Source organism: Primulina tabacum, chromosome 8, assembly GCF_025594145.1.
Source record: "Primulina tabacum isolate GXHZ01 chromosome 8, ASM2559414v2, whole genome shotgun sequence".
NCBI classification, from domain to species: Eukaryota; Viridiplantae; Streptophyta; class Magnoliopsida; order Lamiales; family Gesneriaceae; genus Primulina; species Primulina tabacum.
In genome coordinates this window covers 25,092,391-25,164,479 of record NC_134557.1, presented here as the reverse complement: position 1 = coordinate 25,164,479, position 72,089 = coordinate 25,092,391, and the positions used below count along the sequence as shown (strand labels likewise).

General features: G+C 38.2%; 2 protein-coding genes across 2 annotated transcripts; one reads left to right on the top strand and one right to left on the bottom strand.

The window, feature by feature from the left end:
• Positions 1-31,986: 31,986 nt before the first annotated feature.
• LOC142554662 (uncharacterized) lies at positions 31,987-35,240 on the bottom strand. The gene is made up of 6 exons (XM_075665327.1): positions 34,578-35,240; positions 34,370-34,487; positions 33,694-34,326; positions 32,862-32,981; positions 32,172-32,590; positions 31,987-32,118 (listed from the first exon to the last, which is right to left on the bottom strand). Exons 1-6 carry the CDS (start codon positions 35,238-35,240, stop codon positions 31,987-31,989), a joined length of 2,085 nt encoding a protein of 694 aa, XP_075521442.1.
• Positions 35,241-41,965: 6,725 nt separating this feature from the next.
• LOC142553888 (small ribosomal subunit protein eS24z-like) lies at positions 41,966-44,862 on the top strand. The gene is made up of 6 exons (XM_075664420.1): positions 41,966-42,121; positions 42,227-42,301; positions 42,419-42,460; positions 43,019-43,189; positions 43,744-43,830; positions 44,432-44,862. The coding sequence occupies exons 2-6, from the start codon at positions 42,230-42,232 to the stop codon at positions 44,471-44,473; spliced, it is 414 nt and encodes a 137-aa protein (XP_075520535.1). The 5' UTR covers positions 41,966-42,121; positions 42,227-42,229; the 3' UTR covers positions 44,474-44,862.
• The last annotated feature ends 27,227 nt before the right edge of the window (positions 44,863-72,089 follow it).

Here is a 72,089-nt window from a genome sequence, read left to right as displayed (position 1 = left end):
GAAGAACCAGCAGATGTTCACACTGCTGCCACTGAAAAACAAGCCGAGATGGCTAATTTTGAAGTACCTTCTGAACTAGTTCAGTCGGAGGTTGTGACTGAACATGGAGTTCTTAGTCCTCCAAAAGAGATTCAACTAACTTCAGCTTCGACTGAACACATGCCAACTGAAGAACCATCTTCTTTGGTGGATCCTCCTACTATCTCTTCTCCTCCACAGAATCTGCAAGAGTTGTTGCATGCTGAAACAGAGATTTCTGATAGGACTTCGGTAATATTTGATCAATCTACCAACGAACAAGAACCAGGGCCGTCTGAATCCCCTCGTCCATCTTCTGACATGGACTTAGTCCTTGAAGAAATTCAGGACATTCAGCTCAATATGTCAAAAATAATGCAAGAAATAAAGGAGATTCAAAGTACTCAGCTTGCTCACTCCCTGAAGCTGAACTCCTCCAGTGAATTCAACTCGGAGAAACTGAAATCTATTCAAGAGGCTGTGACCTCCACTTTATTTGTAATCGACGAGCTTAAAAAGAACAGAGGCTTCGCTGAAAGTTTCTCACTTACTCAAGACTTAATTGGCAAGCAAGTAGAATCTTTGGAGGCATCTGTCTCAAGGAAAATCGACTTGCTGCAAACAACTATGATGACTACTATTCTATTCAAGCTTGCTGTTACTCTGCTAAAATCACAACTCGTATTCAGATATCGAAAGGTCACTCTTATCAGATATATAAGTAGCAATCAAGGCTATATTTACGAGCTTGCTAGCACTTTGAGATCTTTGTTAGATTCATTCAGTTGTGTTATATTCAGTCACACACTATAAAAGTTATTGTATACTAAGAGTTTCAGTTTTGGCAAGTGTTAAGTCCAAACTGAAGTGGGTCAGTACAAATTTTGTATTCGATCAAAGTCTTTTAGTGGAAATCCTATCTTCGTGATAGAAGGGATGACGTAGGAGTTATTCCATTCTCCGAACATCCAGAAACAAATCGTGTGCTTTTTATTTCAGTTACTATCAGTTATTCTATCTTTCAATCAGCTTACTTCCGCAGCTGTTTTTCAGTTAAACTGATTGTTATTGACCGACGAGATATCGAGGGTCAGTTTGTCGCTAAACTGAACTCAATATTCGAAAAGAATACAAAACTCGATAGTGTTTAATTAACCCCCCCCCCCCTTCTAAACACTTTCCAACTTCTAACCGATCCTTTCAGATTTAATTAATTAATTCAAGAGTTGAATTAATTAAACACTAGTGGACCTAGTAGATTCCAAATAATTAAATTAATTCAAGTGTTGAATTAATTAAACAACATTGGGTTCTGTAGAGCCCAAATGGAAATTATGTTGAAAATTATTTAACTAGTGGGCTTGAATGAGTTCAAGTGAGATTTAATTAATTGATTGATCTCAAATGTGTTTGGGATAGTCAAATATTAGTCCATGGGCCTTGTGCATGTTTTTGACCTAAACACATGCATGGGGAGGTGAAGAGTTGAGAGACAAATTTTTCAATAAACAAGGCATGTCTCTCACATGCACTTCAACTTTTTCAAGCACCAAGAAAAACTCTCCTTCTCTTTCCTCCCACCCCTCGGCCAAAACTTCACCTTATTTTTCTTCAAAATTTTTCTTATTCATTTTTGATGATGATAACATAAATTTCTCAATGAAAAATACTCTAATTTTTCTAGTGAAAGAGTATAATGGATCTTTGAACCTAGTGGTGGACCTAATTTGAAGGAAAGAATCAATTTGAGCAAGGTTGGTCTAGGAAGCTTGTAGATTAGGTCAACCTTCAAGAGCTAAGTTGTTTACAACTTAGTTGGAGTCAATCATCAATCCTTGTGATTGATAGGTAAAACCCTAAACACACTATGTATGATTCTGTGTTTTGTGTTTGTCATTTTCTACACACCTAGTGGGGTGCTCGAATTTTGCACTTGAAAATATGATTTTTAAAACTTCCGTTGCGCATTCCGAGCATCCGTAATCGATACCCTTTCAACTGGATCGCAGGAATTTCATTGATCCTGTTACGATGACGGCCGTGGAAGTATATATATATATATATATATATATATATATATATTAATATGTACAAGTATAGACATATATGCAAAATTAAGTAATCATTATTTAATTTATTAATTAAGTGTTAATAAATTAATTAATTAATTTATAGACCCTTCTAGAATATTTCATGACAATCATGTGCATATTAATAGTTACTATTACTAATACTATTATTTAATAAGTAAATTCTAAATTCACTATATAAATAATTGTGAACTTATGATAACTTCGATCTAATAGTGCCGATGTAACAATGATACAAATCTTGTTAATACAATGAAAATTGTAAATTTCGAAGGTCAAATTTCCACTGATCCTTTTTTTTGCACTACTAGTTTTGTGAACTCCTTCACTAAAACAGGCAGTTCCATTATCCTTACTCAATTAGTAGTTAAGCTAGCTTTAATTTATTATATCATATTAAATCAACTTATAAACTCTTTATAACCAATCTGTTTAATCTTTATCAAAACATAATTGTCAAATTCAACTCCTCAAATTTGACTATCTGAATGGGAACACAGAGTACGATACTTGTATGACCGTCGATGGTTCAGGGATACAGCTAGCTATGAGTTCAAATCTCTATTTGATTAAAATTAACATTTATTCTTATTTGGGGTTACCCTTATTAGCCTCGTTCTTTTCATCAACACCTTGATCAAGAATGTCATAACTCATTTTTGATTGTGCCCATCGGATCATGGTAAGAGCGTCTAGTAGCATCGTCCCATAATCTCTTATGTATAACTGCTAGTATCTGCAAGAACCTTAATTTATGTTTAGCTTACAGTATGGTATCTTCAACTCATAGATCCTGATCGAATCGATAATCATTGGTATATCGAGAGTTGTATATGAATCTGATAACGATGTGATGTATATTTGAGTAATAATAATGACAAGGTATGTGCAACTGAGAAAACATATTTCCAAAATACATATCTTACACTGTCCAGAGATTCCTTGCACTAATAACTCATCAGATCACATAGGATATTTTCTTCATCAGTCAAATGGTGAACCCCGACTACAATGCATTTTCTCCTACGTATTTTGAAACTACACTTAACATCGCCACCTGATGACCATCAACAGAGTCATTAAACATATCAAAGTGCATACTAGTACATAGAGCATCTACGTTGTCTCGGGTCAAAGAACTAACGGTGTACAACTGTTGGAAACTTAATTTCGGTTGTTTGACAAACTAAGTGAATAATTTATTGGACTAACTGATCAAGTAGCTTGAAGTAACTGAATTACATAAATCAACTGGCAGTTTCCTAACTAAAGATTAATGCGCAGTTTATCGAAGGCAACTGAAACCAGCTGAACTGAACTTACGAAGACAACTAACTGATCAGTTGATATATTCAGTTGTGAGTTTTTCAGCTGATTATTCAGCTGTGCACGACATCAGTTGTTGAAAAAGACATTCAACCGACAACATTACAAAGCATACTACAACTCGTAGTGGAACGCCGCATTTGAGAGCTTACAATGTATGAATGTCAGAGTAATATTGACTTGGCAATCAACGGATATAATGATTCAAATTATATTTAATGTTACCGTTGAAGAGAAGCCTGTAAATAGGTGAGAAGGACAGTTGAGAAAACAATCGATCTATCTATTCTCTCAAGCTTGCTGTTACCCTGCTGAATTTATCGCTCTCACTCAAGAATCAAAAAGCTCACACTTATCTGATTTATTTGTAGCATTTGAGGCTAACTTTCGAGCTTACAAGCACAAACCATTTTATTGTTTATTTGATCTTAACTAGATCAGTCGTGCTAAGTTCAGTCGAAAAACTGTGAGATATATAGTAAACTAAGAGTTTCAGTTTTGGTAGTGTTGAGTCCAAAATGAAGTGGGTCTGTACAAGTTTTGTTTCGATAAAAGTCTTTTAGTGCATATCATATCCTTGTGATAGAAGGGGTGACGTATGATTTATTTCAATCTCCGAACATCCATAAATCTGTGTGTTACTACTTCAGTTATTTTTTCTATCTTTCAGTCAGTTTATTTTCGAAACTATTATCAGTTAAACTGATTGTCATTGAGTGACAAGATTCCTAGTTTTAATTTGTTACAGAATTGACACTTCATTTGAAAAGATTCTAAAATTGTGAGTGTTTATTCAACCCCCCCTTCTAAACACATCTCAACCAATCAACCGATCCTAACAACAACCATAACAGCGTACTATTCCACTTGATAAATGATAACCACTTGGACAATCCGAGGGAGAGTTGTTCAGCGAATCATCAAATGATCACACATCTGTGTGAATGGACATATTGCCTTACTGATGAAATATGGCGTTTACATCACATATATTAGTCTCAAGCTGAAGGATCGTTTGCCGATCACCTTGTGGTACTTCAAACAAAATATTCTCCAAGAGCTGCAGTAGCTCGTGTTCTAAGAATGTATACATCGATGAATTAGATCTAGTTTGGTTTAGAACCAAGCGGAAAACACTCGAAATAATCTTTCGTTATGAAACACTGATATATTTTATATCTTGTGTAACTGAATGACTGAAAATAGCTAGGGATCAGTTCTGGATTATATCGGTTCAGTTATGGAAAGAACTAAACTGATATCAGCTGAACTGATCAAATCAGCTAAGAACAAAAACAAGTAGTTAAACAAAAATAACACAAGATATGTTTATGGATGTTCGGAGACTTCAACTGCTCCTACGTCAACCCTTCTACCACCTCGGGTAGGATTCACTAGAAGACTTTGATCTATACAACACTTTGTACAAACCCATCCAGCTAGGAATTACACTACTGCCTAAACTGAACTCCTAGACTAGACTGAAGGCAGCACCTTCCAGTCAACACTTCTTTAAATTCTATGTGAGAAAGACTACATACACAAGTTTAACGTGTTTGTGCAAGACTGTATTTGAGTGGTGGTGTGTGTGTGTTAGAGAACTGATATCTGAAAACTACCCGAAAGTGTTCTCACACATTGAGGGAAATATGCTTCTATTCTAAGCTGATGACACGTTGAAGTGTTCCCTCGACTGGGCTGAATGCTTCTCTCTTAAGATGATATGACTTTGACGCGTGCCCTTCTCTTTTCTCTCTTGTGTTATATATGTCTTGTTATATCTTCACTGATCTTCACCCTCTATTTATAGGCGCGAAGTTTTATCGTACAGTGAGACTCAATTATTGTGTCATTTGAATTTTGAATCTGTTCCTCGAAATTTGTCTTGTCCTTTTTGGTACACTTTGTCTTTAAGCTCTGATGCAACGTCCATTATTGTCCTTTGACTAGAAAAAGTTTTTGTACCTTTGTGCATAGCTATATTCCACTTAATTCAGCTTGTCTTGATCTGCAATTGATTGCTCCTAACTGATGTTCTGACTGGTCAATTGAACTGTTCTTAAGTTGGGCTGGTGAAATCAGTTGACTCGTCAGTTGAACTGATTTCACTCTTGTTCAGTTGAACTGATCTCAGTTGGGCTCTTCATCAGTTGAACACTCTTTCGGCTGGCCGGGCTTCTGAGGTTTTCATGCTGAACCACCTATCATCTGAACAATCAATTGAACTGGTCTAGTTTGGTTGATCAGTTGATGCTTTCACTTGACATCTTTGACAGCTTCAGTTTTGGCTCGTAACTGATTATTTCAGTTTCAGCCATCTGCGCACTAAGGTAGATTATTAAAAACAAACAAACAAGTTTTGTTAACATCAAAATTAATATTGCGAACAAAAAATGTTCCAACACAAGCTCAAGCGACTTTTATGCTAATTTTAGGAGGCTGATTTGACTAGAAACATGTTTACAATATATGGTACACTTCCTAATGAGTTTCGAATCTTACGTTAAGAAGCATACCTCATGGTACCTATTATATATTCAAGATTTTATCTATGCAGCTTACATGTGTATACAGATAAAGTAAATTTCATAAATGGATAAAACAATATAATATTATTAAAAAAAAGTGTAATATTATTAAAATAAATTTTATTTTTACATTAGAGTCAGTAAAGGCCAAATCTAAGCGTCTACTCTAACAGAAGCACCCGAACCTAGCTGAATGAATGAAACACATGGTATCATCAAGCACATGATTATTACAAGTTAAAAAATTGATCAAGAAACTAAACATTGATTGGCCACAAACATTTTGTGTGCATAAAATCTTTACTTTCAGAATATAATGCAGGTCATTTGATGGTAGTAAGTAGGCAATCAAACATAAAATCGGGAAAACTTGGGATTGTAGTACATGATAAGTTTTATGGAGGGTATACCTCAATAGGTTTCAACTCCACTAATGTAGGTACCTAATCATGGTGTTGACCCTCGGAAGTTTCGAATTTTTTTTTTTAAATGGTTGGAACCTGGACGACGCAGAAGTAATCAATTGTATTTAAACGACGTCTTAAAAGTTTACCAAAACCAAGCATGCCATTGCTAAAAATCGGGATTCTATTGCAAAGTGCATGTGATTATAATTTTTTTTAACCTCTGTAAATTGGTCATTGTATTGATTTCATTTTGTGATCATCAAGAAATGGAAAAAAACATACAAAAGAGAGACAAAAAAATCGAATTAGTATGTTACTCAAAAACCTTTTGGTGTGTGTACCTACCAAGAAATAAAGGACAAACGGAAAAGAATATATCTTATGCGATTTGATGAGGTACGGCAAAATGTGATTGAATTTGGAATTACCTTGTTGCTGTGAGCTTAGATATATGATGTTGAAAATGGTTTATTGTGGGAAAATGTAAATTTAGGTTGAAGAAGAAACCCTAAAGGCTTGTAATTAATTATTCATATTTAGAATAATTATTGAGTTGATTAATTAAAATAATTAATTATGTCAAATAAATTTAGAAAGTGTGTTAAAAATATTTATTTTATAATATCGGAGTTACTGCGATATAAAATACATTCGGAGTTTAAATAACACACGAGAACAAAATAAATGCAAAACCGGGATAAATTGACACACAATACTATTATTAGTAAATAAACCTAATACACACATATACATACAATCATCTCTCATTCCAATAAAAGAAGAAAGAAAAGAACCGTACCCAACCCATTTTCATATCACTATTGTTGCAGCAATAGAAGAATCATCATAACTTCTCTGTCCGATGTCGAAACTCAAAAATTCCTGAAGCCACATCCGTAGATTCGATTTAAGCCATGAATCGTTGTTTTCGTTATTCGTTTTTGTCCGCATGGAACCCTGTTCATGAGTTGTTTTTTTTGGGCTTGGAAGGGGCCGACCTACTCATGGATTCCAGCTTTCTTTTCTCGTTTTTTGTTGTACTTTAGAATTTGAAGGTCTCATTTCAAGATTTATTTTGTATCCCACGAGTTGTTTGAAGGTATACCAATTTTTTGGCTTCAAAGTTTAAGAACTTCGATTCATTTTGGTTCAAGGTTGAGATTTGGGGTATGAAGTGTTCGTTTTCGGGTTGCTATGATTTATTCAACGAGAATTTGTAGTTATGATCTAAATTGAACTTGTAGGGCTCTATATTGGATTTCTTTGGTCATTGGAATAATTGAATTTCAATCAATTATAGATATAATATGAATTTTCTGCCAAACAGTATCTAAATTGTATTCTGTATTTGAATTGGGATGCAAAACCTACTATATTTCAAGAATAAGATATGTGTGCACTGGGATTCTGGAATTATGGTTCAAATAAAAGTTGTAGATCTATGAGTTACCTTTGAGATGAAATCCTAATCGTTTAATTCCATTAAGAATCGAGATAATTATAAATTTTTTCCTGGAACTGCTCTATTAAAAAATTGTGTCCGTGAATTTGGTTGATGCAGTGTGTTTTAATAAATTTTAGGCACAATGATTGATACTTTGAAAATGTTTTCAACTGGAAAAACTTAGATATTTATTTTGTTTTGTTTCTAATTGGCAGATATTGATTTAAGTCAATGATGAGTTATATATGAATTTTATGCTATTAAGTGCCGAATCTGCATACTGTGACAGAACTAGCTGAACTTGGTTTATGTTTTTTGGTGTATGAACTTGTTGAAATGATTGAATATCGCCTTGGTGTCTTCTAATGAAATATGTGAATTTGAATTAGGATTTAAGCCGTATGATACGTATATTTTGGATAAGTATTTGGTCGAGTTGGATCTTTAATAAATTAATTCCAAGTCGAGAAGTTTGGAAAAATTTATATGGATTTTTGTTATTGTATAATGATTATGATATATTCGAAATATTATCTTATTTGTTATGCCGAGGAGATCAAAGTTGAGCTTGTTATTGATCAATGTTTGTTTAGGTTTTTTTACAGTTCGGGGACAGGACATACGACGGTTAAGTATAAATTTTGTTTTAGACATATTTATATGTTTTATAGTTTTAATGTGATTCTTTAAAGTTATATGATTTTTTAAATGCTTTGTTGTTGTTATGTTCAATTATTTGATATATTTATGGCATTTAATTTAGGGCATGATTTTCTGACATTCATGTTAAACCCTATAATTCTTGTGACTCGTGCATACTTGGCAGGATGGTTTAGCTGCATGACGATGTAGCTCACATGTGTGTTATTGCTCGAGCATCATTCATGTTGTTATTGTATTGTTTATTGGCTCCTATTCTCATGTTGTTATTGAGCTATGATCATGCATTGCATATTTCATTTTATTATACTTTTATGCATGATTTATGATTATCGTTATTTTTTTTAATTGTTTCATACCAGAATCCTAACCTCGATTTATACTGGAGGCTACTGTGGTTGCTAGTGAGCATCATGGTAGGTAATCCGAGTATTTTTGCATCATCAGGCGGAAGGTCTCCCAGTGGAGCTCGTGATTGAGATAGGATTACTTGGTTGTCAGAGTTGAAGTGTCTCAGTTAGTCCATTTTTATCATATTGTGGTCTGGTCAATTTTATGTCAGAGTCTATTTATCGAGGATATACCTCATTATTTGCATGGTTATTTAGAGTTGTTATGGTGAGTTTAAATTTAGTTTATGTTGTTGTGATCCTTACTGATTTTATTTTAACCGATGCCCGTGAATTGTTGATTTGTGCCTGGTCGTCACTTGTGTGTGATTTTTTATTAATACAACAACATCGTCCTTGAGTCATTTTTATTTTACAAGTATTTTAAATTTTCGGTGTGTTTTATTTACGTGGAGGTCATGCCGAAATTTTTTCAGGTCTTGAGATCCATTTTTAAGTATTTTAAACCATTTTTCTGCTGCAGATTTAATTTAAACATTATTGTTTGCTAAATAATAGTAATTATAAAAGTTGTCTCTCACATCATGGTATTAGAGTGTAAACATAGATACACTCGAACTGAAACGACCTTAACTTCTAAATTCATTTTATTTTCGCAAGTTTTTTTTTTAAAAAAAATAGTTAAATTAATGAATTCCATTCTATCAAGACGCGTTCATGCGGAGTTAGTACATAAAGCAATAAAAGTATAAAATTTAAACTCAATAAATTCTAGCATCCTATCAGTCTTAATGAAATCAATAAACTATAAAATCTTTAATATATGTGGAATTTCAAGGTCCTCGGGTATGCACTGCGCCTCCTGGATGGCTCGATGGCCCGCACCTCACAACTCAACATCATCATCACCTGCAATCATTCAAACATAGTGATTCTAATGACTCAGCATGCTCAAACTTGATATAGCAAGTACATATTTATACATTCACATGCGTAAAAATATATTTACTAAAAATAGATTTGTCGTTCAAACACGAAACCTTAAAAAATATGCTACTTTCTAAATCATGCATAAATATGAACTTTTCTATAAAAATGACATTTTAAGTGAATTCTGATCCTCGATAGTGACAACATTAAGTCGATTAATCAATCTATAAACCATAGTAGTAGGACGTCACTTTCAATGTCCAATTCTTCGATGATACCTCCTACTATCATAAAATAACTTCATCGTTAACTTCTTCAACAGATCCATTATTATTGAGATTTGTGCCTCCGTTTTCGAAGGTTCCCTCTTTTTCCATTGCCAGGTCACCATTCTCATTTTCAACAGATTCTTTACTACGTTTAAGTCACGATCAATTCACATTCATCCAAAATATTTTTATTTACTTTATCACAACATAAAAACATGCATAACTTTTCATATTCTTTATAACTTAAAAAAATGGCTTATAACATTCCTATACGTCGTGACTGCTAAAAGTACCATAAACATACAGATACGTTAAACTTCTAAAAATATCATATATTATGCATACACCTTAAAACATCTAAAAATAACATATAACATGATATTGAATTGTTTTAGAAAGTTGCAAACCGCCCTCGAATTTTTCTCAAACCGACCACATACGTTTCAACTCTATACTTACCCGAACGACCTAGGACTTTGACTTAATGGTAACGACTCGATTTTATAACTTTAAAAATATTTAAAATGTCCAGAAACTTGATGGAAATTTGATCTTAGGATCTATCTTTCAAAAACTTGATTCGCTTACCCAATGACTCGTTTACCCTCGTTTACGTGTTTCTGGACAAAACAATGACCAAACTACCCTCCCGACTCGAACCAACCTGAGACCAGACATTTATTAACATCTCATGACCCAATTTAAGTTACAGGAAATCCCAAGCCTAAACTGAAACAAGCCACTTCGAATTAACCTAGGCCCATTTCGCCCCTATTTTGACACGTTCGAACATTTTACGACCCCGAACGAACCACGGCTCGAACGACTTTGAACCAGGCCATATACCTCTTCCTTAGACACAAGTAAGCCCATGATTAAGCCCTTTTGACTCAGACTCAGTGCACTAAGCCCCATTCCCATCGAACCAACGCTGGGTGCGATGCGCTCCACGCGCCCAGCAGCACCCCTCGTCTCTCATGGTCGGTGCAACCCTCAAGCCACACCACGCCCCACACCAGCCCATCACCAGGACCCTAAGGAACGACTCTAGCCCCTGGTCTAGCCCTATACATTATTCCTTAGCCCCTGAAACCACACGCTCTGTAGCGAACCAACACGTGTAGGTTTTTGGACTCACGACCACATCGCTTTTCCAACCCGTCCAAGACATAAACTCCCACATACAAACCTTACTAGGACCCTAACTCCTTCCTCCAGACCATGGTTAGGAGCCCATGCAGCCCCTTGGCCGTCGGAGCCTCAACCCCGTGACGCACCCCTCTCGGCATGCATGCGTAATGCGTGTGGGGTGGTCCAGCCCTTTCAAGCCTCTCCTTTGGCTTTACGCCCTTCAAGATCTACCATAAACGTGTAGAACGATCCTTGAATCCCCTGGTTTGCATCCATCCTTCAATACATCCCAAAAAACATCAAGAAATTATTCATAAAAATAAGATGGGGATGCATATAAACTTGAACCTTTAAAGTTATGAATTTTTCATGCCATAAATTTAACACTAACCATAATATGGAGTAAATGGCACATAAATAAAGGTTTAAAAACATGCATTGATCGCTTGTGCTTACGAAAAACGAGTGACGACACGACGAGAGATGAACGTGTCTCGAAAATCCTTCCTCCATTGGCTATGGTGTGTTCGGCCACCTAGGTTTTTTTTGAGTGTGTAGTGTTGTGTCTGCTGCAAGGTGGGGAGAGGCGTGTGTTAGGTAGGTTATGGTTTTTAAATAAATTGTTAGATGGGCTCTTAGGTGTAGTTTAAGTCCCTTAATTATTTTAATTAATCACTTCCTACTCTAGGCCCATTAATGGGGTAATTAAATCAGCAATTAAATCTATATGAAGTCCATATGATGATTAAAATTTTGGTATTACTGGTTTCCGCTACTGTAAACCCAAAACTTCCCATTTTATAGAAAAATTTTGTTATCGATTAAGTTCGTTCCTTACTATTTATAAATTTGTCACTTTCCTATTTTGGATTCCTACATCTCGAGTTTAAAATTTCTAAACATTAAAAAAATGAACATTTTCTCAAAATCGTACCCCGGTTCCCTCGCATCTGTCGTACATCGTGTATTCGACTGCATAAAGTTCAAATTCATAACATTTGATTTACTATCCATTATATCATACAAATACCTTAACATACATTTAAACCACTTATTCAAATAAATTCTAATTAAATTTTAATGCATGGATGTGGTTAGTGTATTCGGGTTTTGAACGTTACAATTCCTCCCCCTTTGAAAATTTTCGTCCTCGAAATCAGAACTTACCAAAAAGATCTGGATAACGATTCCTTATGTTGGTCTCGGTCTCGGTCTCCCAAATAGCTTCCTCCGCTGAGTGATTCAGCCACTTGACCTTTGACCATCTTTATCACCTTATTTTGCAGCCTTCTCTCCTGCCTACATAAGATCTGCGTCGGTTTCTCCACGTAGGACAAGTTTGGAGTAAGCTGCAGTAACTCGTAATTCAGTAAATGTGAAAGATTTTACAAGTACGCCGAGCATAGAAATGTGGAAGACATTGTAAACTCCAGCAAGATTAGGTGGTAAGTCTACCTTATAGGTCAATGTTCTCACTCTTTCAAAGATCTCGAATGGTCAAATAAACTTCGAACTGAGCGTACCCTTCTTCCCGAACCGCTTAATTTATAGTTGTTTTTTATTTTATTTTATAATCACTGATTTGTTAATTTTCTCTTTTGACAGTGCATGAGAAGATCGCAAGGTCCTAACTTGTGTATCTTTGATCCTGGGATCGAAAGAACTGCACGGAGATTAAGAAAAGCAAGAAGAGAAGAAATCCAAGAAATGTCTGAAAACAGAGAGGACGCAAGACGTTACCTTCCAGAAGCTATAGTGATCAACACACGTTATTCTCGCATTTCTCAAGGGATTATAAACGCCAACAATTTCGAGCTGAAGCCTGCACTAATAAATAAGGTTCAACAGAGCAAATTTGCGAGAATTGACACTACTGATCCTCACGTTCATTTCAAGACTTTCCTGGAAATCACAGACACGGTAAAGATTAATAATGTACCTAATGATATTATTAGACTGCGTTTGTTTCTGTTTTCTCTCAAGGACAAAGCAAAAGGATGGATCCAATCACTAACGCTAGGGAGCATCTCGACATGGCAGGAGTTAGCAACGAAGTTTCTTGCTAAGTATTTTCCCCTGCAAAGTCTGCACAGTGAAGATTGAGATCAGCACTTTTAGGCAGACTAATTTTGAGCAGTTGTATGAGGCGTGGGAAAGCTATAAGTAGTTGAGGAAATGCCCAAATCATGGTTTTGAAGACTCGGTACAAATAGAATTATTCCACAATGGTCTGAATGGGCAAACAATAGGAATTAGGAACTGTGGGTGCAGCCGCTGATGGCAAGTTCTTTGCCAAATCTCCGGATCAAGCTTATGACTTGCTTGAGCAGATGACTATAAATAGCTACCAGTGGCCGTCTGAGAGGTCAAGAGTAGAGAGGACAGCTAGAGATACATCAAATGGGGAAGGGAAGCCAACATTTGAGGATTTAGTTGGGACATTTGTTGCTGAATTTGGTAAGAGGATGGCTAGGACTAAATCTAGGCTTGACAACGTAGAGAAACACATGGAGAATATTGGTGCCTCATTGAAAAGCCTTGAGTCGCTAGTTGGGCAGATAACGAGGCAACTCACGTCTCAACCATCAAGCACAGTACCAAAGACTGCAGACCCAAATCTACGAGAAATGAGTGCCGTTTTCATACAATATGAGGAGATTGGTATGGTAGACAGTGAAGATGAAAAGGTTGATCCCACACCCATCCGGGAAGATAAGCCACCAACAATCAAAGGAATCCGAGGTGAGAAAGTTAAGAGTTACGATTTAGATCAATGCATTGATATTTCTATACTTCCCTACCCAGAGATTCATACAATTGAATGTTCAGTTTCAAAAGAAAAAAAGTTTTGAAGATCTCAAGAACCTGCACATTAACATTCAGTCTGCAGATCAGGAGGAAGTGACACCTATTGAAGGAGGCGATGAGGGTATACAAAGAAATCTTCTACAGAAGCTTCTAGACCTCAGGGAATTCGTTGTACCATGTGCAATAGGAGGTCAAATGGTGGAAAAAGCGATTTGTGATTTATGAGCGAGCGTGATTGTTGTATAACCCGTAAATTAGACTACGTATAAGGCATGCATAATTCTAGTATTTAAATTAAAATGATTTTATTGCTTGAGTATTTAAATTCTTCCTTTAAATTTAATTATTTTATGTAGTAGTTTAACTATTGTCTTTTCAGTTAATTAAGTGAGGTCGGACTGGAGTTGGAGTTTTGAGATTAAATTTAATATTAAAAAAACATTCCAAGAATTTATTTTAGCTAAGTAATAAGTTAATTTAAGTTAAAATAAGGTTTAAGGAATTATTTAAGTAACTTGAGGTAAGTAGGAAATAAGTTCATTTAGGTTCCATAAATAATGTGTTAATTCACTAAATTATTTAAAGGATAGATAAGTCTCTAAAGGTTTAAAATACACTAACTAAGCAATATTTTCCCTCCACTTAATAGCATGATTCGGCCACCTCAGAGATGACTTATCAATTCTTTGACAACTCACCACCTTTGACCATTTCCTTATTATTTCTTGGCATGATAATCCTTTCACTTTTAATCACCATTAATTATTAATAATAAATCATTATCCTAGCCTTGAGATGACATGATGAATCGGTCATTGCACCTCCTATATCCCTCCAAGAATATTTGATATCAAACCATTTCAAATTCAAAAGGGAGCAAGACTTGGTCATGCCATTTGAATCCCTTTTATATTGCAACTCCCCTCCATCTATCCTAACCATCATTCCCCTCCTCACCACCGAAATTCAGAGAGGATTCAGAGCTAAAATCGTGAGCCTCATAGCAAGAACAAGAGAGAAATTGATTAGAAGCAAGAACAAGAAGAACACTCCGTCTCCTCCGCGCCGCGTCGTCATATTCGTTCGTTTTCTTTTCAAAACGAAACCAAAGCATGTATATGTTTTTATTTACTCTTCAATCAAGCCATATTAGTATTTTAAACAACATACTCATGATTTTATTCAAGCAAAAACCAAAATTTTTCCATGCTATTTTCGAATCATGAAGTGCAGATTTCTTCGGCCCTCTTGTTCTTCACGGTTTGCTTGTTTCTTTGAGTACAGGTGGTTGGCTTGTGTCCAGGCTCCCAATTCTGAATTTAGACATGTACTAGGACATGTTAGGAGCATATTGGTCCATTCGTTCAAGACCCATAACCGCTGGAAACCAGAAATGACAGCAACTCCCCAAACATGTCCCATTTGCATTCGATTTTCTTGATTGCTGTCAAAGATTGATGGATCTGATCTTGGCCGCCCTAAGGTCTATAGCCATGGTTAGAACATCTCCTGGTCATGTCTAAGACGTGACCAAGTCGCCCTTTTGAGGCTTGGTCCATGGTGGAATCGGTTTTTAACCAATACAAACAAGAACAGCCCCTCGGCCCCTTTCCCCTTATTGCATGTAATGTTTCGGTTTTGTGGAGTGGTGTGGATCATGGTTGGCCTCTGGCCCTTAGCCACGATTCATACCATACCTCTTGATGTCTAGATCGTGCCATGGTCAATCAAATGACCACTGGAACGACACGAGACAGCAAACAAAGCAATACACCTCACGCACGCAAGGGTGCTCTCGGGTGGGACTTCTCGGCTGGTTTCATGGCTCGAATTGTGGCTGGCCTAGGGCCCTTAGCCATGGTTCAAATAATTCCTTAGGACAATGGTAAGAGGCTCTAGTCGGTGGTTCAAGCCCCAATGGCCGGTAGTCTCGAAAACGACGCAAGTAATCAAAGGCGTTGTTGCTGTATTTTGACAGCAAGTGACGTCGCGGTTCAGAGGCGTGTTCCGGGTTCTTGGTTGGCTTTTAGCCTATTGCCTTGGACTGGACAGTGCCTCATCAAGTTAATAAGGTCATGATTTTGGCCGTTTTTGATTCGGATCATTTTAGAGGTCGTACGAGAAATTACGGTGCGATGTGCCAAATTGACTCTCGAAAGAGCGTTTCATGTTTTTGCCTCCATTCACCAAAATTTCGGCCCTTATCATTTTAGGAGCATTATTTCATCATTTTAAGTGTATTTTAATCATGACTAAATGATGGTTCGATGTTGGTTCGGGTTGGCACGGAGTCATGATTAAATACAAAGTCGTTGAGCGTAATTGTCTCGTTTTTGGATTCAATTACAAAGTTTGGTCAAGAAAATCATTTGCATATTTTTCATGTTAAATTTAGGTTGCAGCGAGACTGGGAACGATCCAATCCATGTGGTAAAATAATACAGGATATTTAATTATGTCATTTAATTATATTACGTGCATAAAAAATATAAAATATTCATTTTTGAAATTTATGCGATATTGCTTGTGGTCATTTCACTATCATGGGATTATTGTATCATCTGGTGGTCACTTACCGGTTCTGTTCAGTTCCATCCAGTATACTGTGGCATTAGTCTGATCAGACGATCATTACTTCACCCGGTGGTCACTTACCGGTCAGTTCAGTTCAGTTCAGTTCAGTACAGGGGCCACTTGCTTAGACCATAATCTCACCAGAAAATTGTTACATGCTATTTCATTACAGGGCTTCAAGGAGCAAACATTTTCACTATTATTCTCAGTTCAGTTATGCACGTATTATAATTGCTCATGATAAGTTATTTTCACGTTATGCCTTATGACATGATATTTTTACTCTCATGCAACTTTATTATATTATTTACTCGTTATTTACGATATAAGCATGCTGAGTCTTTAGACTCACTAGACTTGATTGTTGTTGGTACTGATGAGGTCGGGACCGAGGGCGGGGACCAGTAAGCTAGCTTGGGTTGGCAATAGTGGAACCCGAGGACCTCATTTACAGCATTTACCATTTTTATGCTCAAACATTTTATCAGTTGTTGGATTACTTTAACTTGTTATTTTGCGAACAATAATTTCTTCCGCTGCTATTTTGAATATTAAACTTGATTTATTAGTTTATTTTATGAACGAGGCATTTTAATTACTTTAAAAAGAAAATTTTAAATTTTTCCGCAAATTTTCAAACACGAATTTTCGTGCCATTATAGCTGGTATCGGAGCAATGGTTCTGTAAAGGATTGTACTACTACTGACCACGAGAAGCTCATGGAGTCACGTCTTCGGTCTATAAGTTTTACATTTACGCATTTTATTTAAAGCATGAAATATTCGGACAGCATGTTTTCATGAAATATTTTACGTCAAGATTTTTATTGTTCAGTATTTAAATTTAAATAAACTATAGAATTATGCATGTTAGTTACGTATGGGTTATGTACGGAACAGTATGCCCCCTAGACGCATCCTCAAGCGCACTATAGAGGATGAGCCTCGCCAAGAGGACGGCATGAACCAGAGGCAGGAGAGGGACTTACCACCTCCACCTCCACCTGACATGAATGCCCAGATGCTAGCTGGGATGACTCAGTTCTTCGCACAGTTTGCGGGGAACCATGCTGTGGTAACCAGGCCGACAGGGCCCGAGGCTACTTATGAGAGATTCATGAAGATGCGTCCTAAGGAGTTTTCAGGGACGACGGACCCCATGATTGCCGAGGGCTGGATCAAGTCCCTCGAGGTTATCTTCGAGTTCATGGAGCTTGGAGATGCAGAAAGAGTTTGTTGTGCCACCTATCTATTCGGAGGAGATGCACGCCTATGGTGGGAAGGAGCATCAGTAGCTTTATACTTGGCTACACTGAGTTGGACGCACTTTACGGAGGTGTTCTACTCCAAATATTTTACTGATGAGGTGCGTTCAAGGTTGACCAGGGAGTTCATGACCCTGAGGCAGGGTGATCTGACTGTTACGGAGTTCGTCCGTAAGTTTGAGAGGGGTTGCCACTTTATGCCCCTAATCGCCAGTGATGCTGAAGCCAAACTGAGACACTTTATGGATGGTCTGCGGCCGATCTTGCGCCGCGATGTTATAGTGGAAGGCCCTACTACTTATGAAGTCGCGGTTTCCAGAGCTCTTGCTGCAGAGCAAGATCAGATCGACATTGAGAGGGACCGCCAGGGTAAGCGACCAGTCCCAGTACCACACCGCCCTCCTCCTCCTTAGCAGCAGCATCAGAACAAGAGGCCATTCCATGGCCCACCCAAGAACAGAGGACAGAGGCAGCAGCATCAGGGACGTTCAGTCCCAAGGACCTTTGAGCACGCTATCTGTCCCAAGTGCTCACGCCGCCATCCTGGAGCATGTATGTATGGTTCAAGGAAGTGTTATAAGTGTGGTAGTCCAGACCACTTACTTCTGCAGTGCCCTCAGAGGAATCTGCCTACCCAAGGCAGAGTTTTTTCTCTCCATGCCACGGAAACGAACCCGGAGACCATGCTTATGACTGGTACCTTTAAGCTTTAAGTTTACATTTGGGAATTAATGTTTTGGGTTAAGATTTTTGAACATAGAATTGCAGTAGGATTGCATGCTCTACTCGGTATTATTTTGTGAATTTAAGTTAGAAGAACTTTGACCTTTGCATGTCTATAAGTTAGTTCTTGTGATTATTGAGTTCGGCTTAGTATTCCAACCTTTCAGGGAAAATATTTATATCTGGTTCCGCTACGAAGGCCTTGATAGATTCAGGGGCCACTCACTCATTTATTTCGGAGGTCTTTACTAATTTCCTCAAAGTCAAGTCCGTTGGGCTAGATGTAGCCTATTCAGTAGTATTGCCTTCTGGTGAGGAGATGGCAGCTACCAATGTGATCCGAGACATAGATCTTGAGCTCCATTGCAACCTCGTTTATGCGGATCTGATCGTGTTGCCGATGCCAGAGTTTGACATCATTTTAGGGATAGACTGGCTATTGCGGAACAGGGTTTTGATTGACTTCCAGCGGAGATTTGTTCTAGTCCGACCGCCTGGAATGGCGCAGTTCTTATTCGAGCCGGACAGGTACTTTCCCTTACCGCGCATTATTCCTTATGTCAAGGCTAGGAAGCTCATGCATAGAGGGTGTCGGGCGTTTTTAGCAATTTTATATCTGTCCCCGAGGCGCCCAGTGAGTCATCCGCAGATGTTCCGATTGTTAGAGATTTCTTAGGCATTTTTCCTGAGGACGTTTCTGGTATGCCACCCGAGAGAGAGGTGGAGTTTTCCATCGAGCTTATGCCAGGTACGGTTCCGATCTCCAAAGCACCGTACCGACTAGCACCGACATAGATGGCAGAGCTTAAGAAGCAGATACAGGAACTTCTAGATAAGGAGTTCATTCGCCCGAGTTTTTCACCATGGGGCGCGCCAGTCTTATTTGTGAAGAAGAAGGATGGCTCTATGAGGATTTGTATTGACTACCGGGAGTTGAACAGGGTTACAGTGAACAACAAGTACCCACTTCCGAGGATCGAGGATTTGTTTGACCAGTTGCAGGGAGCTTCGATATTCTCCAAGATAGATCTGCGTTCCGGTTATCACCAGTTGAGGGTGAGAGATGCTGATGTTTCCAAGACTGTTTTTAGGACTCGTTATGGCCACTATGAGTTCCTTGTGATGCCGTTCGATCTGACGAATGCGCCAGCAATCTTCATGAATCTCATGAATCGCGTATTTCAGCCGTATCTTGACCACTTTTTGATAGTATTCATAGACGACATTCTCGTCTACTCTAAGAATCAGGAGGATCACAGAAGACATCTGACCACAGTGCTAGAGACCTTGCAAAAGCACAAGTTATTCGCAAAGTTCAGTAAGTGCGAATTTCGGTTAGAGAAGGTGGCGTTCTTAGGCCACATTGTTTCTAGCAGTGGTATTGATGTAGACCCAGCGAAAGTTGCCGCAGTCAGAGATTGGGTTGTGCCGCAGAATGCATCAGAGATCCGCAGTTTTCTTGGGCTAGCAGGATATTATCGGAAGTTCATTAAAGGATTCTCCTCTATTGCCGTTCCACTCACATCATTGACCAAGAAGAATGCTAAATTTGTGTGGAGCAAGGAGTGTCAGAAGAGCTTCGATACTTTGAAGCAAGCTCTTATCTTAGCACCAGTTTTGGCCATGCTGTCAGGGCCCGGAGATTTTGTATTGTATACCGATGCTTCGAAGCTCGGTTTGGGCGCAGTATTGATGCAGCATGGGAAGGTGATAGCGTATGCTTCTCGTCAGCTGAAAATCCATGAAAAGAATTACCCTACCCATGATCTAGATTTGGCCGCCGTAGTTTTCTCCTTGAAGATTTGGAGGCACTATTTGTATGGAAGAGAAGTGCCAGATCTTTACCGACCACAAGAGTCTCAAGTATTTCTTTTTGCAGAAGGAGCTGAACATGTGTCAGAGGCGTTGGTTGGAGCTTGTGAAGGATTACGACTGCGACATTAGCTACCACCCGGGCAAAGCTAATGTAGTTGCGGATGCATTGAGCAGAAAAGTCGCAGTGATGGCTCATTTGACAGTTTCGAGACCTCTTCAGACTGAGATGCAGAGGTTTGGTCTAGAGACTTATCCTCGAGGTAGAGTTCCTCGTCTATCTACCTTGACTATTCAATCCTCTCTTCTAGACCGTATTCGCAGTGGTCAGTCAGCAGATGAGCAGTTAGCAAAGTGGAAGCAGAGAGATGAGGCCAAGGGCAGTGTCTTGTATAAAGTGAGCGACAGTATAGTGAGATATCAAGACAGGATGTGGGTTCCTATTAGTGATTCTCTCAGAGCAGATATTCTATCAGAGGCCCACATATCGCCGTACTCTATTCACCCTGGGAGTACGAAGATGTACAGAGATCTGCAGTTACTGTATTGGTGGCCCGGAATTAAGAAGGACATCAGACGGTTTGTATCCGAGTGCCTGACTTTCCAGTTAGTGAAAGCGGAGCATCAGAGACCAGCAGGTTTGCTCAAACCTCTTCCTATTCCCGAGTGGAAGTGGGAGAATGTTACCATGGACTTCGTGACAGGTTTGCCAAAGTCAGTCAGAGGATCAAATGCCATCTGGGTGATTGTAGATCGTCTTACCAAATCAGCGCATTTCTTGCCTATTAAGACGACTTTCACCATGATTCAGTATGCAGAGTTGTATATCCGGTAGATAGTCTGACATCATGGTATTCCAGTTTCTATCGTATCTGATAGGGACCCCAGATTCACTTCCTCATTTTGGAAGAGTTTGCATTCGACTATGGGTACGAAGTTGTTGTTTAGCACAGCTTTCCATCCTCGGACAGATGGGCAGTCAGAGCGAGTTATTCAGATCTGGAGGATCTTCTCTGTGCTTGTGTTATTGATTTCTCAGGGAGTTGGGAGTCGAACTTGCCATTAGTGGATTTCACCTATAACAACAGTTTACATTCGTCTATAGGTATGGCATCGTATGAAGCACTGTATGGCCGTCAGTGTAGATCCCCTGTTCATTGGGATGAAGTAGGAGAGAGGAGCAGAGTTGGGTCCAGAGATTATTCAGCAGGCTGCCGATGTAGTAGTCAAGATCCGGGATAGGATGAGGACTGCTCAGAGCCGACAGAAGAGCTATGTAGATCAGAGGAGGAGAGATCTAGATTTTGCCTTTGGCGACCATGTTTTCGTGAAGGTAGCACCTATGAAGGGTGTCATGCGATTTAGGAAGAAAGGAAAGCTCAGTCCGAGATTCATTGGACCATTTGAGATCCTCGACAGAGTTGGGACGTTAGCTTATCGTGTGGCTCTTCCGCCGAATCTGGCCGGAGTACACAATGTGTTCCACGTCTCTATGCTGAGAAAGTATATGGCGAATCCTTCGCATGTCTTGAACTTTGAGCCTGTTGCAGCTTACTCCGAACCTGTCTTATGAGGAGAGACCAGTGCAGATCTTAGACAGGCAGGAGAAGAAGCTTCGGAACAAGCTGGTTAAGCGAGTCAAAGTCAAATGGCTCAACCATTCAGAGGAGGAAGCTACGTGGGAGTCTGAGCCAGAGATGAGGAGTCGGTACCCCGAGTTATTCGGTGAGTTTTAATTTCGAGGACGAAATTTCTTTTAAGGTGGGGAGAGTTGTAGAACCCGTAAATTAAACTACGTATAAGCCATGCATAATTATAGTATTTTAATTTAAATGATTTTATTGCTTGAGTATTTAAATTCTTCCTTTAAATTTAATTATTTTATGCAGTAGTTTAACTATTGTCTTTTCAGTTAATTAAGTAAGGCCGAACTGGAGTTGGAGTTTTGAGATAAAATTTAATATTAAGAAAACATTCCCAGAATTTATTTTAGCTAAGTAATAAGTTAATTTAAGTTAAAAGAAGGTTTAAGTAATTATTTAAGTAACTTGAGGTAAGTAGAAAATAAGTTCATTTAGGTTCCATAATTAATGTGTTAATTCACTAATCTATTTAAAGGATAGGTAATGCTCTAAAGGTTTAAAATACACTAACTAAGCAATATTTCCCCTCCACTTAATAGCATTGTTCGGCCATCTCATAGATGACTTAGCAATTCTTTGACAACTCACCACCTTTGACCCTTTCCTTATTCTTTCTTGGCATGATAATCCTTTCACTTTTAATCACCATTAATTATTAATAATAAATCATTATCCTAGCCTTGAGATGACATGATGAATCGGTCATTGCACCTCCTATATCCCTCCAAGAATATTTGATATCAAACCATTTCAAATTCAAAAGGGAGCAAGACTTGGTCATGCCATTTGAATCCCTTTTATATTGCAACTCCCCTCCGTCTCTCCTAACCATCATTCCCCCTCCTCACCACCAAAATTCAGAGAGGATTCAGAGCTAAAATCGTGAGCCTCATAGCAAGAACAAGAGAGAAATTTGATTAGAAGCAAGAACAGGAAGAACACTCCGTCTCCTCCACGCCGCGTCGTCATATTCGTTCGTTTTCTTTTCAAAACGAAACCAAGGCATGTATATGTTTTTATTTGCTCTTAAATCAAGCCATATTAGTATTTTAAACAACATACTCATGATTTTATTCAAGCAAAAACCAAAATTTTTCCATGCTATTTTCGAAACATGAAGTGCAGATTTCTTCGGCCCTCTTGTTCTTCACGGTTTTCTTGTTTCTTTGAGTACAGGTGGTTGGCTCGTGTCCAGGCTCCCAAGGCTGCATCTATACATGTACTAAGACATGTTAGGATCATATTGGTCCATTCGTTCAAGCCCCATAACTGCTGGAAACCAGAAATGACAGCAACTCCCCAAACATGTCCCATTTGCATTCGATTTTCTTGATTGGTTTCAAAGATTGATGGATCTGATCTTGGCTGCCCTAAGGGCTATAGCCATGGTTAGAACATCTCCTGGTCATGTCTAAGACGTGACCAAGTCGCCCTTTTGAGGCTTGGTCCATGGTGGAATTGGTTTTTAACCAAAACAAACAAGAACAGCCCCTCGGCCCCTTTCCCCTTATTGCATGTAATGTTTCGGTTTTGTGGAGTGGTGTGGATCTTGGTTGGCCTCTGGCCCTTAGCCATGGTTCATACCATACCTCTTGATGTTTAGATCGTGACATGGTCAATCAAATGACCACTGGAACGACAAGAGACAGCAAACAAAGCAATACACCTCACGCACGCAAGGGTGCTCTCGGGTGGGACTTCTCGGTTAGTTTCATGTTGTGGTTCGAATTGTGGCTGGCTTAGGGCCCTTAGCCATGGTTCAAATAATTCCTTAGGACGTTGGTAAGAGGCTCTGGTCGGTGGTTCAAGCCCCAATGGCCGGTAGTCTCGAAAACGACGCAAGTAATCAAAGGCGTTGTTGCTGTATTTTGACAGCAAGTGACGTCGCGGTTCAGAGGCGTGTTCCGGGTTCTTGGTTGGCTTTTAGCCTATGGCCTTGGACTGGACAGTGCCTCATCAAGTTAATAAGGTCATGTTTTTGGCCGTTTGTGATTCGGATCATTTTAGAGGTCGTACGAGAAATTACGGTGCGATGTGCCAAATTGACTCTCGAAAGAGCGTTTCATGTTTTTGCCTCCATTCACCAAAATTTCGGCCCTTATCATTTTAGGAGCATTATTTCATCATTTTAAGTGTATTTTAATCATGACTAAATGATGGTTTGGTGTTGGTTTGGGTTGGCACGGAGTCATGATTAAATACAAAGTCGTTGGGCGTAATTGTCTCGTTTTTTGATTCAATTACAAAGTTTGGTCAAGAATATCATTTGCATATTTTTCATGTTAAATTTAGGTCGCAGCGAGCCTGGGAACGATCCAATCCATGTGGTAAAATAATACAGGATATTTAATTATGTCATTTAATTATATTACGTGCATAAAAAATATAAAATATTCATTTTTGAGATTTATGCGATATTGCTTGTGTCCATTTCACTATCATGGGATTATTGTATCATCCGGTGGTCACTTACCGGTTCAGTTCAGTTCCACCCAGTATACTGTGGCATTAGTCTGATCAGACGATCATTACTTCACCCGGTGGTCAATTAGCGGTCAGTTCAGTTCAGTTTAGTGCAGGGGCCACTTGCGTAGACCATAATCTAACCAGAAAATTGTTACATGCTATTTCATTACAGGGCTCCATGGAGCAAACATTCTCACTATTATTCTCAGTTCAGTTATGCACGTATTATAATTGCTCATGATAAGTTATTTTCACGTTATGCCTCATGACATGATATTTTTACTCCCATGCAACTTTATTATATTATTTACTCGTTATTTACGATATAAGCATGCTGAGTCTTTAGACTCACTAGACTTGATTGTTGTGAGTACTGATGAGGTCGGGACCGAGGGCGGGGACCAGTGAGCTAGCTTGGGTCGGCAGTAGTGGAACCCGAGGACCTCATTTACAGCATTTACCATTTTTATGCTCAAACATTTTTATCAGTTGTTGGATTACTTTAACTTATTATTTTGCGAACAATAATTTCTTCCGCTACTATTTTGAACAATAAACTTGATTTATCAGTTTATTTTGTGAATGAGGCATTTTAATTACTTTAAAAAGAAAATTTTAAATTTTTCTGCAAATTTTCAAACACGAATTTTCGGTCCATTATAATTGTAATGCCAAGTTCTCTTTAAGAGAAACTTGGATTGAGAAAGATGAAGCACACTGAACTAATCTTGCAGCTGTCAGATAAATCGGTCAAGGTACCATTGGCTTTTGTCAAAGATGTTGATGTTCATATCTAGAAACTAAGGCTTCTAGCAAATTTCCTGGTGCTTGACATGGAGAAAAGTCAGAATGTTCATGTCATTCTAGGACGACCATTCTTGGCTACTGCTGGAGCCTTCATTGAAGTGAAATGAGGAAAGTTGACCATGGAGGTCGAAGGTCAGAGGGTGGAGATTAAGGCATCCAAGAGATCACAAGACCCAACTTGAAAAAGACCGGTTACAGTCGAGCTGATGACGTTAAACCAAGCACTTATTGGGTTGTGACCCAATCAGTTTTTTTTATGCTTTCATTATGTTATTTTTTCAGTAGTATAACTGTTTTGCATTTTTATGTTATTAAATTATGCATGTGAAGATTAGACATTGCTACGTGTGTTATTATCTAGGGAGTATTAGCGCCTAGGCGCCAAGTACTGAGCGCCACAACGACTGTTCGTGCGAAGAATCAGCGCCTAGGCGCCACCAAAGCAGTGCCTCAACGCAACTTTCACCGAAGAATAGGCACCGCAATGCCATTTATCGAGCGCCGCAGCGCCAAGCACTTGAGACTTAGCGCCACGGCGCTAACCAACAAACGCTGCGGCGCTCACCTACCGAAGAGTCAGCGCCGTGACGCTACTTATCAAGCGCCGCATTGCTAGTTAGTATTATAAGAAAAAAGGGCCTTTCGATGAATTCATTCTACCCTAACCCATATAAGTAGCGTCGCGCCTCCACTCAAACCACCAACAAAAATCGCCCATCACCACAAATTCTTCTTTTGAACCAACACAATACACAACACAAATCACTCCCAAGCCGAATTCATCTTCATCTCACTTCCTAGGTCTTCTTTGGCTCAAGGTTCTTGACAAGAAGTCTTCAAAATGAGTCGACACCGGACATAGTGCAAGAAAAATTTCGTTCCTATCACAATGTAATAGTTCTTGGTGTTGTGAATCTCCAATTCCATGTTCAAATTTTAAGGAATAGAGTTCTTTAGTTTGTGCATATAACCTATTCGATAAATTGCCTAAGTGAGTTTGTTCTTGAGAATTGTTGGATTGGAGCATTGCATGTTATACGAGAAGTGGTGATCGATATATTGTTTTGATATTGTGGTGGATATATTGTTGGAATATCGTTGTTGCGAGGCGTTGTGGTATGGAAAAGTGCTATCAAGTGAAGTGTTGTTTGAGTTGAAACATGCCACTGAAAAATAAGAGTAAGCATGGTCAGTCAGGGGATGGTGAGTCGTTTTCTACTGATTTTGATAGACGAAGATTTTGGGATGTTGTTGCCGTTGAATTATACTAAATTGCTAGAAAAATATATGCAGCGGAAGAGGGGTATGGATCAGAGCTACCCAAATTATGATACATAGGTTCGTGCTCGGGGGATACATTGGGATGAATTTGCGAAGCCCCTTGCAGATGCTATGATGTCCCTTGTTAGGGAATTCTAAGAAAATTTAAAGGTAAAACATGAGGACTATCACGTGAAAATCAAGGGGCGGATTATTTCCTTCAACAGTAAGACGATCAACTCGGTGTACTCGATGCCGAACTATGGCACCGACGAGTACACGATGTTTATGAGAGAGGCCTACCACTATGAGGCGACCATCACCACACTTTGTGAGTGGGGCATGGTTTGGAAGCTAAATAATCAAGGAGCCCCGGTCACATTTCTAGCGACATCCATGAAGAGAGAGGCATATAATTGGTATCATTTTGTATCCTCGTGGTTGATATCATCTCGGCATGTGTCGCATGTGACGAAGACGAAGGCAGTGTTGGTTTACTGTATCATCACCGTCAAGACAGTGGATGCAGACCGGGTGATCATGACTTCGATCTTGCAGGCTGCTTGAGGCACCTCCACAGTTAGCATGCCTCATTTTTCGACCATCACGGATCTCTGTCACATAGCAGGGGTTACATGGGATGATAGTGAGGGATTGTTGCGGACAAAAGGCAATATCTCATTGGTTTAGGACCTCCCGAGGGATAAGAGAAGGATACATATTACTAGTGGTCCAGGAGAGGCTTCAGGGAGTGGAGCACAGTCACAGCCCATCCCACGAGCACCACACGCATGACAGGTAGGCACCGGGATAGGACAAACCTCACACGAGCGTCTCGATGTTCTAGAGTGTATGATGAGGAGACAGTGATGGATCACACGTAAGCACATGGATTATATGCACGATTTTACTTGTGTGCTTGCTCAGCGCTTCCTTGAGACCATGATGAGTGTATAAATAAAATATATCAGTGCTTGTAATTAAAATAGTCTCGACTTTATCAAGAAGAATCAATACGATTTGGTTTGCTTAAAATGGATTAATTGCAACTAATATTAATCTAATCACTGAATGGAGAAATATCAATGAGAGAAAATATCTAGAGAAGTGATTTCACTAAGTTTACACGATAATTATTCCCAGTTGAATTTATATTCATGAATTTCAATTATTTAATGGCCCAGAACACTTAATTATTTTATTCTCCCTTTCCCAAATGACGAACAAATTATATCATTAAAACTTTGATATAAATATTCCTAATAAAAATCTAAGTTTAAATGATATATGCAAACGATATTGTAAGATCTACCGTTTTAAAAATGTGGAAATATTTTTTTATATATGTAAAGCTCACTCTTTGAAAATAAGCCTTTAATTAATTTGAATGCATTCAGTCCTACTTAAAAATATCATTTAAATACATAATCATTACTAATTACCATTTAAAATATAGCGGAGTAAAAACGAGTAAAAATCCTAACATCAAACAGTAAAATAAAATAGCGTATAAGATACTCATATCCTCTCAACATGAAATCATAAATATGCGGAAATCGTGAGGTCCTCGGGTCGTGTTGCCCACCATCTCTGCTGACTCAGAGTTCAGCACCTCCTGTCCCTTCGCCATCGAACTCACATGCATCACACATGCCTAGTGAGCATAAAAACTCAACACACATGTACCAAAAATAACAAATACCTATACATAGCACACTACAGTGAAAAATATCATACTCAACATATCTTTCATGATCTTTAAAAACGTAATGTAAATGTGTCATATGAAATCATGACGTGTCAAAACAGCTCATTGTTAATCATCATTCATCATTCATCATTTATCATTGGTGAAATAAGTTCCTTAGAGGTGACTATCGTACATCATCATTTACGATGGATCCATCATACATAGAACCATGGTACCCGGCTGTGAGGGCCCGTGCTCGTGATTAATTTTTAATTATCAAACAACCAGGATTTATTAGCGTAAACAGCGAAAACGAGTAAAAATTTTCCATTTTGGGCCTACAAAAATTTCGGCATGACTTCTCCGTATATAGGACATACCAAAAATTCTAAAACAACACAAAACATTTATACTCAGAAATATGGTCCAATAAAACAAACAGAAATACCAATCGTAAGTAGAGCCAGCCAGGCTCGGCCACACCAAATAAGATTCAACAATCAAAATACAACCATACAAATACACGAGGCATCTCCTCGGCAAATGACTCAATATGTAGTATAAATATCTGGGGACTCTCAACTCAAACCAAATCACTGAGCTCCACTGGCAGACGCTCTGCCAGCTACATCAGAACCATTTGCATAACCTGCTACGGAATCACAAAACAAACCACAGCAGCCCCGAAGGACAGGGATAAAACCCCAGTACGAACATCAAATAAATACAACATAAATAAATGACATGTAATGAAATCAATGCAATGCTATGCATGTAGGGTACCAATAATCTTGGGTATCAAACTGGGATCCAAAGAAACAATAGTAACAACTGTGGCCACATGTGCCAGGGGTGTGACGTGTGAAATACGCCCTCGGCCCTGCACATCTGCGTCAGGGGTGTCAGTCTACAGAACTACTCGGCCCTTCCGCTAGTCATCAGAGGTGTGACGCATAAACGCCCTCGGCTCCGATGTCTAAATAACTCATCCAAGAGTAAATAGAAATATCGGAAACAACGGAGTCGTGGCTTGATATGAATACGTGCTCAAAAATGCATATAAATCCACAAATTATTCCAATATATTTAAAAACTCATATTTATTTTAAAAACATGAGGAATAATCTTAAAATACACCCAAAAAACACAAAGAGCACATAAACACATAATTATCATAAAATCACATCAATTTAATTACACGTCGTTATAGACGCTATAAGGAATCGATCAATCCGTACCTTAGCCTTCAAATTAAATTACTACAATAGTTTATGAATTCCTTGGTGCTTCCTGGCAACTAAAACCTGTGGCAAAAAATTTATTTCCATCAAATAAATATTCAACTTTTAGCCAAAAACAAGTTACTAATTCCAGCTTGTGCCTAAGTTCGGGTTTAAGGTCAGAACTCAACCAAAACATAACCAAAAAAAACTTATCATACATGGCTGGAATCCTAACTCAAAATCCCGAATTTCATCAGAAGATATAAGAAAAGAATTCAATCATCTCGACACTGAAAAACGACCAAAACCAGAAACCATGAGATGCAAGGTCTGTGACAGATTCAGGTTCGACACTTATGAGTATAAAATTCATATCTAACTCATCATTGACTCAAATCCATATCCGCCAATTGAAAATGAAAAACAACTCAAATATCTAAGTTTGCCTAGAAGAAACTATTTCCAGAATCATAATAGATAATTACTAGAATTATCAAGAAAAGGCTACTACATGCACACTTCGCGGACAGAAGTCTGTACTGAGCAGTTTCGGCAAAATGAGCATAACTATTCAAATTCTTAATGGAATTTAACGATTATCATATCAATATGAAGACAACACATAGCTCTACAACTCGTATTTGAATCATAAGTTCAGAATCCGAGCGCATAAATGTCATAAACTCGAAATACAATAGTTAATCTATGCAGCTCCAACACAGAATTTCCTTTTGACACATTTTGGTAGAAAATTCATATCAAATCCGTTTTTAATTGGAATTCCATTTCGTCAGCGGATGCAGAAAGCTTACACAGAGTGCTATAAGTTCTATTTGAACCACAAGTCCAGATTCTTAGTGAAAACCACACAAAAAACCCTAAACTCAGAAGCCAAAACCTGCAACTCGAAAACAGAAACCAACATCTTCTTCCATGGACAAAATTTAAACCCTAGCTTAGAGATTACCTTCAAAAGCTTCCCTTGAGCTGAAATGGTGGTAGAATCGACCTCTTCACACTCTAAAGAGCCAAGAAAAATAACAAGCAAGAAGCTGGAAAAAATGAAGCAACAGCTCGGCAACTTAAGGAGATGAGCAAGAAAGAGAAGGAGATGGATGCTAGTAGAAGAAACGAGAAGATTTAAGGAGGAAAATGGATTGGGCTTGGGGAAAATGGGCTTCCTTCTTACACAAAACACACATTTATAAATATACATAAATTAAAATATTTTGTTATCCCAAAAGCTAGAATGTGACCCGGTCCAAAAATTACAACTCCAGTGTGCTAAAAAAATCTTTGATATGTATTTTAATATCGTGTATAATTCCGATATTTTCTTATACATATTTTTAACACACAAGTGTAATTATTTGGCTTAATTATTTTAAATTTAGCACTTTAAAATAATTATTTCTAATTCTTGCCAAATACTGAATAATTAAATTCGGGTTCTCACATTCTCCCCTTCTAATAAAAGATTTCGTCCTCGAAATCTAACGTACACAACACTTATACACAAAGTAGTTAAAACATTTACCACTGATAATACATAGGAATATCTGAGTACATGGAGTTATTCATCATATTTCAAACAAGTGAGGTCATTCTTGACGCATTCTAGCTTCTAACTCCCATGTAGCTTCTTCTATCCCATATCTATTCCACTACACCAAAACCAAAGGAATCGTCTTGTTCCTGAGTTACTTCTCTTTGCGATCAAGAATTTGAATTGGATGCTCAACATAACTTAGGGAACTATCTAAATTCACATCCTCGGTACTAAAAACATGAGATGGATCTGGCTCGTACTTCCACAGCATAGATACATGAAACACATCGTGTATGGAAGACAAACTCTGCGGTAAGTCCAAACGATAAGCCAAATTACCAATCCTCTCAACAATCTGATACAGACCAATATAACGTGGAGCTAACTTCCCTTTACGTCCAAATCTCGTAGTACCAAGAAATGGTGATACTTTCAAGAAAACATAATCACCAACCTGGAACTCTAAATGCCGACGCCTTTTGTTAGCATAACTTGTTTGATGATCATGGGCTGATTTCATTCTTTTTCCAATCAACATAACTTTATCTATCATTTCTTGTAAAAACTCTGGTTTAGACATTTCCTACATCTTCCCAACAAATTGAAGATCTGCACTTTCTGCCATATAAAGCATCAAATGGTGCCATGCCGATCGTTGTCTGAAAACTATTGTTGTAAGAGAATTTGACCAGAGACAATGATTCTTGCCAACAACCCCTGAAATCCATTATAACTGCTCGTAACATATCCTCTAGAATTTGGATGGTTCTTTCTGACTGACCATCTATTTGAGGATGATAAGCAGTGCTCATGGCCAACTTTGAACCCAAAGCTGATTGCAAACTACTCCAAAACTTCGAAGTAAACCTTGGATCACGATCTTATACTATGTTTACTGGCACACCATGCAATCTTACCACATGATCAATGTACAATTTTGTCATTTTATTTTAAGTACAAGTATGGTCATAAGGAATAAAATGGGCTGATTTATACAATCTATCAACAATCACCTAAATTGCATCACAACCATGATTAGAACGAGGTAGGTGTGTCACGAAATCCATAGCAATGTGCTCCCAATTCCACTGTGGTACTTCAAGACTATTTAACATACAGCCAGGTCTCATTCGTTCAGCTTTAACCTGTTGGGATGTTAAACATTTAGCCACGAAATCAGAAATTTTCTTCTTCATACCTTCCCACCCAAATGAGCTCTCAAAGTATGATACATCTTTCGATTTCCTAGATGTATGATGTGTCGACTACAATGTGCTTCACGTAGTATAGCTTCTTTCAGATCTATCAAATTAGGAACCACAAGTCTCCCATTAAAGCGAAAACTACCATATGAGGCAACACTGAACTTATGTGACTGATTTGTTTGAGCAAATTCTTTCAATCTATGAATATGCGGATCAGTTCTCTGTGCTGCTTTAATGCTTGTTATTATCTGTGGCTCTAATTTGATAGATGAAACTATAAAGTAATCTCCACTTGTTTGATAAGTCCATCCTGATGTTCCCAAGTGCTCGTGGATTTTAAAAATATTCAGAGATGTCAGCATAACGTTTTGAGCTTTCCTGCTAAGTGCATCTGCAACTAGATTCATTCGCCCTGGTTAATATTGAATCTCACAATCAAAGTCTTTAAGCAACTCCATCCATCGACGTTGTCTAATATTCAAGTAGGACTATGTGAAAAGATATTTAAGGCTCTTGTGATCAGAACTAAATTACAAACTGTTCACCGTACAGATAATGACACCATATTTTTAACGCAAACACAATGGCAGCCAATTGTAAATCATGAACTGGATATCGAGTCTCATGTGGCTTCAACTGTCGAGATACATATGCAATCGCTCGCCCATTTTGCACTAAAACACATCCCAGTCCATTCAGAGAAGCATCTGTACACACAACAAATCCACTTGAGCCTGAAGGTAAAGCTAACACTGGAGTTGTTGTCAACTTTTCCTTCAAAGCCTGAAAACTTGATTCACATTCTGCAGTCCACACAAAACGTAAATCTTTTTGCGTTAATTGAGTCATAGGCCTTGCAATTACGGAAAATATTTCGATAAAATGCCTATAATAACCTGCTAATCCCAAAAAGCTGCGAATCTCATAAACATTTGTTGGTGTTGGCCAATTCATAACAGCTTCGACTTTACTGGGATCCACTGAAACTCCCTAAGCGGATATAACATGATCCAGAAATACTACTCTGTCCAACCAAAATTCACACTTAGAAAATTCAGCATATAATTGTGATGTTTTGAGTGTTTGGAGGACTAGTCTCAAATATTCTCGATGTTCCTTCTTTGTTTTTGAATAAATCAAAAAGTCATCGATAAAGACAATAACAAATTTTTCTAAAAATTCTCGAAAAACACGGTTCATCGAATCCATAAAACCGCTGGAGCATTAGTAAATCCGAAAAAGGCATGACTAAGAATTCATAATGCCCATAACGTGTCTTAAATGCAGTTTTAGGAACATCTTCCTCTCTAACTCTTAGATGATGATATCCAGAACGAATATCAATCTTGGAATACATGGATGTACCTTACAAATAATCAAACAAGTCATCGATACGCGAGAGAGGATATTTATTCTTCACTGTAGCTTTATTCAATTGTCGGTAATCTATACACATCCTCATCATCCTGTCTTTCTACTTTAAAAACAATAATGGAGCTCCCCAAGGTGACATACTTGGTCTAATATAACCTTTCTCCTGTAAGTCTCGTAATTGTTCCTTGAGTTCTTTCAACTCCGCTAGAGCCAAACGATACGGTGCTCTAGAAATAGGATTCGTCCCTGACATTAACTCAATATTGAAATATATTTCCCTTTGAGGAGGAAAACCAGGAATTTCATCACGAAGATCCTTTACCATAGGAATATCTAAACCTTTCAACATTTCTTCCTGTGTGACATCAACTGCATAAATCATGAATCCTTCATTCCCTGCCGATAGTAGTCTAACCATTTCCATCGCTGTCACTAAAGGAATGCGTGACTGAGAATTATTACCATAAAAGTTCCACTTATTGCCATAATAAGGTCTAAATCTGACAACTCCATGGAAACAATCAACGGTGGCTCGATAATTCGTCAAAGTATCCATTCCCAAAATACAGTCGAAGTCAGACATAGATAATTTGATTAGATTAGTTATCACAAGGTTATCATCAAATCTAATCACACAGTTCAGAACTATCTCACGAGACATCAAATACACACCAGCAGGGGTAGACATAGACACCGTATCCAACAACAAGGTAGTAGCTATCTCATGCTCATCGATAAATGCAGCAGAAAGAAATGAATGAGATGCTCCTGTGTCTATCATTATACGTGCAGGATGATAAAAAAATAAAGCATATACCTGCAATGACCCCTCTGGGCGTCTCATGAACCTGGTCCTGCGTCAAAGCATGCACCCTAGCCTGCTGAGGTCCTGGAAAGTACTGCTGAGCAGATCCTCTCGGCTGTTGGTAGCTAGGCTGTGGAATAGATGGTCTAGGCACAGGGGCTCGAGGAAATTGGCTAAACTGTGAGGGCTGATACTATTGTCTTCCTGCATTAGGACAAACTCTCGCATAATGTCTCGATAATCCACATGTATGGAAGTCTCCCTGAACTCCTGTGCACTGGGTAGTAGGATGCCTACCTCCACATCTCCCACAAGAATCTCGAACATAACCACTAGATCTTCCTCCACGAGAACTGCCTGAACTAGATGAACTACTGTAAGACTTCTTCTTAAACCGATTTCCTTTAGCCCTGAATTTCTGCTGCTTCGGTGGCTGCTTTGACTGTGGAGGCTGATGAGGTATGCCCACTGGCATCTGAATGCTACTCCCGAACCCTTGGGAATTAAAAGATGGAACTTGTTGTGGTCCTCCCCAAAGCAAAATAGCCTCAATATTCTTTGCCTTCTCTACTGCTTCAGCATAGGTAGTTGGTGCTCCAGTCATAACCAAGTATGTATCGTCCGGTTCAGTCCTTGCATAAAACTCGAAATCTTGGAATCGATCACTATTAGATACATGAGGTACATAAGCTAGAAGAGCAGAAAATTGAGAGGCATACTCTCCCACCGACATATTTCCCTGAACCAACTGATTGAACTCGGCTTCCTTAGCAGAATAATAAGATGGAGGCGAGTATTCTTGAATAAAACGAGTACGGAATACCTCCCAAGAAATTATCTGACCAGATTCTCGGATTGCTTCCTCTGTGGCTTCCCACCACATTTGTGCTCGATCTTTGAGTTGGTAAAAAGCTAATGTAACGTACCGTGTTTTGAACTACTTGAAATTTGCGGAAATAAAAATTTTCTTACATAAGAAATAAACTCTCAAATTTCGATTTGAAATAAACTGTTCATCCAAAAATAATTGCAATAAAAGAGTGTGAATGAAGTTTGCTAAGAACACTTGTTTAAACATCGTAACCCAAAACATGAAATCAAAGTAGTTTAATCATTGAATAAAAAAAATTAAAATGAAACATGGACGGTCCTCGGGTTTAGCCTCCCGCTCAGTCCAAGCCAGCTCACTGGTCCTCACCTCTCGTCTCTCGAAGCCATCCTCACCTGCATCGATCAAATCTAGTGAGTCTGAAGACTCAACATGCATAGAGTGGGCATAACAAATATTACGTAGTAAAACCACATGAAATCTTTAAAATAGAGCGTACATACTTGAAAGTTGAACATGCGTGTAAAAGCTTGAACTTACATACATAACATAGACGTGCCATAACGTGAAACTTTTCTAAAACATGCTGGCAACATACATACTTGGACATACATGAACTTCATCAATTTGAGTAAAGATATGTTTCAAAGCAAGTGACCCATACATAAACAGACCGGATCAGATTAAACCACAGTACTGGGCTGGCAGAGAAAGTCCACTACCACGTACATGAGATTTTCGTTCATGCTTTAACAGGTGGATTGATCCCTGGTCATGATTTAACGCTTTCCAATCCTGATCTAAACCCGGACATGCTTTACCGGGATGGAGAGGTCATCGGCCACGTTCACTGACTTTCAAACACATACATAATTTGGTCACAAGACATTTAGCATATCTCAAAAACTTAAAAAAATATATTTTCTTTTACACGTCGAACATACTTACTTGGCGTTGCGGGATTCGTTGGATCTCGCTTGGGGCCACTGCTGCACATACTAACACATTGCAAGCACTTAACTTACATAACTTAGAGTTAGGTAATCGCGCTCACCATAGCTTATGATATTCTAGATCAATCGGGACTTGACCTTGTTAAATCATCGTGCTAACTCATGACATCGAACCCCGAAAAATCTCTAAAATGATGTGTGAACATTTCCCAACAATAAAAGACATGAACACACTATTTGAACTTGAAAATAAGTGGAAACCAAACGTTCTTCCAGATGGGGTCGCGCTCGGGCGGTAACATATTACCGCTCGAGCGCCAGGTCTTCTGGAAACCTACACTCAGACATAAAGAGTGGCGCTCGGGAGGTAAAACATTACCGCTCGGGTGTCGAGTGCACTGGACTCCGCGACTTAGAAGCTTATTTTCTCCAAATTCGATTACACAAACAGTGAACAACGCCTCGAGACTCATCCTAGGACACTATGGCACTGACTCGACTCCACAAAACGTCCCAACGTCTCCAAAACGACGCATCATAACCAACGCAACAAATCCGTGAACACGACACTTGGCGCTAAAACCATTCCTACGACTTCTAATTCGACCAAGTGCCTAATTACACGAAACGAAACACCAACAATCATCTAAATATAATTCTCGATACACCTAAACGCAGCAGCGATCACCCTGTCGATCCCCAACGAAGCCTGCAACAATAAAATTTCAAGAACACATCAAGGACGTATTTTTCGAAAAACGCAGTTTGAATAGTCCCACGAAAACGATCATAACTCACTCAATTCTTATCCAAATATCACAAATTTTATATCAAATCGAAGGTATCAAAAAGTTCTAAGTTTCATATGTTGAAATTTTTTCCAGAAAATTGACCGAAAAGTCGCAGTAATTAAAAGACAGCAAATTCAAGTTTTGAGATTCAAAAACAGTTTCAAAAGTGATACAACCATATTTTCTCAAATTTCTACATAACATACACATGGTTTTCATACAATAAACGTCAAAACTATTACTATGACAAAATCAATGCAGAAACGAAAGAATATAAATGCCTTTTGATGATTTGAAATACCGAATCGACGATACCGAGACGGGAGTGATGCGAGAGACAATTCGGGACGAACGTGGCACTAAATTCCTTGAAGAAAACCAACGAAATTCGTTGGGAAAATCCAAGGAGATGGGCGGCTGCTCTAGTTCTTAGAACCCTAGGTTTTTCTTGCTCTCAAAGAAAATAAAAATCTAAATTGTGATTGTGTGTGTGTGAGTGATCGGCTATTGGTGTGTGAAAAAATGTGTGTGTGTGCGTGTGTTCCTTAATTAAAATGAAAGTAATTAGGGACTAATTAGATTAATTACATAATTGATAAGCAATTACATAGTAATTAAAATACCAATCCCCCCTTAAGTTACTAACCCCCCTAAATTTAAAATAAAATACACAAGTGTTAAACTTTAAAGGTTTTAAAATCTTAAAATCACTAAATAAATAATTTAGTCTTTAAAATGCTAAAAAATCACTAAATTAATCAAAATGCACCAACCTTAACTTAAAATAAAGTGCCACATTTTTAAAAATCGCCAAAATCGTCGTCGGTCTCTTTTCCTCGATCTCGCATCGAATAATCGCCTGAAACATGAAACTCAAGAAAATATTTAACGTGCATCACATAAACATAAATAGTTAAAATAATGCAATTTAAATAGATCATGCATCACTATAAATCATTTTTAAACTTAAATAAATAATATAACAATTAAATAAATGCATGAGTTTTACGTGTACTAATTTTAGGCTCTACAGGTAACTTGAATCTCAGCTCTGGAGTGTACTCCATCAATTAAATAAATAATTCATGCTCTTCATCCATGCCGTTGCCTTTTCGCCTACCTTCATTTCCAAAGAATTTTGGAGGACGCATATCTTTGAATTTAGCAATCACTAACTCCATTTCTCTCATTCTTTGGGTCAGCTGCTGAACTTCACGATCAACTTCCACATTTCTTGCAACATGCCTTTCTGGACGAATTGGTGGTTCATGCTCCACCTCTATACACTTGTTGATTTTCCCTTCCTCTAGGGCGGTCACGTCTATCTATGTCAATACCCTCAGTATTTCCTATGTTTTGAGCTTCGGACTCTTGGATAACATTTTTTTCTCTTTCTGCCTCTTCCTCCAGGTGTCATTCTACAAGACACAAGGATTAATCAACAAGAAGAAAAATAATAGTAAGCACTGAAGGGTTCAAGGAAAGTTAAAACTTACTCCACTAGGTACAAATAAACGAAGCGTCAAACTTACTTCACTACCAGCTCTATCTCAGCTAAGTTAAATAATCATAGCATGCAAATCAAATAAGAGCAAATAGTAAATCAAATATGCGATCATTTCATTTGTGTCTAAACTTGAGTGTCCTAGACTCTAATTCGAGCATATCCCAGTTACGCTCTGATACCAACTATGAGGGCCCGTGCTCCTGATTAATTTTTAATTATCAAACAACCAGAATTTATTAACGTAAACAGCGAAAACGAATAAAAATTTTCTATTTTGGGCCTACAGAAATTTCCACATGACCTCCCCGTAAATAGGACATACCAAAAATTCTAAAACAACACAACAAAACATTTATACTCAAAAATAGAGTTCAATAAAACAAACAGAAATACCAATCGCAAGCAGAGCCAGCTAGGCTCAGCCACACCAAATACATTGTGATGTCCGAACATGCAGATAGGTGCTACTTGTAGAGTGCATTGAACAACCCTCCATAAAGGTATTTCCAAGTGGTTCTCACTTATCGAGTGGAAACATAGTACTCACATCGCAGATACTACTCTCGAACTCGAGCGGCCTATATCCTTCTTAGCGGCGGCTGAATCGACTAGGAACTGTTTAGAATATACAGTATTGCAAATATGAGTTTCATGATACTCATCATATGAGCATCTCATATTCTTTCTACTATTTGTATATTCAAGGACTTTATCAATGCAACTAACATGGGTATACAGATAACGATGTGCCAAAACAATAATTTCAAATATTATTAAAATAAATATTGTTTATACATAGAGTTTCAACATGAACCCCCAACCAACACTTGGCTCGACGGGCACGTACTCTAACACTGAGTATCTGATGTTTGTTTTATACCGCAAAGATAATGTTCTTCCTAATAAAGTTATATCACTTATTCGAGTATTCGAGTTCATGAACAAGACGTGTCGTAGAAGAATCAACTTGGAAGACAAAATGGAAAATGAGAACATTTTATCCATATATATTTGATTTTCAGTATTGGATTATTGTATTCATATACTGTGTGAGATGTATATGTATAAACAGAAATTTCGACGACAAAATTTGTTTCAAGAGGTGGAGAAATGTAAGGCTCTGTAATTAATTATCTGGTAATTAAGAATAATTAGAATAATTATTGTATTTGATTAATTAAAATAATTAATTATGTCAAATAAATTTAGAAAGTGGGTAAAAAAATATATTTTAGAATGTCAGATTTAATGCGATATAAAATATATTCGGAGTTCAAATAATATAGGAGAAACAAATAAATACAAAACCGAAATAAATTTTCACATATTACTATTATTAGTAAATAATCATAATACACGCGTTTCCAATAAAATAAGAAAGAAGAAAACTCACCCCCAACCATTTTTCCGTCGCGATTGTAGAAGAAACGTCATAACTTCTTCATCCTATGTCAAAACTGAAATATTCGTGAAGGGTTTTGTTTCCCACATCCGTAGCTTCGATTTGAACCATGAATCAATATCTTTTATGCTTGTACATGTCCCCATAGAGTTTTTTTTTTTTTGAGCTATTGTTCAGCGCTTGGAAAGGGCCGAGCTACATACTCGTGGATTCCAGCTTTTCTTCCCGTTTTCTGGTGTACTTCAGGGCTTGAAGATCTCATTCAACGTGATTCAGTAGTTTAGTGTTTGATACGATCAAGCAAAGCTGAAAATTGTGATAGTGGGAAGGTGGGTGTAGTTTTTAGTTTTGTGTGCGCAATTATAGTTTATCTGAAAAATGTATCGCAATGTCAGTTGTTTCTTTTTTTCCAATTTAGATTTTTCTGGGGTTTCTATTGTAATAAGTTTGCATAAAATCTCTATTTGCAGAATATAATGAAAATGATCACGCGATTTGAGAAAACGTTTTGGTGCGTGTGTCTGTCTATACAAAAATCAACATAAAAAAAAATCCAGTAATCACTCAAAAAAAGGGTTAGGATAATTAAGCAGTCTCATTTGAAACTCCACGATAAATTTTATGTTCAACGTAAATTGCCGAAAAATAAATACGAAGAGTATGAATTCAACTACCAAGAAATAAAGAAAAATAGAAAATAATATACCTTGCCTGATTTGATGTAGTAAGATTAAAATTTGACTGAATTTCCAATTCTCTTTTAGCTGTGAAATCTGAGCAGCGTAAATATGTGAGGCTGGAAATTTTATCTTTGATATATTCGTCTCCGTCTCTGAATTTCATCTTCACCCCATACCCGTTCCGATCTCTCACGAAACCGAAACCACGGGGATCAAATTACCATACTCGCTTCAAAATATTAATAGGACAATACGATAGCGAGTTCATAGATTTTCTCAAACCAAAACCTATTATTATCTATTAATATTATTATAATATCATTAAGACTAATAATAATATTATTTTATTATTAATATTACTTTTGGATGGGTTCGGGAATAAAGATAATAATCTAATATCCGCCCCAAACTAATTCGAAGATATAAAAAAATCATCGAACTCGAATCCAAATTCGAAAAAATCGGAGATCTTTGTTTCCGTTTCGAATTGTCCCAAAACCCGTGAAAAAAGTTGTTATTCATACCAATGGGACTTAAATTTGAGTTTGTTAGAGCAACCACGATAGGTGTTAAATGGGTGTTAACACCCATTTAACACCCTTTCTCCAAGAGAGAGAAAAAGAGGCGTTCATATGTTTGAACGCCCCTCTGTCCGCTTATTTTTTTAAAAAAATTGGACATTTAGCGACGGTTTTTCGACGGTTTTGAAAAACCGTCGCTATTTACGAAGATTTTTACAAACCGTCGCTGAACGCGGGCCCCACACACCTGATGATGTTTCCTTATTTAATGTATTGGTTTAAATTTCAAATTTTCATTTTTTAAAAAGAAATTCGGATATTAAAATAAATTAAAAATAATGTTCAATTAAAAATTAACGGTTGTTTTTATTTATAAAAGTAAAAAATTGTTTTAACGGCTAATTAACGGCTAGTTTACAGCTAGTTTAATAAAAAAATAATATATTTATTTATAAATATTCACACACTACACAAATTATTTAAATCATCAAAACATATTATTCTTCACTCCAAAAATCTTTTCTCTTCTATTTTCATCATTTCAAATTCTTTTTTTTTTAAATTTCTTAAATCCTACTTTGTTCCGAAATGGATGAAAATTACCGAGGGTTTTTTAGAAATTTCGTGAATATAAAAACATATTATTATTAATATAAAATAATAATAATTTTAATTTCTTAAAAAATTTGAAATTGAATTTATTTAATTTAAAATAATAATAAGATGAATGAGTGGACAGCGGGACCTACAAATAATGATTATGAATGTTAAAATGAATGTGGGAGAATAATGTGTTAATGTAATGTGTATTTGGCATATGGATCCTACAATTTTTTATGAGGTGGTGGGTGTTATAACAATAACGAATACGAGTGCCCTTAGATATTCCGATCTGGTCTGTTTATCATATCGGGCCACATTTTATATACTACTCGAGCGGCTGCATCCATTTACAAACACTAGACCTAGAGAAAATTCTCCTTTAGTCCCGGGGGAAGTAGGAAGACGCCTCACGGAACATACACAGAACTAAGCTTTTCAAGTGCATTGGCACGAGGCAGGAGTGCGATCGCAAGAAATTGTAATTTTGCGCATTCACTTTTGATTGTCTCCTACATTAAATGCTAGTGATTTTTGTGTATTTGTTTGTTGATCAAGTTAATATGAGGAGGTTTTGATTTTTCAGAAAATGGCGGACAAGGCAGTAACGATTAGACCAAGGAAGTTCATGACAAATCGTCTTCTATCCAGGAAACAATTCGTATGTTTATGTGAATTTTGTTGTTTTCTCGTTTGCCTGTGTAGTTGTGTTTACATTTTTTGTATTTCATTTCGTTAAAGGTAGTTTGTTTATTTGTTTTTCGTACTTATTTTTCAGATCATTGATGTGTTGCATCCAGGAAGGCCCAATGTTTCCAAGGTGTGATTTTCAATTGCATTTGTTTTTTGAACTGCACTTTTGCTGTTTGCATAGTTTTGTTGTATTTTTTGGGGCAATGTGATTTAGTTGATGAATGCTTTTTTCTTTTTCTCTTGGAGTACCATGGGAATGCAGTGATTCCACCTTGAGAATTATTGGATAATTTTTTTCATTTAGAGTTGTGGAGGCTCCAGAAAAGATAGTAATTGGAAAACATGGAGAACGTTTTGGAAGATTTTTCTATTTTGTTTCATACCCTACAAATAATGCGATACACTATTGCTAGTAATGAATGGTGCTCTCTAGAATTTCTATCAATATGTGATAGAATTATTAAAGGAAATTAAAGAGTGCTTTTATGATTTCGGACTTTGTTGTCTGGTATTCTTGGTTAAGTAACGATCTTTTTGCTGCAAATTGAAAATACTGATTTTCTTTATTAGTGCGTGTATGGAGCACTTTGAGTTTTTTTAAAAGTTTAATTGTGACTGGTTATGACGCGGAAGGCTCACTTAATGTTCTACTTTCTTTTTGTTCCTGCTTATCGTGCCTTTGAAGGCTGAATTGAAGGAGAAATTGGCTAGGATGTATGAGGTAAAGGATCCAAATGCCATTTTTGTATTCAAATTCAGGACTCACTTTGGAGGAGGGAAATCTACTGGGTTTGGCTTGATCTATGATTCTGTTGAAAATGCGAAGAAATTTGAGCCCAAATATAGGCTTATCAGGGTAATTCATCTGTTTGTTTAGCTTTTATTTCTTTTAATTCTGGAATGATTTTAACATTTTAAAAAAGATTATTTGAGTCTTGTTCGTAAAAGTACTTTTTTGAATTTAAAGCTGTATTGTTAGCATTCATGGATTCTAGAACTTTGTAGCTAAGTTCTTCTGAAGGTGCTGTCTTTTGACATTAACTGCATTAATAGCAAGTCAAGAAATTTGAAATCCATTAATACAAGCCTTGAGTTTTGGTTTTCCGTCAGTTTGTGGAACATTAAGAGATCCATATGTTTATGTCCTCCATTTTAGCTCTTGGCCTCTTATATTTCTTTGCTTCCCCCTCACTAATTATTGTTGCCGAAAAGTACTGAAAAGTCTAGAAAATTTCTTGCTCTCGACGTTTTAAGGTTTTTATTGTCTAGCTCTCAACGTGTTAAAAGTTTTTAAAATCATTTACCTGTTATTGTATTGATACGAAGAACAGCATTGAAATCATTTACAAGGGCACATTATACCAGAACTCCCTATGTTTCTGACAAAATATCTGAACCCATGGTTTGCAGAATGGTCTTGATATCAAGGTCGAGAAGTCGAGGAAGCAAATGAAAGAAAGGAAGAACAGAGCAAAGAAGATTCGTGGTGTTAAGAAGGTACAATTATGTGCCATGCTCTTAAGATTGGAACTTGAACCTAACTCAACCCCAAAAGCTAGCTCAAGGAGGGAGGATTGTCCAAACCCATATATACAACTCCCAAGTTATTTATCCAACCGATGTGGGACAATTAACACACCCCTCTCACGCTCAGGAATGAACATCTGGAGCGTGGAGTTTGCAAATGACCCAATTATGGGCAGAACGGGTGGACTAATTATAGGCAGTCCAACACATAACGGTGGAACCTGGGCTCTGATACCATGTTAAGATTGGAACTTGAACCTAACTCAACCCCAAAAGCTAGCTCAAGGGGGGAGGATTGTCCAAGCCCATATATACAACTCCCAAATTATTTATCCAACCAATGTGAGACAACTAACACATGCAATCAATATTATTTATCCACTTTATGTACTGAGGCTGCTTAAGAAATTGCCATACAAAAATAGCATTGCTCAAATCATAATTTTTTTATTTTAAGTCTTGGAGCCATTCCGCTGCTGCAACCATTTTTCCTGGAGTGAAAAGGTCTCCTAACAGAATTGTATATTAAGCTACCTCTGCTAACCGTGGTTTTGACTAAAAATTTGTGCAGACTAAGGCGGGTGATGTAGCCAAGGCCGGCAAGAAGAAATAAACCTGCGAGCGCTATTGTGCTTTTTGGATTTGAAACCGGGAAAATGTCCTACAATGTGTTGTTTTTTTGCTTAATCTTACAATTTTCAGTAGTTTTGAATGATAGGATTGCATCACTTTGGTATCTTGTTTAATTAAAATTTTCGTAGCTGAGAATTTTCTTCTTAGAGCCGCCTTTCTAGAAGAGACCGTGTATGCTATTTCTTTTTTCAAGTCATTTGTTACGTCGTTATTTTTGGAGCACAGTTGAGATTTTGGATAATATTTATTCAGCATTTGATCTGATTATGTTTTGTCTGAATGATTCGTAGCAAAAAATATTACTTCCATGGAGTAAAATATGTATCATACAGTAGAACTTGTAATCAAACAAAATTTGCGTGCCTATAATTGAAGTATGCGTCTTTAAAATACAAGATCCAAATTCCTAAGATGTATTATTTGTCCTTCTAAACATTGTCGTTTGTGTTGGATTATCATTTTTTCCTACCCATTAATATATATTTTTTTGTTTTTATGTTCAAAATGTTAAAATTATATGATTTAAAATATTCATAGGATGTTTTGATCTGTTATCTTTACATATTTAATGTTCGACATCAAATCCTAGACGTATTTAATGTTCGACATCAAATCAGTCTAGGATTAGTGGAGTTAGTATTTTTTGTAAATCAACTCTTTGTATCTCTCTACGAACGGATCTTCTTCATTCGTTCATCAAAATAAAGTCAACGATCAGAGATTGAGTTTCTCGTTTAGCTCGTACTAGAGATCTAAACGATTTAACGTCGAAATTGGATAATCGAAATTTCAAATATTCGACGGTGTTACGGCGGAGTCGGGATGATGGCACGATGGAAGTGGGTGACTGAATTTTTCCTTAAAATATTGAAGTTGGCCTAAAATTTGTTTTGTGTGGGAGGAGAAGATTTTGGGAATTTTCTTGTATGATTATGTTACATGGTATAAACTTTTGATAACATGTTAACAAAAATGCACTAACCCAATGCTATTAGGATTCATAATCATAACATTAGGATTCTTTTATTATTATTAATTAAAAAATTCTCATGTAGTAAATATCACGCAATCTCAACCTTGATAATACATTATATATATGCATATACATATATGTAAAACTAAAAGACCAAAATTTCTTTTATTAATTAATTGTTAAATAATTAATCAATTCTAGACTCCTCTAAAATGTTGTATTAGAATCATGTACATATAGTAATTGTAACGTACAGTACTTTTTAACTACTTTAAAATTTACGGAAAAATAAAAATTTTCTTACATAAGAAATAAACTCTCAAATTACGATTGAAAATAAATTGTTTATCCAAAAATGATTGCAATAAAAAGATCGTAAATAGAGTTTGCTAAAACACTTGTTTAAACCTCGTAACCCAAAACATGAAATCAAAGTAATAAAATTTGTCGTGTGTGAAATCTTAAAAACATTGGGCGGTCCTCGGGTTTAGCCTCCCACTCAGTCCAAGCCAGCTCACTTGTTCGCACCTCTCATCTCCTCAAAGTCATCCTCACCTACATCGATCAAGTCTAGTGAGTCTAAAGACTCAACAAATATAAACTGTAGATAGCAAGTGCTACATAATAAAATCACATGCATCTTTAAAGTAGGGCTTACATACTTGAAATTTGAACGTAGTAGCATAAACGTAGACGTGCCATCATCATAAAACTTTTCTTAAACATACTTGCATCATACATACTTGAGCATACATAACATCATTTTGCGTAGAGATATGTTTCAAAGCAAGTGACCCATACATAAATGTGCCTGATCAGACTAAATCACAGTACTGGGCTGACAGGAAAGATCCACTGCCACATACATGAGATCCCCGTTCATGCTTTAACGGGTGGATTGGTCCCTGGTCATGCTTTACCGCTTTTCAATCCTGATCTAAACCCCGTCATGCTTTACCGGGCGGGTTGGTCCCTGGTCATGCTTTACCGCTTTCCAATCCTGATCTAAACTCGGTCATGCTTTACCGGGGTGGAGAGGCCCTCAGCCACGTTCACCGACTTCCAAACCCGTTCATAATTTGGTCACAAGACATTTAGCATACCTAAAAAACTTAAAATATTTTCTTTTGCACGTCGAACATACTTAAAAACGTCGAGGGCTTCGTTGGAACATTCTGGACATGCTGCCCTAACAACAGCAGCAAGGATTCAGGAGATCCAAACGAAGCCTGCAACCAAAACTTCAAGAACACATTAAAATAGCGCATTTTCAGAAAAGTACAGTTTGAGCAGTCCCACAAAAACGATCATAACTCACTCATTTCTTATCCAAAAATTATGAATTTACTGTCAAATCGAAGGTATCAAAAAGTACTACGTTTTATATGTTGAAAGCTTTTCCAGAAAATCGACCGAAAAGTCGCAGTTTTTAAAATGACAGCAAACTTCGAGTTTTGAGATCCAAAAACGTTTCGAAATCGATCAAACCATTTTTGCTCAAATTTTTGCATAACATTCACATGTTTTATACAATAAATATCAAAATATTTACTATGACAAGACCGATGCAGAAACGAAATAATATACATGCCTTTTGATATTTAACGTTACCGAAACGACGACATCGAAGCGGGAAGAATGCGAGGGTTGATCCGGGACGAACATGGCACGATTTTTCTTGAAGAAAACTCAACGAGAATTGCTGGAAAATTTGAAGAGAAGGGGATGGCTGTTGGTACACTAGAACCCTAAGCTTTTCTCTTAAATAGGGGAGAATTGTGTGTGGGTGATAATGTGTGTGTGCATGTGTTTGTAGGTAAATAGGGGAATTAATTTAGCTTAATTAATAATTAATTGCCTAATTAGGGGATAATCATGCATGGGTAAATAATTAATAATGGGACAAAATTGTGCTTAATTAATAATTAATTGCCTAATTAGGGGATAATCATGCATGAGTAAAAAATTAATAATGGGACAAAATTGTAAAACCCGTAAATTAGACGACGTATAAGCCATGTATAATTCTAATATTTTAAATTAAAATGATTTATTTGCATGAGTATTTAAATGCTTTTCTTTAAAGTTAATTATTTTATGCAGTAGTTTAATTTTTATCTTTTCAGTTAATTCAGTGAGGCCGGACTGGAGTTGGAGTTTTGAGATAAAATTTAAAATTAAGAAAATATTCCCAGAGTTTATTTTAGCTAGCAAATAAGTTAATTTATGTTAAAAAGAGGTTTAAGGAATTACTTAAGTAACTTGAGATAAGTAGGAAATAAGTTCATTTAGGTTCCATAATTAAGGTGTTAATTCACTAAATTATTTAAAGGATAGGTAAGGCTCTAAAGGTTTAAAAATACACTAACTAAACAATATTTCCCCTCCATTTATTTGATGATTTTCGGCCACCTCCTTAGTGATCAAACAATTCTTTAACAACTCACCACCTTTGACTTCTTCTTTATTATTTCTTGGCATGATAATCCTTTCATCTATTAATCACCCTTAATTAATTAATATTAGATCAGTATCCTAGCCTTGTGATGACATGAAGAATCGGTCATGCCTCCTTAATCCCTCCAAATCATTTTGATATCAAGCCATTTCAAAAATTCAAAAGGAAGCAAGACTTGGTCATGCCATTTGAATCCCTTTATTATTGGAACTCCCCTCACTCTCCTAACCATTTACCCCTCTCCCTCACCACCGAAATTCAGTACCATTTCAGAACATTTTTCGTGAGAAAATAGTGAGAAAAACCGAGAGCATTTAGAGAGGAATCGAGTAGAAGGAAGGAAGGTAGATCACTCCGTCTCCTCCGCGCCGCGCCGTCGTTTCGTTCGTTTTTCTTTCAAAACGAACCAAGGCATGTATATGTTTTTATTTACTCTTCAATCAAGCCATATTAGTATTTTAAAACATCACACTCATGATTTATTTAAGCTCAAAACCGAAATACATGACCACTTTTCAAAAAAAATGAAGTGCAGATTTCGGCTCCTCCATTTCATGCTTCACGGGTTGGCTTGTTTTCATTGTTTCAGGTATTGGTTCGATTCCATGCTTCCAAGGCTGCTTCTAGGCATGTACTAGGACATGTTAGGAACACATTTGTCCATTGGTTCAAGCCCTATGCATGCTGAAATTCAGAATTTACCGCAACTCATCCTTAGTGTCACTTTGAGTTTTGATTTTGATTCTTGCTGTCAAAGGAGGATGTATCTGGTATTTGCTGCCCTATGGGCTATAGCCATGGTTGGGACACCTCCTTGGAATTTCTAAGACGTGACCAAGTCGGCCTTTCACGGCTTGGTCCATGGTTGCATCGGTTTTTAAATCAAAACACAAGAACAGCCCCTTCGACCCCTTTAAAATTCTGCACATGCCTTTTCGGTTTTGGTGGTTTGGAGTGGACTTTGGTTGGCCTTTGGCCCTTAGCCCTGGTTCACACCATACCCCATGATGTCTAGATCAAGCCATGGTCAATGTTATGGCCACTGTTATGATGCATGAAAGCAACAAAACAAAATTTCAGAAACATCACCGTACAGATTTTTGTGTTCTCGGTCTGAGCTTGGTGTTGTCCTAGGTGTTGGATTGGATTGTGGTTGGCCTAGGGCCCTTAGCCATGGTTCAAGCCACCTCTTAGGATGTTGGGAAGAGGCTCTGGCCAGTGGTACAAGCCCCAATGGCCAATAGTCTCGCAAACAAAGCAATGTAAGCACAAGTGCGGTTGCTGGAATTTCTGGACAGCAACTTGCTGCTTCGGTTCAGTGGCTCGTTCGAGTTCTTGGTTGGCTTTTAGCCTATGGCCTTGGAGTGGACAGTGACTCATCAAGTTAGGAAGGTAAGGTTTTTGGCCGTTTGTGATTCGGATCATTTTATAGGTCGTACAAGAAATTACGGTGCGATGTGCCAAATTGACTCTCGAAAGAGCGTTTCATGTTTTGGCCTCCATTCACCAAAATTTCGGTCCTTACCATTTTAGGAGCATTATTTCATCATTTTAAAGTGTATTTTAATCTTGACTAAATGATGGTTCGGTGTTGGTTCGGGTTGGCACGGAGTCATGATTAAATACGAAGTCGTTGGGCGTAATTGTCTCGTTTTTGGATTCAATTACAAAGTTTGGTCAAGAAAATCATTTGCATATTTTCATGATAAATTTAGGTCGCAGCGAGCCTGGGAACGATCCAATCCATGTGGTAAAATAATACAGGATATTTCATCATGCCATTTAATTATATTACGTGCATAAAAATATAAAATATTCATTTTTGAGATTTATGTGATATTGCTTGTGGCCATTTCACTATCATGGGATCATTGTATCATCCGGTCGCCAGTTACCGGTCAGTTCAGTTCAGTTTCACCCAGTATACTGTGGCATTAGTCTGATCAGACGTTCATTACTTCACCCGATCGCCAGTTACCGGTCGGTTCAGTTCAGTTCAGTGCAGGGGCCACTTACGTAGAACATAATCTTACCAGAAAATTATTACATGCTATTTCATTACAGGGCTCCATGGAGTAAACATTTTCACTATGATTTTAGTTCAGTTATGCACGTATTATAATTAATCAGGACACGATATTTTACGTTATGCCTCATGACATGTTATTTTTACTCCCATGCAACTTTATTATATTATTTACAAGTTATTTACGATATATGTATGCTGAGTCTTTAGACTCACTAGACTTGATTGTTGTAGGTACTGATGATGTCGGGGCCGAGGGCGGGGACCAGTGAGCTAGCTTGGGTCGACAGTAGTGGAACCCGAGGACCTTATTTACAGCACTTGCCATTTTTATTCTCAAACATTTTTATCAGTTGTTGGATTACTTTACTTGTTATTTTGTGAGCAATAATTTCTTCCGCTGCTATTTTTAAACATTAAACTTATTTTATCAGTTTAGTTTGTGAATGAGGCATTTTAATTATTTTAAAAAGAAAATTTTTAATTTTTTCGCAAATTTTCAAACACGAATTTTCGGACCATTATTTCTGGTATCAGAGCAATGGTTCTGTAAAGGGTTGTACTACTACTGACCACAAGAAGCTCATGAAGTCACGCCTTCGGTCTGTAAGTTTTACATTTACGCATTTTATTCAAAGCATGAATTATTTGACAGCATGTTTTCATGAAATATTTTACGTCCATATTTATTTTATCGTTCAGTATTTAAATTTAAATAAATTATGGAATTATGCATGTTGGTTACGTATGGATTATGTATGGAACAGTATGCCCCCTAGACGCATTCTCGAGCGCACTAGAAATGATGAGCCTCGCCAAGAGGACAGGGAGGAGCAGAGGCAGGAGAGAGATTTACCACCTCCACCTCCACCTGACATGAATGCCCAGATGCTAGCTGGGATGACTCAGTTCTTCGCACAGTTTGCGGGGAACCATGCTGTGGCGACCAGGCCGACAGGGCCCGAGGCTGTCTATGAGAGATTCATGAAGATGCGTCCTAAGGAGTTTTCAGGAACGACGGACTCCATGATTGTCGAGGGCTGGATCAAGTCCCTCGAGGTTATCTTCGAGTTCATGGAGCCTGGAGATGCAGACAGAGTTCGATGTGCCACTTACTTATTCGGAGGAGATGCCCGCTTATGGTGGGAAGGAGCGTCAGTAGCCCTGAACTTGGCTACGCTGAGCTGGACACGCTTCACGGAGGTATTCTACTCCAAATATTTCACTGAGGAGGTGCGCACCAGATTGACCACAGAATTCATGAGCCTGAGACAGGGAGATCTGACTGTTACGGAGTTCATCCGTAAGTTTGAGAGGGGTTGTCATTTTTTGCCCCTGATCGCGAATGATGCTAAAGCCAAGTTGATGCATTTCTTGGTGGGTCTACAGCTGATCTTGCGCCGTGATGTTAGGGTGTCTGACCCTACTATGTATGAGGTCGCTGTCTCCAAAGCTCTAGCCGCAGAGCAGGATCAGCGTGATATCGAGAGAGACCGCCAGGGCAAGCGCCCAGTCCAGGTACCACACCGCCCTCCTCCTCAGCAGCATCAACAGCAGAACAAGAGGACTTTTCACGGGCCGCCTAGAAACAGAGGTCAGCAGCAGCAGCAGCAGCGGGGACGCCCAGCCCCGAGGACTTTTGAGCACCCAGTTTGCCTTAAGTGCTCACGCCGCCATCCTGGAGCATGCATGTTTGGTTCAGGGAAGTGTTATAAGTGTGGTAGTCCAGACCACTTACTTCTGCAGTGCGCTCAGAGGAATCTGCCTACCCAAGGCAAAGTTTTTGCTCTCCATGCCACGGAGACGAACCCGGAGACCATGCTTATGACAGGTACCTTTGAGCTTTAAGTTTACATTTGGGGTTTAATGTCTTGGGTTAAGATTTTTGAACATAGAATTGCAGTAGGATTGCATGCTCTACTCAGTATTATTTTCGGGAATTAGGTTAGAAGAACTCTGGCTTTTGCATGTATATAAGTTTAGTTCTTGTAACTATTGGGTTCAACTTAGAGTTCCGATCTTTCAGGGAGAATTTTTATATCTGGTTCCGCTACGAAGGCCTTGATAGATTCAGGGGCCACTCACTCATTTATTTCGGAGGTCTTTGCTAACTTTCTCAAAGTTAAGACCATCGGGCTAGATGTAGCCTATTCAGTAGTATTGCCTTCTGGTGAGGAGATGGCAGCTACCAATGTGATCCGAGACATAGATCTTGAGCTCCGTGGCAACCTCGTTTATGCGGATCTGATCGTGTTGCCGATGCCAGAGTTTGACATCATTCTAGGGATGGACTGGCTATTGCGGAACAGAGTTTTGATTGACTTTCAGCGGAGATCTGTTTTAGTCCGACCGCCTGGAATGACGCAGTTCTTATTTGAGCCAGACAGGTACTTTCCTTTACCGCGCATTATTCCTTATGTCAAGGCTAGGAAGCTCATGCATAGAGGGTGTCGGGCGTTTTTAGCAACTTTTATATCTGTCCCCGAGGCGCCCAGTGAGTCATCCGCAGATGTTCCGATTGTTAGAGATTTCTTAGGCGTTTTTCCTGAGGACGTTTCTGGTATGCCACCCGAGAGAGAGGTGGAGTTTTCCATCGAGCTTATGCCAGGTACGGTTCCGATCTCCAAAGCACCGTACCGACTAGCACCGACAGAGATGGCAGAGCTTAAGAAGCAGATACAGGAACTTCTAGATAAGGAGTTCATTCGCCCGAGTTTTTCACCATGGGGCGCGCCAGTCTTATTTGTGAAGAAGAAGGATGGCTCTATGAGGATTTGTATTGACTACCGGGAGTTGAACAGGGTTACAGTGAACAACAAGTACCCACTTCCGAGGATCGAGGATTTGTTTGACCAGTTGCAGGGAGCTTCGATATTCTCCAAGATAGATCTGCGTTCCGGTTATCACCAGTTGAGGGTGAGAGATGCTGATGTTTCCAAGACTGTTTTTAGGACTCGTTATGGTCACTATGAGTTCCTTGTGATGCCATTCGATCTGACGAATGCGCCAGCAATCTTCATGAATCTCATGAATCGCGTATTTCAGCCGTATCTTGACCAGTTTGTGATAGTATTCATAGACGACATTCTCGTCTACTCGAAAAATCAGGAGGATCACGGCAGACATCTGACCACATTGCTGCAGACCTTGCAGAAGCACAAGTTATTCGCAAAGTTCTGTAAGTGCGAATTCTGGTTAGAGAAGGTGGCGTTTTTAGGCCACATTGTTTCTAGCAGTGGTATTGAGGTAGACCCAGCGAAAGTTTCCGCGGTCAGAGATTGGGTTGTGCCGCAGAATGCATCAGAGATCCGCAGTTTTCTTGGGCTAGAAGGATATTATCGGAAGTTTATTAAGGGATTCTCCTCTATTGTCGTTCCACTCACATCATTGACCAAGAAGAATGCTAAATTTGTGTGGAGCGAGGAGTGTCAGAAGAGCTTCGATACTTTGAAGCAAGCTCTTATCTCAGCACCAGTTTTGGCCATGCCGTCAGGGCCCGGAGATTTTGTTTTGTATACCGATGCTTCGAAGCTCGGTTCGGGCGCAATATTGATGCAGCATGGGAAAGTGATAGCGTATGCTTCTCGACAGCTGAAAATCCATGAGAAGAACTACACTACCCATGATCTAGAGTTGGCCGCCGTAGTTTTTGCCTTGAAGATTTGGAGGCACTATCTGTATGGAGAGAAGTGCCAGATCTTTACCGACCACAAGAGCCTCAAGTATTTCTTTACGCAGAAGGAGCTGAACATGAGTCAGAGGCGTTGGTTGGAGCTTGTGAAAGATTATGACTGTGACATTAGCTACCACCCGGGTAAAACTAATGTAGTTGCGGATGCATTGAGCAGAAAAGTCGCAGTGATGGCTCATTTGACGATTCAGAGACCTCTTCAGCTTGAGATGCAGAGGTTTGATCTAGAGTCATATCCTCGAGGTAGAGTTCCCCGTCTATCTACCTTGACTATTTAGTCCTCTCTTCTTGACTGTATTCGCAGTGGTCAGTCAGCAGATGAGCAGTTAGCAAAGTGGAAGCAGAGAGATGAGGCCAAGGGCAGTGTCTTGTATTCAGTCAGCGACGGTATTGTGAGATATCGAGACAGGATGTGGGTTCCCAGCAGTGGTTCTATTTGAGCAGATATTCTATCAGAGGCCCACATGTCGCCGTACTCTATTCATCCAGGGAGTATGAAGATGTACCGAGATCTGCAGTCATTGTATTGGTGGCCTGGGATGAAGAAAGACATCAAACGATTTGTATCCGAGTGTCTGACTTGCCAGTTAGTGAAGGCGGAGCATCAGAGACCAGCAGGTTTGCTCAAGCCTCTTCCTATTCCCGAGTGGAAGTGGGAGAATGTTACCATGGACTTCGTGACCGGTTTGCCGAAGTCAGTCAGAGGATCAAATGCTATTTGGGTGATTGTAGATCGTCTTACCAAATCAGCGCACTTCTTGCCTATTAAGACGACTTTCACCATGATTCAGTATGCAGAGTTGTATATCCGGGAGATAGTCCGACTTCATGGGATTCCAGTTTCTATCGTATCTGACAGAGATCCCACATTTATTTCCTCATTTTGGAAGAGTTTGCATTCGACTATGGGTACGAAGTTGCTGTTTAGAACAGCTTTCCATCCTCAGACAGATGGGCAGTCAGAGCGAGTTATTCAGATTTTAGAGGATCTTCTCCGTGCTTGTGTTATTGATTTCTCTGGGAGTTGGGAGTCGAACTTGCCATTGGTAGAGTTTACCTATAACAACAGCTTCCAGTCGTCTATTGGTATGGCTCCGTATGAAGCACTGTATGGCCGCAAGTGTAGATCTCATGTTCATTGGGATGAAGTAGGAGAGAGAGCAGAGTTGGGTCCAGAGATTATTCAGCAGACTGCCGATGTAGTAGTTAAGATCCGTGATAGGATGAGGACTGCTCAGAGCCGACAGAAGAGTTATGCGGATCAGAAGAGGAGAGACCTAGAGTTTGCCGTTGGCGACCATGTTTTCGTGAAGGTAGCACCTATGAAGGGCGTCATGCGATTTAGGAAGAAAGGAAAGCTCAGTCCGAGATTCATTGGACCATTTGAGATCCTCGACAGAGTTGGGACGTTAGCTTATCGTGTGGCTCTTCTGCCGAATCTGGCCGGAGTACACAATGTGTTCCATGTCTCCATACTGAGGAAGTACATGGCGAATCCTTCGCATGTCTTGAACTTTGAGCCGTTGCAGCTTACTCCGAACCTGCCTTATGAAGAGAGACCAGTGCAGATCCTAGACAGACAGGAGAAGAAGCTTCGGAACAAGCTAGTAAAGCGAGTGAAAGTCAAATGGCTCAACCATTCAGAGGAGGAAGCTACGTGGGAGTCTGAGCCAGAGATGAGGAATCGTTATCCTGAGTTATTCGGTTAGTTCTAATTTCGAGGACGAAATTTCTTTTAAGGGGGGGAGAGTTGTAGAACCCATAATTAGACTACGTATAAGCCATGCATAATTCTAGTATTTTAAATTAAAATGATTTATTTGCATGAGTATTTAAATGTTTTTCTTTAAAGTTAATTATTTTATGCAGTAGTTTAATTTTTATATTTTCAGTTAATTCAGTGAGGCCGGACTGGAGTTGGAGTTTTGAGATAAAATTTAAAATTAAGAAAATATTCCCAGAGTTTATTTTAGCTAGCAAATAATTTAATTTAAGTTAAAAGGAGGTTTAAGGAATTACTTAAGTAACTTGAGGTAAGTAGGAAATAAGTTCATTTAGGTTCCATAATTAAGGTGTTAATTCACTAAATTATTTAAAGGATAGGTAAGGCTCTAAAGGTTTAAAAATACACTAACTAAACAATATTTCCCCTCCATTTATTTGATGATTTTCGGCCACCTCCTTAGTGATCAAACAATTCTTTAACAACTCACCACCTTTAACTCCTTCTTTATTATTTCTTGGCATGATAATCCTTTCATCTATTAATCACCCTTAATTAATTAATATTAGATCATTATCCTAGCCTTGTGAGGACATGAAGAATCGGTCATGCCTCCTTAATCCCTCCAAATCATTTTGATATCAAGCCATTTCAAAAATTCAAAAGGGAGCAAGACTTGGTCATGCCATTTGAATACCTTTATTATTGGAACTCCCCTAACTCTCCTAACCAATTCCCCCTCTCCCTCACCACCAAAATTCAGTACCATTTCAGAACATTTTTCGTGAGAAAATAGTGAGGAAAACCGGGAGCATTTAGAGAGAAATCGAGTAGAAGGAAGGAAGGTAGATCACTCCGTCTCCTCCGCGCCGCGCCGTCGTTTCGTTCGTTTTTCTTTCAAAACGAACCAAGGCATGTATATGTTTTTATTTACTCTTCAATCAAGCCATATTAGTATTTTAAAACATCACACTCATGATTTATTTAAGCTCAAAACCGAAATACATGACCAATTTTCAAAAAAAATGAAGTGCAGATTTCGGCTCCTCCATTTCATGCTTCACTGGTTGGCTTGTTTTCATTGTTTCAGGTATTGGTTCAATTCCAGGCTTCCAAGGCTGCTCCTATGCATGTACTAGGACATGTTAGGAACACATTTGTCCATTGGTTCAAGCCCTATACATGTTGAAATTCAGAATTTACAGCAACTCATCCTTAGTGTCACTTTGAGTTTTGATTTTGATTCTTGCTGTCAAAGGAGGATGTATCTAGTCTTGGCTGCCCTAGGGGCTATAGCCATGGTTGGGACACCTCCTTGGCATGTCTAAGATGTGACCAAGTCGTCCTTTCAAGGCTTGGTCCATGGTTGCATCGGTTTTTAAATCAAAATACAAGAACAGCCCCTTCGACCCCTTTAAAATTCTGCACATGCCTTTTCGGTTTTGGTGGTTTGGAGTGGACCTTGGTTGGCCTCTGGCCCTTAGCCCTGGTTCACAGCATACCCCATGATGTCTAGATCAAGCCATGGTCAACGTTATGGCCACTGGTATGATGCATGACAGCAACAAAACAAAATTTCAGAAACATAACCGTACAGATTTTTGTGTTCTCGGTTGGAGCTTGGAGTTGTCCTAGGTGTTGGATTGGATTGTGATTGGCCTAGGGCCCTTATCCATGGTTCAAGCCACCCCTTAGGATGTTGGGAAGAGGCTCTGGCCGGTGGTTCAAGCCCCAATGGCCAATAGTCTTGCAAACGAAGCAATGTAAGCACAAGTGCGGTTGCTGGAATTTCTGGACATCAACTTGCTGCTTCGGTTCAGTGGCTCGTTCGAGTTCTTGTTTGGATTTTAGCCTATGGCATTAGACTGGACAGTGCCTCATCGAGTTAGGAAGGTGAGGTTTTTGGCCGTTTGTGATTCGGATCATTTTAGAGGTCGTACGAGAAATTACGGTGCGATGTGCTAAATTGACTCTCGAAAGAGCGTTTCATGTTTTGGCCTCCATTCACCAAAATTTCAGTCCTTACCATTTTAGGAGCATTATTTCATCATTTTAAAGTGTATTTTAATCTTGACTAAATGATGGTTCGGTGTTGGTTCGGGTTGGCACGGAGTCATGATTAAATACGAAGTCGTTGGGCGTAATTGTCTCGTTTTTGGATTCAATTACAAAGTTTGGTCAAGAAAATCATTTGCATATTTTCATGATAAATTTAGGTCGCAGCGAGCCTGGGAACGATCCAATCCATGTGGTAAAATAATACAGGATATTTCATCATGCCATTTAATTATATTACGTGCATAAAAATATAAAATATTCATTTTTGAGATTTATGTGATATTGCTTGTGGCCATTTCACTATCATGAGATCATTGTATCATCCGGTCGCCAGTTACCGGTCAGTTCAGTTCAGTTCCACCCAGTATACTGTGGAATTAGTCTGATCAGACATTCATTACTTCACTCGGTCGCCAGTTACCGGTCAGTTCATTTCAGTGCAGGGGCCACTTGCGTAGAACATAATCTCACCAGAAAATTATTACATGCTATTTCATTACAGGGCTCCATGGAGCAAACCCTTTTAAAATAAAAATTATTTTTAACTTTGTCATAATTAGATAAAACCATAATTATATAAAACCATAAAATACTTTTAAAATAAAAATTATTTTTACATAAAAGTTAATAAAACTGATGTCACAAATTGACTCGCTAAACATTTATTCTAACAATCTGATCATCCAATAACATAAAAGTGTCGGTGCAACTGATTGGATATTATAATGCGTCTCAAGCAAATGTTATGGGGTATTATCTAGTGACGATGATACTTGTTGATTGTATCAACAAAAGAGGTACATCGCAATTTGATATTTGTTTTTTTTTGCAGATGGATTATATACCACTACAAGAATAAATGCTTATGGTGACATTCATAAATGTCATCATTTTCAATATTTAGTGACATTTAAGTTTTAGTGACACCTCCAACAAATTCCCTCTATTCCAATGTCGTCTTAAACTTCCTGAAATTTTTTAATGTCATTATAAGATGTTAATGATAACTTTATACGTGTTACTAATTATTCATATAATGAAAATTTTAAATGTCAGGAAAAATCATGTTTTAAAGACATTTATACATGCCTTGTTATTATAGTAATAATGACAAATTTATATGTCATTTACAATCATTTATAATGACAACTAAAAGTGTCGTGTATGTTATTTATAGTGACAATTAAAAATGTCACTAATGATATGTTATAAGGTTAATTCAAAATGTCTCATTATGTAATCTGTAATGGCACTTACAAATGTCTTTTATATAGTATATAAGGACATTGAAAATTGTCATTAATAGTTGTTTATAATGACATTTTGAAATATCTCCATATGAGTTTTACAATGACATTTATTATGTACTTGATTTAATTTTCTATTGTGACATAAAAAATTTCATATTTTATGAAATGTCATCGATTTTCAATATTTTCATAATATAATATTCAAGGATATAACAAATTAACATAATTACAAATAAAAATTTTAAAATAGAAATTAAATTGCTAATCAATAATTGTCATTAATTTTGCAATCATTAATATATAAGACTGACAAATTTGTTACCTCGAAAAACATCTATACCCAAAAAGTGTACCAAATGTATTTAGTTTAAGAACTAACAAACAATTAAGTTTTGTAAATCAAAACATAATCAAACTTATGACGCATCTTCATTCTTCAACCATCTCATCTGAATCAAAATCCAATATTCTTGTCACCTACAATAAAAATTCATATATTAGTATGAAATTAAAGAAGAACAAAATAAAGAGATTAAAATTTAATTCAAACTAGTGAATATCATACCAAATGAAAAACTGAAAAATTATTATTTATCCAAATGCACCTATTAGAAATCTTCCTCATTAACTGTCAACTAAAAATATAATTAATATTGGTTTAAAAAGATACTAACATGACGTACATAACAATAAATACTAGTTAATTGAAAAGTTGAATATCATACCAAATGACAAAGCCAAGCTATCATTCCTCCAAGTGTATCCCCAACCTTTTGTAAAAGATCATATGGCATTATCAAACTCTCTTCCCGTTCTAGGACAACTAGAACTTGTATTGTAACATACCGTAATTTTGAACTACTTGAAAATTTGCGGAAAAAATTAAAAATTTTATTAAATAAATGGTGATCCTTCAAAATTCAATAACATAATCGATCCATCCCAAAATTGTTGCAACAAAAGATTCCAAATGAAGTTTACTAAAAGTATTTGCTTAAAATCTCTCAACCATAAATGTGAAATCAGAGTATTAAAATTTTCATAAATTCTTAAAGCTGGGCGATTCTCGGGTCTAGCCTCCTGCTCAGTCCAAGCCCGCTCCTTGGTCCCCACCCCTTGTCTCCTCATCATCATCCTCACCTGCATCGATCAAGTCTAGTGAGTCTAAAGACTCAACACATATAAACTGAAAGTATCAAGTACTGTGTAATAAAACCACATGCATCTTCAAAATAGTGTGTACATAATAGAGACATGAACTTGAACATACTTGGAACATGAACATAATAGCGTAACATAGACGTGCCATGGTCATAAAACTTTCGTAAACATACTTGCATCGTACATACATGAGCATACATAACATAATTTTCGTAGAGGCATGTTTCAAAGCAAGTGACCCATACATAATGTGCCTGATCAGTCTAAACCACAGTACTGGGCTGACAGGAAAAATCCACTGCCACATACATGAGATCCCCGTTCATGTTTTAACGGGTGGATTGGTCCCTGGTCATGATTTACCGTTTTCCAATCCTGATCTAAACCCGTTCATGTTTTAACGGGGTGGAGAGCTCCTCAGCCACGTTCACCGACTTCCAAACCCATTCATAAATTGGTCACATGACATTTAGCATATCTCAAAACTAAAACATTTTCTCATTTGCACGTCGAACATACATATTTGGCGTTGAGTGATTCGTTGGATCTCGCCTGGTGCCACTGCTGCACATACTAACATGAGTTTCAATACTTATCTTGCATAGCTTAGACGTATAGTCATGCTCACACCGAAAAATGACCAATTTCCTTATGACATTCTAAATCTCGCGGGACTCGACCTCATTTAATCATCGTACTAAATCATAACATCAAACCCAAAAACAATCAATAAAAGAAAGGAATTTTTTTTATAAAGGACACGGGGTCCGTGTAATTACTGGAAAATCGAATTTTTGAGGAAAAAGTGCATGGACCCCGTGCCAGGGTCCGTCTACAGGTCCGTGTAGGTGCTGGAATCACGAACCAATGAAGAAACACTACACTTAAGGCTTATTCCTCCTAACTCGATCATATGGACAATGAAACAACGCCTCGAGACCCATCCTAGGATGCTATGACACTTATTCAAACTCAAAAAAACGCCCCAAAACAACTATGCATCACAAACAACGCAACCCTATCCGTAAACACGACCTTTGACCCCAAAACAATTCCTACGACTTCTAATTCAACCAAGTGCCTAACGACACGAAACGAAACACCAACAATCATCCCAACATCATTCTCGATATACCTAAACGCAGCAGTGATCACCCGTCGATCCCCAACGAATCTTGCAACAATAAAACTTCAAGAATATATCAAGAACATATTTTTTTCCAGAAAATGCAGTTTGAGAAGTCCCACGAAAACGGTCATAACTCACTCATTTTTTATCCAAATAATTCGAATTTACTGTCAAATCGAAGATATCAAAAGTTCTACGTTTTATATGTTGAAATTTTTCCCAAATTCTCGACCGAGAAATCGCATTTTTCAAAAAAAATAGCAAGTTCGAATTTTAGATCTAAAAATTTCTTCAAAATCGATTCAACTAATTTTCTGCTCAAACTATGAACATCATACATGAATTTTACGCATAATAAACATCAAAATTAATACTATGACAAGATCGACGAAGGAAAAACAGAATATACGTGCCTTTGATGTGAAAAATTCACGATACGGCGATACCGAAGCGGAAACGGAGCGAGGCTTGATCCGGGACGAACGTGGCGCTAAAATCCTTGAAGAAAGCCAACGAAAATTTTTTGGAAAATCAGAGGAAGGGGGCGGCTGCAAGAACTCTTAGAACCCTAGGTTTCTTTTCAAAAATATGAAATGAATGGATGTGTATGTGTGTGTTGTGTGAAAAATTTATAGATGTGTGTGTTTAAGTGTGTGTGCGTGTGTTTGCATAGTTAGGGGAATAAAAATTGGCTTAATTAGCCAATTACTTTGCTAACTAAAATACTAACTCTATTAACAAATAATTAAAATGCTAACCCCTAATAATCTTGAATAAAATCTCTTGGTTTAAAAAAATAAAAATGCATAAGTACTACATCCTTAAATGTTTTAAAAATCTTAAAATCACTTAATAATTAAATTAGGTTTTTTTTTAAAAAAATGCTAACACTTCATAAATTAATTAAAATGCCCCACCCTTAACTTAAAATCAAATACCACATTTTAAAATTCGCCAAAATCGTCGTTGGTCTCTTTTCCTCAATCCCGCCTCGATTAATCGACTGAAACATGAAACTCGAAAAATATTTTAACGTGCATCACAAAACATAAATAATTTAAAGTAATGCATTTAAATAAATCATGCATCGCTAAAAATCATTTAAATAAATGAATTAACAATATAAATAATGCATGAGTGTTACGTGTATTGATTTTGGGCTCTACAGTTCCTCCCCCACTTATAAAAATTTCGTCCTCGAAATTAAATCTTACCAAACAAATCCGGGTAGCGGCTTCTCATATCTGCCTCGGTCTCCCAAGTGGCTTCCTCCACTGATTGATTCAACCACTGGACCTTGACCAACTTGGTCACCTTGTTCCGAAGCCTCCGCTCCTGTCTGTCTAGGATTTGGACAGGTCTTTCCTCGTAAGACAGGTCTGGAGCCAACTGTAACGGTTCGTAGCTCAAAACATGCGAAGGATTTGCTAAGTATTTCCTTAGCATCAAGACGTGGAACACATTGTGTACACCGGCCAGATTCGACGGTAAGGCTACACGATAAGCTAGTGTCCCAACTCTGTCAAGAATCTCGAACGGTCCAATGAACCTCGGACTGAGCTTGTCTCTCTTCCCGAATCTCATAACACCCTTCATGGGTGATATCTTTACAAAAATGTGATCGCCTGCGGCAAACTCGAGATCCCTCCTCCTTTTGTCAGCATAACTCTTTTGACGACTCTGGGCGGTCTTCATCCTGTCTCGGATCTTAACCACCACATCTGCAGTCTGCTGAACTATTTATGGACCAATTTCTGCTCTTTCACCGACTTCATCCCAGTGAATCGGCGATTCGCACTTCCTTCCGTACAATGCCTCGTAGGGAGCCATACCTATGGATGATTGGAAATTTTTGTTGTATGTAAACTCCACTAGAGGTAGCTTCAATTCCCAATTCCTATGGAAATCAATCACAAAAGCTCGCAACAAGTGTTCTAGAATCTGAATCACTCGCGCAGACTGGCCATCTGTCTGCGGGTGAAATGTTGTACTGAACAGCAACTTCGTCCCCATGGCTGCATGCAAACTCTTCTAGAAGGACGACGTGAATCTCGGGTCCCTGTCGGACACAATAGAAACTGAGATCCCGTGCAAATGAACTATCTCCCTGATATAGAGCTCCACATACTGCGTCATAGAGAAAGTCATCTTCACTGGCAATAAGTGCGCTGACATAGTGAGTCGATCCACTGTAACCAAGATGGCATTGGATCCTTTGACTGACCTCGGTAACCCAAGAACAAAGTCCATAGTGATATTCTCCCACTTCCACTCAGGGATAGGGAGTGGCTTAAGCATCCCTGTTGAACTCTGATGTTCAGCTTTCACTTGTTGGCAAGTGAGACATTCTGATACGCATCGGCGGATGTCTCTTTTCATACCTGGCCACCAATACAGGATCTGCAAGTTCTTGTACATCTTGGTACCTCCTGGATGAATTGAATATGGAGATGCATGTGCCTCTGTCAGAATATCCTCTATGATCGAATCAACACTAGGCACCCACATCCTTCCTCTATATCTCACAATACCATCAGACACTGAGTAGAGTACACTGCCTTTGGCCTCATCCTTCAGTCTCCATTTCTGCAACTGCCCATCTGAAGACTGTCCTCGACGGATACAGTCTAGCAAATCGGATTTGACTGTCAGATTAGACAACTTGGGAGATCTGCCCTTACGATAAATCTCTAGACCAAATTTCTGAATCTCAGACTGAAGGGTTCTCTGTACTGACAACTGCGCTATGACTGCAACTTTTCTGCTCAAGGCATCTGCAATGACGTTAGCTTTCCCTGGATGGTAGCTAATCTCGCAATCATAGTCTTTCACCAATTCTAACCACCGTCTATGTCTCATATTTAATTCTCTCTGCGTGAAGAAATACTTGAGGCTCTTGTGGTCAGTGAAAATATGACATTTCTCGCCGTACAAGTAGTGTCTCCAAATCTTCAATGTAAAGACAACGACGACTAATTCTAAATCATGGGTCAGATAGTTCTTCTCATTCACCTTCAGCTGCCTGGAAGTATAATTATGCAAACGTGGTTGATCAAGCACCAAAGAAAGCATGGGAGTCGTTGGAGTTGCCCGAAGGACCTATAACGAGGGGACGTAGCAAGAAGTTTAAAGAAGCACTTCAAGGAATCATGATGAACTACCAAGGAGGATCTACAAATTGGGTGACTAAATTAGAGGAGGTTGGGAATCATAGGAATAATATTGGAGGTCTTTGGAATGTTATTCAAGTGCAATTGCCGAAGGTCCAGCGCACCCGCGCTAAAACAGGGACCGCACCCGCGGTCCATGATAATCGAATTTAAAAAAACTTCCCGAAGCTGCACCGCACCCACGGTCGAATCATCAGCGCACCCGCGGTCTTCACTTCCGTGTCAAATTTGCTAGTTATCTTAATTAAGCCTTTTTACACTACTTTTTCATGCTTTATTGGTTATATATGCATTGTATCAGACCATGAACGAAATAATTTCAGACTTTAAACATATTATTGGAGATTTCTCTCAATATTCAAGGCATTTTGCTTTGATCTTCAACACAAATCAAACTAATCAAAGATTGTATCTTTGTGGCGTTTGTCGATTGTTTTTCTCACGGATTGTCAAAATAAATTCTTTGAAGGTTCGTTTGAAATTCGATTGTTATTATCGTTGATATTTGTTGCTAAGTTATAATCACTTAGAGGTGAATATCACAAATCGTTACTTGTTTCAAAAGATCGGGACAACATAATCGATTCTTGTTCATTATTGAATTGAGGGTGCGATTTCAATATTCGTGCTTGCTTTTCATTCGTACGAGGTTTCGTATCATTTGGTATCAGAGCTTTGGCTCATTGAATTCAAGTAAGTATCTTGTTCTTAATTTTCAGATCTGTCTAAAATTTTGTTCTGTTATCAGATATGTGGTATCCTTTCGTTTCTTTTGTCGAATCTTTCTATATATATAAATATATATATATATATAATAAAAGAAAAATATAAATTTCATTCTTTAATCAGATCTGTGTTATTCCTTCGTTTCTGTTTTCAGATCTGTGTAATCCTTTGTTCTGTTTTCAAATCTGTGTTATTCTAGTGTTCTTGGCTTTGTGCAATCCAAGTGAGACAGTTGCAAGTGTCACGAGTTGAATCTTGATAGTTTGGTATACAAATATAAAGATTGATCACATCTTTGAGAGAACTATCACATTCGAGTGAAAATATTTGAGTGCGAGTGTTATTTCTTTGGAGTGATTGTGAGAATTTGGGTGAGGAACATCTTTTATTTCTACTAACATTTTCTTGCAGGTACAAAATCTGAAAGTAAAATTTAGAGGGAAGTAGGAGAAAGTTCGAACCAGGGGTTGTCTAAGGTTCAAATGGAGGCGTTATTTGGGCATTTTAGTAGAATGATGAGGGCCGAGTTGGATCCTTTATATGAGAGGTTGGATAGGCTTGAAGTCAGCACTAGTGAAAATAAATCTAAACCTAAAGGTTTGGGTACAGTCGAAGAAGAAGAGGATGATTATGAATTAGGAGTAGAAGAGGAGAGTCAAAACGAGAACTGGGGTAGGAGCGGAAGAGGTAGAGGATTTGGTAGGGGAAGAAGAGAAGCCTTACGGGGTAGGTACGATGATGAGAATAAGGAAGATAATAACATAGATAGCATTAAGATGAAAATTCCGTCGTTTCATGGTAAGTCGGATCCAGAGGCTTATTTAGAATGGGAAAAGCAAGTTGAATTTGTGTTTGATTGTCACCATTATTCTAAACTCAAAAAGGTTAGGTTGGCCGTGGTTGAGTTTGTTGATTATGCACTTATTTGGTGAGATCAATTAGTAACCACTAAGAGAAGATGCAATGAGAGGACTATAGAAACTTGGGCTGAGATGAAGAGCGTAATGAGGAAGAGGTTTGTACCAAATCACTACTATAGAGAAATGTTTAAGAAGTTACAAACTTTGAGACAGGGTGTGAAGAGTGTTGAGGACTACTATAAAGAGTTGGAAGTAGTCATGATTTGAACAAATATAGATGAGGATAGTGAGGCTAGTATGGCTCGTTTTCTGTGTGGTTTGAACAGGAAAATTCAAGACCAAGTGGAGCTTAGACATTACTTGGATCTAGATGAAAAGGTGCAGATGGCGATAAAAGTGGAGCAACAACTCAAGAGGAGAGGAGTTGGCCGTACCACACAATATGGGAATACATCAACACCTTGGCGTTCCAATGTTGTTAAACGTGAAAAACCCAAAGTTGACATTAAACAGGAGGCGCCTAAGCAGGGATTGCAAGGTAAACCTGAAACTCCTATTAATCGTTCTAGAGATATTAAATGTTTTAGCTGTCAAGAAGTTGATCATATTGCTAGCCAATGTCCCAATAAAAGGGTGATGGTGTTGAATAATTATGGGGAGTATGAATCTCATAGTGAGGGAGATGATGGAGAGGATGAAGATGAGATGCCTGCATTAGAGGATCCTGATGAGGGATATGAGGCAGTTGTGGGCGAAGCATTAGTGACTAGGCGTATAATGAGTACCCAAGTCAAGGAAGAAGAAACTAACCAAAGGGAAAACTTATTCCATACTAGGTGTTTTGTCAATGGCAAGGTTTGCAATCTTATTATAGATGGAGGAAGTTGTACCAAAGTTGCTAGTTTTGAAATGGTTGAAACATTGAGCTTGCCTACTTTGAAACATCCTCAATCATATAGGCTACAGTGGTTGAATGACTGTGCTGAAGTGAAAGTGAACAAACAAGTCTTGGTTGCGTTTTCGATTGGGAAGTATATTGATGAGGTTTTATGTGATGTGGTGCCAATGCATGCTTGTCATATTTTGTTAGGGAGACCATGACAATATGATAGGCAAGTGACACATGATGGGTTCAAAAATAGATATTCTTTTGTACTCAAGAATGAACCCATTGTTTTACTTCCTTTGTCCCCAAAACAAATCATGGAAGACCAACGACAAAAGAAAAAAAGAGATGAGGCCGAAAGAAAGAGTGAAAAGAAAAGTGAGGTGGCCTTAAACAAACAAGAAAAAGATATGGTCAAAAAAATAAGTGATAAAAAAAATGATGAGATGACCATAGAGATAAAAAAAGAGGGAAAAGAAAATGAGAGGAAAGAGGTCAAAAAGAAAACTTACATGGCCCAAAAGAGTGATATGAAACAATTGTTGCACACACATGATACACTTGTGTTGATTCTTTACAAAGAGATTCTCTTTAACACAAGTGATATAGCCGGAAATCTTCCGAGCATTGTTGTTTCCCTTTTGCAAGAGTTTGATGATATATTTCCGGAGGAGCTACCTCAAGGAATACCACCATTGAGGGGGATTGAGCACCAAATTGATTTTGTGCCCGGAAGTGCATTGCCAAATTGTTCAGCTTATAGAAGCAATCCGGATGAGACTAAGGAGCTTTAGCGACAGGTAAGTGAATTGTTAGATAGGGGTTTTGTGCGTGAGTCCATGTCTCCTTGTGCTGTACCTGATTTATTAGTTCCTAAGAAAGTTGGATCATGGCGAATGTGTGTAGATTGTAGGGCAATCAATAATATAACCATCAAGTATAGGCATCCCATACCTAGACTAGATGATATGTTAGATGAGTTGCATGGTGCATGTATTTTTAGTAAGATTGATTTAAAAAGTGCTTATCACCAAATTAGAATGAGGGAAGGTGATGAGTGGAAAACGGCATTTAAAACCAAATATGGGTATATGAGTGGATGGTCATGCCTTTTGGCTTAACTAATGCTCCTAGTACCTTTATGAGGTTGATGAATCATGTTTTGCGTGCTTACATAGGGAAATTTGTTATGGTTTATTTTGATGATATTATTGTGTATAGCAAAAATTTAGAAGAGCATGTTGAGCATTTGAGATTTGTACTGATCACACTTAGGGATGAACATTTATATGCTAATCTTAAGAAATGTGAATTTTGTACAAGCAAAATTGTCTTTCTTGGTTTTGTGGTAAGTTCACAGGGGATACAAGTGGATGAGGACAAGATAAGTGCTATTCGAGATTGGCCAACGCCTACTAATGTTAGTCAAGTTCGAAGCTTTCATGGTCTAGCAAGCTTCTATAGGAGGTTTGTAAAAGATTTTAGCACACTGGCGGCACCGATGACGGCGGTGATTAAGAAAACCGTTCCATTTCATTGGGGCGAGGAACAAGAGAAGTCTTTTAATATTATTAAACAAAAATTAATTAATGCGCCTTTACTTGTTTTACCTGATTTTTCTAATACTTCTGAAATTGAATATGATGCCTTAGGTGTAGGTATTGGAGGAGTTTTGATGCAAGGAGGACGACCAGTGGCGTACTTTAGTGAGAAACTCAATGGAGCAGCGCTGAACTATCCAACGTATGACAAGGAGTTGTACGGGCTTGTGAGGACTTTGGAGATGTGGCAACACTACTTGAGGCCTAAGGAATTTGTGATCCATACGGATCATGAGTCTCTAAAGTACCTTAGGGGACAACAGAAACTGAACAAGCGGCATGCTAAGTCGGTGGCATTCATAGGAACATTTCCCTACATAATCAAGCACAAACAAGGTAAAGATAATGTAGTTGCCAACTCACTATCACGGAGGTACGTACTAATCTCTACCTTGGATTCAAAAATCTTGGGATTTGAACATGTGAAAGAATTGTATGCGATGGACGAGGATTTTAAGGAAGTATTTGAAACATGTATGCATGGTCCACATGATAAATTTTATTTGCATAATGGGTATTTATTTAGAGAAGATAGATTGTGCATTCCTAAGTCATCAATTCGTGAATTACTTATGAGGGAGGCACATGGTGGTGGTTTGATGGGGCACTTTGGTGTGGCTAAAACTTTGAGTTGTTTGCATGAACATTTTTATTGGCCACATATGAAACGTGGTGTTGAACGTGTTTGTGAAAAATGCATTATTTGTAGACAAGCTAAGTCTAGAACACAACCACATAGATTGTATACACCACTTCCTGTTCCTAGTGAACCTTGGATTGATATTTCTATGGATTTGTTTTAGGTTTGCCAAGGACTAAGAAGGGAAGGGATTCAATATTTGTTGTTGTTGATAGATTCTCTAAGATGGCACATTTTATTGCTTGTCATAAAACCGATGATGCATCAAATATTGCGGATTTGTTCTTCAAGGAAGTCGTTAGGTTACATGGTATGCCTAGGACTATTGTATCTGACCGTGATGTTAAATTTTTGAGTTACTTTTGGAAAACTTTGTGGGCTAAACTTGGCACAAAACTGTTGTTTTCTACTACATGTCATCCTCAAACGGATGGACAAACTGAAGTTGTTAATAGAACTCTAGGGACACTTTTGCGTGCTATACTCAAAAAGAACTTGAAAAATTGGAAAGAATGTTTGTCATTTGTTGAGTTTGCTTATAACCATAGCATACATTCTACTACGAATTATTCACCATTTGAGATTGTTTATGGTTTTAATTCTTTAACTCCTTTGGATTTGATGTCTTTGCCTGTGAGTGAAAGGTTGAACATGGATGGCAATAAGAAAGCTGAATTCGTTAGAAGTTAGCATGAGAAGGTCAAGAATAACATCGAGAAGAAGAATTTACATTATACGAAGCAAGCCAACAAGGGGAGGAAAAATATGGTTTTTGAAAAGGGAGATTGGGTGTGGTTGCACTTAAGAAAGGAAAGATTTCCAAAAAAACGACGTTCGAAACTCTTACCTAGGGGTGATGGATCATTTCAAGTGCTTGAAAAGATCAACGACATGCCTACAAATTAGACCTACCAGGGGAGTACAATGTCAGTTCTACTTTTAATGTTAGTGATATTTCGTTGTTTGATGTAGGAGATGATCAAGATTTGAGGACAAATCCTTTTCAAGAAGGGGAGAATGATGCAAACGTGGTTGATCAAGCACCATAGAAAGCATGGGAGTCGTTGGAGTTGCCCGAAGGACCTATAATGAGGGGATGTAGCAAGAAGTTTAAGAAGCACTTCAAGGACTCATGATGAACTACCAAAGAGGATCTACAAATTGGGTGACCAAATTATAGGAGGTTGGGAATCATGGGAATAATATTGGAGGTCTTTGGAATGTTATTCAAGTGCAATTGCCGAAGATCCAGCGCACCCGCGCTAAAACAGGGACCGCACCCGCGGTCGAATCATCAGCGCACCCGCGGTCTTCACTTCCGTGTCAAATATGCTAGTTATCTTAATTAAGCCTTTTTACACTACTTTTTCATTCTTTATTGATTATATATGCATTGCATCAGACCATGAACGAAAAAATTTCAGACTTTAAACATATTATTGGAGATTTATCTCAATATTCAAGGCATTTTGCTTTGATCTTCAACACAAATCAAACTTATTAAAGATTGTATCTTTGTGGCGTTTGTCGATTGTTTTTCTCACGGATTGTCAAAACAAGTTCTTTGAAGGTTCGTTTGAAATTCGATTGTTATTATCGTTGATATTTGTTGCTAAGTTATAATCGCTTAGAGGTGAATATCACAAATTGTTACTTGTTTCAAAAGATCGGGACAACATAATCGATTCTTGTTCATTATTGAATTGAGGGTGCGATTTCAATATTCGTGCTTGCTTTTCATTCGTACGAGGTTTCGTATCACATAAGCTATGACCCGACCATGCTGCATCAATACTGCGCCTAACCCGAGCTTAGATGCATCGGTGTATAACACAAAGTTGCCTTGCCCTGATGGCATGGCCAACACTGGCGCTGAAATGAGAGCTTGCTTCAATGTATCAAAGCTCTTCTTGCACTCATCACTCCATAAAAATTTAGCATTCTTCTTGGTCAATGAAGTGAGTGGCACTGCTATGGAAGAAAATCCCTGAATAAACTTACGGTAGTAACCGGCTAAACCCAGAAAGCTGCGGATCTCTGATGCATTCTTTGGCTCAACCCATTCCTTAACAGCTGCCACCTTAGCTGGATCCACCTCAATCCCACTGCTAGACTACTATGTGACCCAAAAACGCTACCTTCTCCAACCAGAATTCACACTTACTGAACTTCGCAAATAACTTGCGACTCTGCAAGATATGCAAAACCGTTCTCAAATGCTGGCTGTGCTCCTCATGGCTCTTCGAGTAAATAAGAATATCGTCAATGAATACTATGACGAATTGATCAATGTAAGGCTGAAATACTCGGTTCATGAGGACCATAAAAATAGCTGGAGCATTCGTCAGTCCTAATGGAATCACTAAGAACTCGTAATGCCCATACCTTGTTCTGAAAGCTGTCTTGTGCACATCTGCATCCTTTACTTTCAGCTGGTGATACCCTGATCGAAGGTTTATCTTAGAGAACACTCTAGCTCCCTAAAACTGATTGAACAAGTCCTCGATCCTTGGTAACTGGTATTTATGCTCGATCGTTACCTTGTTCTGCTCCCGGTAATCGATGCACAGTCTCATGCTCCCGTCTTTCTTCTTCACAAAGAGCACTAGTGCGCCCCACGGTGAGAAGCTAGGGCGGATGAATTCCTTGTCAAGAAGCTCCTGTATCTGCTACTTGAGCTCTAACATTTCTGCTGGAGCTAATCGGTATGGTGCCTTAGAGATTGGCACAGTGCCTGACATAAGATCAATTGCAAACTCCAGTTCTCGCTCTGGTGGAAGACCTATAACATCGTCTGGGAATACGTCAAGAAAATCTCTGAATACTGGTACCTCAGATATAGATGGAGTGGGTACGTCAGGTGTTGAAATGATGCTGGCCAAGAAAGTCTGACACCCCTTGGAAATGAGTTTCCGCGCCTGCATGCAAGAAATCATGCGAGGGAAACGTCTCCATCTGTCTGGTTCAAATAGAAACTACTCCATGCCCAACGGTCTGACCAACACTGACCTTTTCTGAAAATCAATGAGGACTCTGTTCTTCGTCAGCCAGTCCATACCCAAAATAATATCGAATTCCGGCATTGGCAACACTATCAAATCGGCATATACCAGGTGGCCCTGCAGTTCTAGATCAATATTTCTGACCATGCTAGTAGCTAACAGTTCTTCCCCTGATGTGACTGTCACCGAGTAGTTCACGTCAAGGCCGATGGACTTGATGTCCAAGTGATTAGCGAATGTCT

Excerpts from the sequence above, each read along its gene's own strand:
- LOC142554662 (XM_075665327.1), bottom strand. The coding sequence starts at position 35,240 with ATGTGGTGGGAAGCCACAGAGGAAGCAATCCGAGAATCTGGTCAGATA. Across the intron at positions 34,488-34,577 it reads TATCGAGACATTATGCGAGA|CCTAGCTACCAACAGCCGAG; the intron begins GTTTGTCCTAAT and ends TCTATTCCACAG. Across the intron at positions 32,591-32,861 it reads TTCTCTGAATGGACTGGGAT|GGCGAATGAATCTAGTTGCA; the intron begins GTGTTTTAGTGC and ends AATATTAACCAG.
- LOC142553888 (XM_075664420.1), top strand. The coding sequence starts at position 42,230 with ATGGCGGACAAGGCAGTAACGATTAGACCAAGGAAGTTCATGACAAAT. Across the intron at positions 42,302-42,418 it reads TTCTATCCAGGAAACAATTC|ATCATTGATGTGTTGCATCC; the intron begins GTATGTTTATGT and ends CTTATTTTTCAG. Across the intron at positions 43,831-44,431 it reads AGATTCGTGGTGTTAAGAAG|ACTAAGGCGGGTGATGTAGC; the intron begins GTACAATTATGT and ends AAATTTGTGCAG.